We start from the raw sequence: 72089 nt of genomic DNA, 5'->3' as shown, positions 1-72089 counted from the left end.
ACTTTTAACATTATATTTTTACTTTTTTTTTAATTTTGTTACTAAAATTTCAACAAACTTTTCATTTTTATAATTTTGCCACTTTATTTTTACTTCTTCATATTTTTGTCACTAAATTTTCATTTTTACTTCTTTAAAACCCTTTTTCTTTATTCTTTTATAATTTTACCATTTTATTTTTACTTTTTTATAATTGTGTCACTAAAGTTTCAACAAACTATTTCTCTTTATAGTTTTTGTACTTTACTTTTACTAATTTTGTCACTAAAGTTTCAACAAACTTTTCATCTTTATAATTTCGACACTTTATTTTTAATTCTTTATATTTTTGCCATTAAACTTTCACCCGTGCAACGCACGGACCTTTTCCTAGTTTTTTTATATTTTTAATTCTTTATATTTTTGCAACGCACGGACCTTTTCCTAGTTTCAATTAAGGGGGAACAATATATAACCTTTCTATGCATTGTAAATTTAATCGAGTAAGTATAAATGTCCTTTGCATTTTATTTCCTTGTAAATGTTCTCGATCTTTGCTAGCGTTTTAGTGAACTATTTGGCTTTTTAAAAAAATGAATTACTTTTCGTAGATATAAATTTTTACGCTTTACCAAAATTTATATTTTTTGTATTTTCTTTCCATATGCAGAAATGGGATAAATTGAATGGGACCACAAAAAAAAAAAAATCAACGTTTTCTTAAAGAAAATTATTTTCTGCTCCTAAATTTTATGTATTCAACCCTTTAACTTCTAAGATATTTTTTTCTGTATCTTTTACTTTAAAGTTTTAATTTATATTACAAAAAGTTTGTCAAATATTTTAAATTGATATTAATATTTAATATATTTGACTAGTCTATTTTTTCATCAATTTCTCTAAGATTATCTATCATGTTTAAGTTATGTTTGTTTTTTTAATCATGATAGGTATTTTACATAAAACATTAATTTTTGTAAAACATTTTTATATACATTGTTCTAGTATTTTGCCCCAACTCAGTTTCCTCTATATTTAATTATAAATATTTAGATAATAATTAGAAATAACATATAACTATAAAGTAATTATTATTGTTAATCCGTTGATAATTACATAAAACATTAATTTTTGCACCACGTTTTTATATACATTGTTCTAGTAATTTGCCACAACTCAGTTTTCTCTATATTTAATTATAAATATTTAGATAATAATTAGAAATAACATATAACTATAAAGTATATAAAGTAAATATTATTGTTAATCCGTTTATAATTATATTGCTTCAGGAACTTTAATTATAGTTATAAAAAATATATTTTTGTCATAAATTTAGTTGATTTGATATTTGGATTTCAATTTTATTTTTATATTTTACATTATAGTTATTTGTTGGTTATCTATAAAAATAGTCTTTCGGCATATATATTGTAATTCTATTTATGGTTTAAAATTTAACATCATGTTTATATTAACAAAAAATTAATGGATTAATAATTTAAAAGTTTAGCATACAAAAAATAATGGTTTATATAAAACAATATATTTATACAAAGAGAAATTTAATATCTTCCTATTTTTGTTCCTATAAATCTTCCTACCCAATTAAATGAAGACATATGTCATATTTAAAAGTTAACTAATATAGTCGTCAATTCTTGACTTGACTCATGACTCGAAGTCCTAAATTTTGAATCGTAACTCGACTCGTAAGAATCAAAACTCAGGACTCTAAAAATTATATACAAAATATTATATATAACATCATGTATAAACAAAATATAGTTTAACTATGAGAAAACTGCAATACAGTCCCTACATATTGGTCTCATAATCGATTTAGCCCTTATATATATTTTTATTCAATTAAGTCCCAAATACCGGTAATCGTATTCAATTTAACCCTTTGATCCGGTCAACAGGTCATCCAACTTTTAAAAATTACATTTTCGGCCCAGATTTCAAAATTTATTACAACTTTGGTCAATAATTTACACTTTTGGCCCAGATTTTAATTTTTTTTTACAGATTTGGTCCAAAATTTACCCTTTTTCCTCAAATTTTAGAATTTTATTATGAACTCATCTTAACTTTAGTTTTCTTTACAACTTTTTTTCTCAAAAGTTTGTTTCTAATATGTTTTTTCTTTAAAACTCATATTTATACAAAAAAAAATATTTTCACATAAAAATCTTATTTTTTCTATATAAAAACTTTTTTGTATAGGAAATATCTAATTATAAAAATAGGTTTGGATTATTTGTGTGATTTCTCTTAAAAAATCAATTAAGAAATTAAAAGTAACCCTAAATTATTCTATTAAATTATAGTTTGTCTAAAACTAGTTACACTCATTTTAATATTATTTATTTGTTCTTTAATCACATGTCTAGGAAAAGTTTAAATAATAGAAGATGCTACATATTGAAAACTTCATATTTTTTGTTTATCGCTGAATACATGTTCATACATATAGTTCATCATCACTTTGGATTTATTTATTTAAACTTCTTTGTAAAATCGAAATCATGTGTCAATTTTGTTTGTTGTAATAACAAAAAATAACTATCTAGAATGGAGCAATTGTCATTTGTCGATAAAGAGGTGTTTGGCACTAAAGGGCATTTAACAAATGTAAAAAAGTATTACAAATGTTGATAATTACAACTCCTACTGAAATCAATATGGATTGTCATATATGAGATTAGAACAACTTTACATACCTTTTGTCATATATATGTGATCGAATGTATGATTTAATTTACAAAGATACAAAAATACATATAAACAAGTATATTAATATCTCATAGAAAAATGAATACACACTAAATAGAACACATATTAAAATCTCTATATTAATAGTATAATTTAGGGTAACTAGTGTAACTAGTTTTTGACAAACTATAAATAGTATAATTTATGGTTACTTTTAATTTATTAATTGATTTTTTTAAGAGAAATCACACAAATAATCCAAACCTATTTTTATAATTAGATATTTCATATACAAAAAGTTTTTAAAAAAAGTTTTTATATAGAAAAAATAAGATTTTTATGTGAAAATATGTTTTTTTTTGTATAAATATGAGTTTTAAAGAAAAAACATATTAGAAACAAACTTTTGAGAATAAAAGTTGTAAAATAAACTAAAGTTAGGATGAATTCATAATAAAATTCTAAAATTTGGGCAAAAATGTAAATTGTGGACCAAATTTGTAAAAAAAATTTAAAATCTGGGCTAAAAATGTAAATTTTGGACCAAATTTGTAATAAATTTTGAAATCTGGGCCGAAAATGTAATTTTTGAAAGTTGGATGACCTGTTGACCGGGTCAAAGGGTTAAATTGAATACGATTACCGGTATTTGAGACTTAATTGAATAAAAAAAAATATAATGGTCAAATCGATTATGAGGCCAATATATAGAGATTTTATTGTAGTTTTCCCTTTAACTATTTAAGTCGATAACCTTCCATTTTTTAGTTGTGTCAATTCTCATGCTCACATAAATAAAAGAACAATAAAAAACTAAGAAAAATAATAATAAAAAAATAATAAAAAACACCAATTGTATAGCTGAAAAAGTTTTACCCTCTTTTGGCTTCCCAACGAAAAAGATACCAAAATCTTTTCTTGACTTGACTTTCCATATCTAATACAAACTCAGCAAACAAAAAAATTAAATGGAAAATAGAGAAAAGCATGAACAAGAAAACTCTATTTCTCAACAAGAATTTCTCAACAAAAAAACTCGTTGTCACTCTCTCCCTCCCTCCCTCCCTCCTAGCCCTAGTCTCAAATGTCCATTTTTTGTTAGCTAAAACCCACCATACTCCAAAAGATGAAGTTATTAACCACTGGATAACCTGATTACCTGTTGAATCATGACATTACCCGGATGAGGCATGATTCATCCGACTCACAAGTTAACTATGAGTCAGGCAGTGAATTGGAAATTTTAACTGAGTCAGACCCAAATCCAAGTCACACTGCCAGTCGCCACGTTTTAGGTTACAAATGGCTCGACAAAAAGGTGATTGCTAAAATAAAGTCATGGCCTATAGCTTGAATGACATCACCAACTTCCCTTATACAAAATTTTGTATGAACTTTTTTCCAATGACACATAAGTCACAAACTCCACTTTTCATCAAATTTACAAAATATGTTCTTACTCAATTTTGATGAGAAATAGAAGCTTTCCAATATGATATTGTTAGGGAATAGAAAAATATATTCTTTCTTAAAATTTTCAACGAATATAGTCACCTTCTATCCTTGTGTCATATATATCCTCTCAAAATCGAAAGGCATACTGATTTTTTTAACCTTATACAATATGATAAACTATTATTTCTCATGGTTATCTTTTTATATCATTTTGGCCTTATTTGATACATAAATATATGGAAACATATTTATATAACATTCTACCATATAAAGTTCTCATTTCTCATCCCCAACATCACGACTATATCACAGAATTTGTTGGATTCTCATATTTAGATGTTATTTTCTTTTCACATAACTCATCTCAATAACAAAAAGTCGAACATAAATCAACACCATGTGTATTTCTCAGATACCCTTCACACCACCATTGATACTTATGTTATGACATCTCTTTCAACCATTTTATACTCTCATGTTAAACCCATCACATGACTACCCGAAGGCAACACAATATTGTTAAAACTATTCTGAAGTATGCTTGCTTTACCACTTCGACCACGATATCCCCTCTTCCTAAACCACATATTGATGCACTATCAGACCCTAATTAACACAAATCTATGGTTGATGAGTTTGATGTGTTGATAAAAAATGTTACACAAGAGCTTGCTGTAAAGCCTTTAGATGTTAATGTTATTCATTGTGCTTGTGGATTTTCGCTCTAAAAGTGATGTAGAATGGGTAGCCCTTGAATTTGAAGAAAGCTTGGATAGGAAAAGGAGTGCTCGTTTGCAGAAGATAAGGATGACCCTTTTAGGTGTTTGAAAGTTTCTTTTTGAATTTTGATATTATCTAGTTATTTATTTATTTATTTATTAGGAGTTATTGTTTCTTTTTCTTGATTTAAGACTTGGTATATATTTAGATCGTTAGAGTTTAAATGGGTTTTTTTTTCATGACTTTTGTTTTTGAAATTCATTCAATAAATTAGAATTATCCCTATAGTGGATTCCAACGTTCCATTCAAGAACACATTGGTGTTCTAGTGTAGTTGTCTTTTTATGCTGCGTCAAAAAGTTAACTTTAACTATTATTTGGAAAGAATGAAAGTGCATTTGGAGTGTAATGATAAATCTCGACAGGGTTGGGTCGAATGTGTTGGGAAGGAAAACGGTCTCAATATTCCTAACAACCTTCCAATAACAATAATAGAGAAAAATAACTGGACACAAGAATATACGTGAAAACTTGAAAACCAGAGAAAAACCATGGCCTCAAGAGACAACAATCCATTATTTGATAAATTGTTACAATCACATAAACTAATCTCTCAAGCCTCTCCAAAAATACTCACACTTTATCAAAGCGTTAACAAAGACTTTCTATACTCTAATACAAGAGAATAAACTCTAAAATAAGGGAAGAAAGAAAGAACCGAACACTTCAAGTGTATTTTTGATTAGGGTGCTTTGAACCCAAAGCCTTGGTCTTCTTTTATAAAATTGGAGACCTCCCAAGTTTTCATCCTTCTAGCAATGTGGGATGACTATTGTGACAACCCGAAATTTTTATTTGTATAATTTCCCCATTCAAACACTCCAAATATTAGTCAAAAATATTTCAATACATTTTTGGCCGGGTTAAGTCCGTTTGATGTTTTATTTTAGATTTCGTCAAACGATTAAATATAAGGAAGGGTCGTAATTAGTTAAGTGTAACGAGTAAAACAACCCGACACCTTAGCTAGGTGTTAACGGCCAAACAAGGGGTGTTTGGGCCGTAAACACCCTTTCCCCCAAGACTCATGCATATAGCATGAGTTTACACTCTTGTCCTCATTTACCCACTTCCCACTCAAGAACACAAGAAGTTTTCTCTTAACTATCATAAATTCATCCTTCCAAGACCACCAAAAGTGTAAGTTTTCTTCCCTAAATTCGTTCATACAACACTATATCTAGTGTTATTACATCATATCATCCTTGGATTTTCGAATTTTACATAGATATTCAAGCAATCTTCAAGCACCAAGAACACCCTAGTGTTTTTGGGTCCTTAAACACCCTTGCAAACTTCCTATAAGTAAGTATACCCTTCCTAACTAGTTATCTACTTAGTGTGCTTGCAAATCCTTGGAATGAACACCAAAAACCCCCAAGAACATGGGTTTATAGTTTGGGAATCTCCCAAAACCATAAACACCTCTAAAAGGGGTTTTGATGCCCCAAACTCCTTCTAATGACTGACTTTGAACTAGGAACTTGCATGAATGACCTAGAAGCACCCAAATCACGAAATGGTTGGAGTAACCATGAGTTTATGGCCGTAAACTCATGGTTTTACGGTAGTAAACTCCCAATAATGGTCCAAGGACCGTAAACTCTATAAAGCGTGCCATTTCGAGCCCTAACCACTTCCTAAGCCTTTGATTCAACCCTAGGACCTTCTTTTGTGAAGCATAAGACCTTGTAGCACCCAAACACACCTTTCTCATGAGTTTACGACCGTAAACTCATGGGGGAAATGGTTCAAAAACCGTAAACCCCTTTAAGGGTTCCATTTGAGGAGTAAACTCCAATGTGAGGCCATATCCTCCTTAGATGCAACCCGTAGCACTCCTAGCACTTGAAGCAAAGTGTTTTCATGCATTAGAGTGTCTTTACTTACTAAATTATTGATTAAATAACTAATTGGATACAATGATGTATCACTATATGTTACATAGGATCCGGGTGTGTGTTCAAGTCCTCACTCGACACTTAGCCTCCTACTTGACACTTCCATCAATCCGCTCACTACAGGTGAGTTCATACCCCTAAATCAACCATTCTAAATAATTTTAAATGCTGTTATGGGGGGGGGGAATACAAGTTGAACCAAACAAGTTATAGTACTAATCATATGTGATTTATAACTTGTTACCAAAAGGATTTTTCTATACTTTCAAATTACATTGCCAACAAAGTTGTTTTAAATGTTTATCAAACTCATTTTCATGTTTAATTGTTCTAAAACTATTTTTCAATGCTTTTAAACTTATTTTATTTCCAAATCATATCTACACATATATATATTTATATAAGTAAGGATTGAAGGACTTAGAACTGATAGCTCACCTTATTTCCCGTTCTTGTTTGATTGTGGACTTAGGGTACTCTATTATCTGTCTGACTGTCGTTGAATTCTTAGTTATATATCATATATATTTGTGTTGGATATAGAAGTCTTCACTTCAGTTCAACACCTTTGTGTATCAAAGGCATTCAACTAACATCTTTATTTAACTATAATAGGTATAGTTAAGGATTACCGCTCATTACTATTGTTACTATGATACTCACTATAGTTAGTATAGTTATGACATTATACATACTAAATACTATATGACGAGAACCCTATACACTATATGACGAGAACCCTATACACTATATGAAGAGAATACTATACATTATACGAAGAGAACCCTATACACTATACGAAGAGAACCCTATACACTATAGGAAGAGAATACTATATACTATACAAGAGAACAAACACTCAATACATTAGACTAAGAAATACATTATACTCTAATTATGAGACAACATACTAAAATAGAATGTGATACACTACTTCTCGATACGACACTCCACTATGCGATCACCATGTAATTAGAGCCTCCTGGAGGGAGAGCGAACACTATGTGTATAGATCTATACGGGACGGACACTCCCACATCCCGACTGCTAGCTACAGTCCGAGCCGACTAGGCTCAGGGGTGACAAAACATCACTACACTACGTGTGACCTGGAGGGTCAACTGTTACTCTATTATCACTCAGCATGGTTACATACGAGTTCACATTCAGACCTTAAGTAACACATTAAGAATTAAAGGTAAAACGGACTCCCTGAAGTGTATATATATTTAATACTATCTGGAGTTTGCATCTCTACTATATTCAGCCGGCAGTGACACTGCTGGGGTAAAACTCTATTTTTCCCAATTTCTTTATATGAACGAAATTTAAAACTATATTTTCACACTGATAGTTCCACTGGGAAAACTTCTACATTTTCAGAGAATCAAACTTATAAATAACCGAGTCTTGGTAGAAGACTACTTTTACTGGAAAATATAGGATTTTCTAAGGATCATACTATTTTCAAAACGTGATAACTGTTATTATATTACATGATTGTAAACACTTTTATACAAGCAATGACACTAAATACTTATGAACTCACCAACTTTATGCTGATACTCATTTTCAAAATAACTTGTATTCTCATGTCATTAGTAGACAGGTACAGATGCAGCTTTTGAGAAGATGGAGCGTATACAAGACTCATCTTTTATTTTGATTACACTTTTGGTGTCTATCAAATTGTATAGAACACACTTGTAATACAATTATTATACTAATTCAAGGATGTTGGTGCTTGTCTTAATATTATGCATTGTTATGATACTGTACATGACGTCCTCCACCCCAGAACGTATTCCGCCGTTCTCAGTTTTGGGGTGTGACAGATTGGTATCAGAGCATTGTTTATAGTGAATCAAGTATATCAACCCATAAAAGATATACGAACTATAAACACTTCGGGATTAAAACACTGTGACCAAGAATATATACTTTTAAGTAATAAAATATTTAACTAAGTGTATATATATATATATGTGTGTGTGTGTGTGTGTGTATATATATATATCCATTCATATAAAGGGTCAGTATCATACTAGAACAGAACAAAAGTATTAAGATTGTTGAACAAAACAATTGGGCTTAGAGACATATAGTCAAATCTGGGGGGATGCAGCCTGATCAACTACATTTTCCTAGGAGTGACTAGCATGTGCCTAAGAATGGTTGTGGTGTTGCAACAAGTCTAAAAGCTTACCAACACTACTACAAGAACATTAGAACAAGAATACTATAGGAGTATTCTGTGAAAACTAAAAAGGTCGTTACTGGTAGAGAAATAGTTGATACTCTACGGTTACATGTGACTACGACGCTATAGACTCAGAATCTGTGACCTTTGCTTTACTTTCTGTTCCTTGTTTGGTTGTGGATTTAGCGTTAGGGCCACTTTTTCGAAGGTCTATTTTGTTTCGGTCGCATGTAATTAGTATGCACTATGCAATTCTTGGCCTAATTAATAATGATCCTCTTATAAGTATCTTAGATTAGAACGTCTATTAACTATTTTTTCCTTATTCTTGTGTAGATAACATGGCTGGTTTCCACCTTCCCGGCGATCCGTACTATCCGAAGCAAGGCAATGGAGGATGGCTCGATGAGGAGTCAGAAGATGATCACCCGATTCCTTTGGATGATCACAATGCAGAAGGCTTTTCGGATAGCTCCGACTCCGAACCAGAAGTCAACAACCTACCCCCAGTGGCTCCAGACCCCAACCCCCGTCCAACATTTCAAGGTCCCACTCCCATGTAGGCAACAACCTTGAATCAATGGAGCGATGAGCAGAGTCAACCTTTACCTTTCAATGGAGACCGAAGCTTTTACAACATAAGCGAGGGTGGCTCGGCTGATCGAGCCCTACCCGTCATGGTCCGGAGGATTGCTAGGAACGTCGAACAAGGTCATGCAGCCATCGGCAGAGTTGTGGAAATTGATGTCAACTCTAACCTTAATGCTGTCCGGATCCGCCAACTGGAAGAAGCCATGGATAGGACTAGGAGGACCAATGAGGCTCTGCAGCAACAACTAACTGCATCCCGAGCTGAAGTCTGGGAACTCCGAGTGCGTCAGAGAACTCAGGAACGACATCTCCAGGAAGTTGTACGCCAACTGGCTGATCTTAGGGTTCGCCCAAGGGATACTCACCGCCATTAAAAAGATGTCTAGCACATCTTTTCTTTGACTAAGGATTAGCCTATAACATCTGCGCTTGAATGAAACACTTTTTTGTAGAATATTTCTATCTTTCAGTATGTTTTGTGTTTCTTCTAAAACTGTCAATCATTTTCCCTCATATGGTTTGATGTAAGGTCTACTGTTAGACCGCTTTTCCCGAACTTATTTACATAAGTAATACCAGTAGTACTGACAGTTATATAATCTAGTGTAAAAAGTCTATACTCTTATGCTTCCCTTTATCTATGGTGATTTAATCCATGAAACACTCTCATCATACTCACAATTGTTTCTCACTAATGTCATCATCTTTATAAACTTTCAGTAAAAGATGCCTCCCTGCAAGCGTCCGAACAGAGGCAGACCTGCAACTCAAACTCCACCTCCACCACCTCCTCCTCCACAGTTCGATCCGGTGATGTTTGAGACAGCTGTAACCGCAGCTGTGACTGCAGCTATGGCCTAAATGAATTCTGGCGATGCAAGTGGAGCCGGAATGGGCACCAACTCTAGACATGGTGAAATCCACGCACGTACGCAGGGGTGCACCTATAAGGATTTCATGAGATGCAAACCAACATTCTTCAATGGAACCGGAGGGATCATTACACTGTCCCAATGGATCGAAAGAACTGAAGCCGTCTTCGAGATGTGCTCGTGCCCCGAGGAAAGAAAGATTAAGTTTGCTGCTTGCATCTTCACCGAAAGGGCCTTGACATGGTGGAATGGCCATGTCAAATCACTCTCCTTGGTAACAGCCAATGCCATAGGCTGGGATACGCTAAAAGACCTTCTGACAAGGGAACCTTCTGTGCAAAGGTCATGCCATTCGGCTCGGCCTAAAGAATGCGCCCTAGGGGTGAAATCCAGAAACTTGAGGAGGAACTATGGAACCTCAAGATTAAAGGGACCGACGTGGTGGCTTATACGGCCAGGTTCTGCGACCTGGTAACGATGTGTCCTAACATGATCCCCACTGAGGGCAAAAAGATTGAACGATACATCTGGGGTTTAGTACCCCCGTATCGAGGGAACGTTTTAGCATCACACCCTACGACCTTTGACAGCGCCAAGGAATTAGCCCAAAGGTTGATTGATCATGAAGCTCCCTCTACTCCATCAACAACCACGACGATTGCCACTACACCGCCCAAAACGACCGACAACAAGAGGAAGTGTTAGGACCGAAAGAAGGGTAAGTCAACTCAATCCTCTTCCAAAAACCAACAGATTGTGGCTGTCCATGTTGCCACTACTCCTGCTGCCCCTGCACCAGCCAAAACATATGCAGGGAACCTACCCAAGTGCACCAAGTCCCCTTGCCATCATAACGGCCCCTGCCGTGAATTGCACTGTGCTAACTGCAACCGGAAAGGCCATACCGCCCGGTTTTGCAAGTCTCAACCTAAACCCATTTCTCAGGTCCCCAGCACGGGAGTAAGCTAGGCCTATTATGGTTGTGGCGAAGTAGGGCATTTCAAAAGAAACTGTCCGAAAGCTGGGAATACTGGAGAAACAGGAAGACTACTTTCTATTGGCCACAATGAAACAGTAGCAGACCCCACAGTTGTCACGGGTACGTTCCTTCTTGATAACTCTTATGCTTGTATCCTATTCGATAGCGGAGCAGAAAGAAGCTTTGTAAACCAAAACTTTAAACACTTACTTAAACAATCCCCGTAACCATTAAAAGAAACCTTCGTCGTAGAAATGGCTAACGGAAAGACAGAGAGTTCTAACGAGATCTACATGGGTTGTACCCTCGCGCTAGATAATCACTCATTCCCAATCGACCTCATATCAGTATCTATCAAAAGTTTTGATGTCATCGTGGGCACGGATTGGTTGAGTCTCCATCATGCCGATATCCCATGCTTCGACAAAGCCATCCGTCTAAATCTACCGAATAACGAAACCTTGCTGATCTACGAAGACAAACCCAGTATGAGCCTTCGTATCATCTCAAGTATTCAAGCCCAGAAGTACTTGTGTAAAGAATATCGTGCATTCCTTGCACACATCGTCGATACGAGACAGAAAACGAAAGATCTAAAAGACTTCCTCGTAGTAAGCGACTTCCCCGACATTTTTCCAGAAGAGCTACCAGGTTTACCTCCCCAACGTCAGGTTGAGTTCAGGATCGACTTAATTCCAGGAGCTACCCCCGTAGCCAAATCGCCCTATCGTCTAGCGCTTGCTGAGATGTAAGAACTGTCCGATCAACTTAACGAGTTGCTCAGCAAGGGCTTTATAAGACCAAGCTTCTCACCCTGGGGAGCACCGGTCTTGTTCGTAAAGAAGAAAGACGGATCGTTCCGTATGTGCATCGATTATAGAGAACTCAACAAGCTGACGGTAAAAAATCGTTACCCTCTCCCTCGTATAGACGATTTATTTGACCATCTGCAAGGGGCGAGTCACTTCTCCAAGATTGATCTGAGGACCGGGTATCACCAGTTACAAGTGCTTGAGGAGGATGTCCCGAAAATAGCCTTCCGAACTCGTTATGGACACTACGAGTTCATAGTGATGCCATTCGGACTGACCAACGCACCAGCAATATTCATGGACTTGATGAATAGGGTGTGCCGCCCTTACTTAGATCAGTTCGTCATCGTCTTCATTAATGACATACTCGTCTACTCTCGAAGCAAGGAGGAGTATAACGATCATCTACGACAAGTCCTGGAAACCCTACGATCAGAGAAGCTTTACGCGAATTTCTCTAAGTGCGAATTTTGGATCCGAAGAGTCGAATTCTTAGGACACGTGGTTAGCGAAGAAGGAATCCACGTGGACCCATCCAAGATTAAAGCTATCGAGAACTGGTCAGCACCGAAGACGCCTACGGAAATTCGCCAATTTCTAGGCCTCGCTAGCTACTACCGCAGATTCATACAGAACTTCTCCTGAACTGCGAAACCCCTTACAATATTGACCCAGAAAGGCATGGCCTTTGACTGGGGAGAGAAACAAGAGAAGGCATTCCAAACCCTGAAACGAGCCTTATGCACCGCACCAATACTATCCCTCACCGAAGGGATAGACGATTTCGTAGTATACTGCGATGCATCCAATCAAGGGCTCGGTTGTGTTCTGATGTAATGAGATAAGGTCATCGCCTACGCCTCAAGAAAATTGAAGACACACAAGGTCAACTACATCACACACGACCTCGAACTAAGAGCGGTTGTGTTCGCCCTAAAGATCTGGAGACACTACCTGTACGGTACGAAGAGCACGATATACATCGACCACAAAGCCTACAACACATATTCAACCAGAAGGAGCTCAATATGAGACAACGACAGTGGGTCAAGCTACTCAATGACTACGAATGCGAAATTTGTTATCATCCGGGTAAAGCCAATGTAGTAGCAGACGCCCTAAGTCGGAAAGAATATTCTGGTCGAAGAGTCAAGTTATTAACAATGACTATCCATTCACATCTATCCGCACAGATTAAGGAGGCTCAGCTCGAAGCCTTGAAACCTGAAAATGTGGCGGGAGAATCCCTGCTAGGAATGGATAAGAATTTGGAAGTCAAGGGTGACAGAGCCTTATATCTCATGGATCGAATTTGGACACCACGACATGGTGGTTTTAGAGACTTGGTCATGAAGGAAGCCCACAACACTCGATACTCCGTTCACCCAGGTTCAGATAAGATGTATCTGGATCTTAAAAGGTCATACTGGTGGCCTAACATGAAAGCAGAGATTGCTACCTTCGTGAGTAAATGCCTTACTTGCGCCAAGGTCAAGGTCGAATACCAGAAACCATCAGGTCTACTACAGCAATCGGAGATACCTGAATGGAAGTGGGAGCATATCACTATGGACTTCATAACCAAGCTACCCAAGACAACGGGTGGACTGGATACCATATGGGTCATCGTCGACAGATTAACCAAGTCCGCACACTTCCTGCCTATCAAGGAAACAGACAAGATGGAGAAGCTCACAAGAACATACATTAGGGAGATCATACGACTACATGGTGTTCCTATATCTATTATCTTCAATAGAGATAGTAGGTTCACTTCGAGATTTTGGCAGTCACTGCAAAGCTCCTTAGGAACGAGGTTGGATATGAGTACAGCCTACCATCTGCAGACCGACGGAAAAAGTGAGAGAACTATCCAAACTTGGGAAGATATGCTGCAAGCCTATGTGATCGACTTTGGTAAGACAAGGGATACCCACTTACCCCTTGTCGAGTTTTCCTACAACAGTTATCACACGAGCATCAAGGCTGCTCCATTCGAAGCCCTCTACGGCCGAAAGTACAAATCCCCTCTGTGCTGGGCCGAGGTGGGTGACACTCAGTTAGCTAAAGGACGAGTTCCTGACAACGCTCTCATGGTGTGACAACCTGAAATTTATTCCGTCGTTGTAACCCATTTCCGTTAATAAAATTTATTTTTATTGAAATTTTCTGTTAACTTTTGGGTTAGGAAAATCAATTAATGTTTTTATTTTATTTTCATAAGGGTCGAAACGAAATAAAAGCACGTGAAACACCCTCGAATTAATTTGGAAAAGTTTTTAGTTTACGACCAAGTCGGGTTACGACCAATTAGTCGCGTACGACCATAAACTCCGTTTAACGTCGGTATTGGGTGGATCCCCACCTGGCCGCAAACTCAAACCCTATATAAGGGTTGAGTGGCCTTCATTTGAGCCTTTTGCACACCCTTATAGCTCTCTCTACTCTCTCTCTACTAGTTGGATTTTGGTCAAGAAACACCCCATTCAAGCTCCAAAATCGTAAGTAATCCTTCCTAGCTTGTTGTTTAGCTTTCTATTCATTCAAATTCGTGGTTGAATAATCCAAATACCCCAAAAACCTTGTGTTTACGGCTGAGGAACCCCTCCAAAACCGTAAACACCCATAAAGGGGTTTTGAAGCCCCAAAACCCTTCCAAAACAATTCTAATGCTTAGCTATGACTTAGGAACTTGCATGAATGAGCTTAGAACCCCAAAAACATGTCATAAAGGGAGTAAACATGAGTTTACGGCCCATGAACATTCATAAACCGTAAACACCTTTTCATGGTGTTAAAATGCCTTTAAACACCTCCTATAGCTTGGATTAATGTCTAGAACCTTGTATCCCTTCATTTGAAGCACCAAACTATGAAAAAATGAGCCACACATGAGTTTACGGTCATAAACCCATGTGTTTACGGCATTAAACTCACCAAGGATCATTCATAAGCCGTAAACTCCATTTTCAAGGTCATTTCAAGTCCCAATCCCTTCCTAAGCCCTTGAATCAACCCTAGAACCCTTCATTGTGAAGTATGAGACCATTGAACACCCAAAAACACCCCACCCATGAGTTTACGGCCGTAAACTCTTGGGGATATGGTCTTTGGGCTGTAAACATCCCTAAGGGTTTACACTTGAGGAGTAAAATCCTTATCAAGGCCCTACACTTCTTAGATGCAACATGTATCACTTCCAACACTTGAGATAAGGTGTTTTCGCGCATCGGAGTGTATTATCTTACTTAATTAGTGGTTTAATGTCTAATTAGATACAATTATGTATCACTTCATGTTACATAGGATCCTCGCGTGTGTTCAAGCCCTAAATTGACACCTAGAGTCCTACCCGGCACATCCTCGTCTGGTGAGTTCATACCCCTACCTTTTTTCCGAGTTTTTCATGTTTTCAGGGGGGGGATACAAGGAAAAGTACAAGGGGACTTGTACTCAAAACCTATTATTTCGTATGAAATACTTATATGTTCTGTACGCTTTTAACACAGAAAACCGTTTTTACCAACTGATTAAGAGATTAACTTGTAGAGTTAGTTTTCAAAATAAAACAAGGAAATTTGTGAAACTCATTATAAAATGTTATATTTTATATTTCACAAAGGATTCACGCCAATCATAAAACGGGATTTTCCATATTATTACTTGTAAATTCGTTATTTTTAAGATTGGAGACACGTCCTCGGTAACACTCCACAGAGATACGCGAGTGGAGGACCAACCCTGTAACCAGAATCTCTCGGAGGGAGAACGTGACTTGTGTGTATAGATCTATATGGGGCTGACTACCCCGCTCCTTGCTGCTAGCTACAGTGGGACCAGCAGGTCTACGGGTGACAAAAGTCATAAAGTGATACTGGCCTTCTTACTTGCCATATCTAGTTTATCGTATGGTTATAGAACTCGCAAACTTAGATAATGGAGATTTACTTTTAAGTAATAATGAACCTAGTGAACTAACCTCAAAGTAATAACTGTTTTGATTACTAGAGAGTATCAGTGATACCCTTAGGAATTAGTTCACTACCTACTGATTAGTTTTATATACGTGTTAAAACTAATGTACTTTTCAAGGATAACCAAGCTTTCAGGGAAACTTCACTTAACAATACAAGTATGGTAGATACTTGTACACTTCATTCCGGATCGATAACCAACCACCAACTTTTAAGGAAAATAAGGGTTTTTCCTAGGATAACTTTACTTTTCATTAACAGGCTGTTTAACAAATGAATAACCAAACTTCTTTTATAAGAAAATATGGGATTTTCTTGGGAAACAACTTTTCATAAAACCAAAGGAAACACATTCTTTCACCAGAAACAAACCGCTTATGAACTCACCAGCTTTATGCTAATATTTCTAAAACTGCTTGTATTCTCAGGTTCACGTTAGACAGGTATCTCGCTTACTTTTGGAGAAGACGGTGCATATAGAAGTCTCGTCTATACTTTTGTTATACTGATGTATATATAAAATATGTATTTCTCCACTTTCAAACAAATATAAATACTCATATGTAATGTAATGGTTGTGTTTACTATGCTTACTATGTACAATGGTTGTGATACTACGCATGACGTCCTCCACCCCGGAACGTTTCCGCCATCGGTTTTGGGGTGTGACACACGGGTCCGAAGATCATTCGAGAAATGACCGAGAAAATCGTTCAGATTCGTGAACGATTGAAAGCCGCTAGAGACCGATAGAAAAGCTACGCAGACAAACGGAGAAAGCCCTTGGAGTTCCAGGTGGGAGACCGAGTCCTTTTGAAAGTCTCACCCTGGAAATGCATGATACGTTTTGGAAAACGCGGAAAGCTAAATCCAAGATACATAGGGCCTTTTGAGATACTCGCTAGAATCGGCCCCGTAGCTTACAAACTCAATCTACCCCGCGAACTCAGTAACATACATCCTACCTTCCACGCCTCGAACCTGAAAAAGTGCCTATCCGACGAGACTCTTGTAATCCCACTCAACGAGATCGAGATCAACGAGAGCCTCAACTTCGTGGAAGAACCTGTGGATATTGTGGACCGAGAAGTCAAACGAACGAAACAAAGCCGCGTCCCAATTGTGAAGGTTCGCTGGAACGCCAAGCGAGGACCGGAGTTCACTTGGGAGCGCGAGGATCAGATGAATCTTAAATATCCTCATCTTTTTGCTTAGATATTTTGTAATAACTTAGTTGCTCGAACTCTAATTTCGGGACGAAATTCCCTCTAACAGGGGGATGATGTGACAACCCGAAATTTTCATTTGTATAATTTCCCCATTCAAACACTCCAAATATTAGTCAAAAATATTTCAATACGTTTTTGGCCGGGTTTAAGTCCGTTTGGTGTTTTATTTGAGTTTTCGTCAAACGATTAAATAAAAGGAAGGGTCGTAATTAGTTAAGTGTAACGAGTAAAACAACCCGACACCTTAGCTAGCTGTTCACGGCCAAACAAGGGGTGTTTGGGCCGTAAACACCCTTTCCCCCAAGACTCATGCATATAACATGAGTTTACACTCTTGTCCCCATTTACCCACTTCCCACTCTAGAACATAAGAACTTTTCTCTCAACTATCATAAATTCATCCTTCCAAGACCACCAAAAGTGTAAATTTTATCCCCTAAATTCGTTCATACAACACTAAATCTAGTGTTATTACATCATTTCATCCTTGAATTTTCGAATTTTACATAGATATTCAAGCAATCTTCAAGCACCAAGAACACCCTAGTGTTTTTGGGTCCTTAAACACCCTTGCAAGCTTCCTATAAGTAAGTATACCCTTCCTAACTAGTTATCTACTTAGTGTGCTTGAAAATCCTTGGAATGAACACCAAAAAACCCCCAAGAACATGGGTTTACGGTTTGGGAATCTCCCAAAACCGTAAACACCTCTAAAAGGGGTTTTGATGCCCCAAACTCCTTCCAATGATTGACTATTGAGCTAGGAACTTGCATGAATGACCTAGAAGCACCCAAATAACGAAATGGTTGGAGTAACCATGAGTTTAGAGTTGTAAACTCATGGGTTTACGGTAGTAAACTCTCACTAATGGTCCAAGGACCGTAAACTCTATAAAGCGTGCCATTTCGAGCCCTAACCACTTCCTAAGCCTTTGATTCAACCCTAGGACCTTCTTTTGTGAAGCATAAGACCTTGTAGCACCCAAACACACCCTTCACATGAGTTTACAGGCGTCAACTCATGGGAGAAATGGTTCAAAAACCGTAAACCCCTTTAAGGCTTCCATTTGAGGAGTAAACTCCAATGTGAGGCCATATCCTCCTTAGATGCAACCCGTAGCACTCCTAGCACTTGAAGCAAAGTGTTTTCATGCATTAGAGTGTCTTTACTTACTAAATTATTGATTAAATAACTAATTGGATACAATGATGTATCACTATATGTTACATAGGATCTGGGTGTGTGTTCAAGTCCTCACTCGACACCTAGCCTCCTACTTGACACTTCCATCAATCCGCTCACTACAGGTGAGTTCATACCACTAAATCAACCTTTCTAAATAATTTTAAATGATTTTATGGGGGAGGGGGGAATAAAAGTTGAACCAAACAAGTTATAGTACTAATCATATGTGATTTATAACTTGTTACCAAAAGGATTTTCTATACTTTCAAATTACCTTGCAAACAAATTTGTTTTAAATGTTTATCAAACTCATTTTCATGTTTAATTGTTCTAAAACTGTTTTTCAATGCTTTTAAACTTATTTTATTTCCAAATCATATCTACACCAATATATTAATATAAGTAAGGATTGAAGGACTTAGAACTGATAGCTCACCTTATTTCCTGGTCTTGTTTGATTGTGGACTTAGGGTACTCTGTTATCTGTCCGACTGTCGTTGAATTCTTAGTTATATATCATATATATTTGTGTTGGATATAGAAGTCTTCACTTCAGTTCAACACCTTTGTGTATCAAAGGCATTCAACTAACATCTCTATTTAACTATAATAGGTATAGTTAAGGATTACCACTCATTACTATTGTTACTATGATACTCACTATAGTTAGTACAGTTATGAGATTATACATACTGAATACTATAAGAAGAGAACCCTATACACTATATGAAGAGAATACTATACACTATACGAAGAGAACCCTATACACTATACGAAGAGAATACTATACACTATACGAAGAGAACCCTATACGCTATACGGAGAGAATACTATATACTATACAAGAGAACAAACACTCAATACATTATACTAAGAAGTACATTATACTCTAATTATGAGACAACATACTAAAATAGAATGTGATACACTACTTCTCGACATGACACTCCACTATGCGATCACCGTGTAACCAGAGCCTCCTGGAGGGAGAGCGAACACTATGTGTATAGATCTATATGGGACGGACACTCCCACATCCTGACTGCTAGCTACAGTCCGAGCCGACTAGGCCCAGGGGTGACAAAACATCACTATGCTACGTGTGACCTGGAGGGTCAACTGTTACTCTATTATCACTCAGCACGGTTACATACGAGTTCACATTCAGACCTTAAGTAACACATTAAGAATTAAAGGTAAAACGGACTCCCCGAAGTGTATATATATTTAATACTATCTGGAGTTTGCATCTCTACTATATTCAGCCGGCAGTGACACTGTTGGGGTAAAACTCTATTTTCCCTAATTTCTTTATATGAACGAAATTTAAAACTATATTTTCACACTGATAGTTCCACTGGGAAAACTTTAACATTTTCAGAGAATCAAACTTATAAATAACCGAGTCTTGGTAGCAGACTACTTTTACTGGAAAATGTAGGAATTTCTAAGGATCATACTATTTTCAAAACTTGATAACTGTTATTATATTACATGATTGTAAACACTTTTATACAAGCAATGACACTAAATACTTATGAACTCACCAGCTTTATGCTGCTACTCATTTTCAAAATAACATGTATTCTTAGGTCATCAGTAGACAGGTACAGATGCAACTTTTTAGAAGATGGAGCATATACAAGACTCATCTTTTATTTTGATTATACTTTTTGTGTCTATCAAATTGTACATAACACACTTGTAATACAATTATTATACTAATACAATGGATGTTGTTACTTGTCTTACTATTATACATTGTTATCATACTGTACATGACGTACTCGGTTTTGGGGTGTGACAACTATTCATTCTTTAGCCAAAACTCAACACATTGTATGGAGACATATAGCTTGGTTGTGAAACTACTACAATATGAATAGTTCTTAGTATTTCTATATCAAAGAAATGGGATTTGCATGAAAAATTTGCTTCTTCATGGTCATTTTAAAAAGGCTATTTGATGGCAAGTTACCACATCTTGTATGTCGCCTAAAGCTCTTATTATTTGGCTTTCAATGAGTTTTATGAGCATGGTACCAATGGTTCACTATATTTATTGCTTCGTTTGGTTCTACTAAAAGCAAAAAGTGGATAACTAGCCTATTTGTATATTAACATGGCCTATGGCATTGCCTAGTTACTAGTATATGTACACAACATTCTGATAATAGTGTCCACCCGACAAGTTGTGTTGTGATATTCTCATTAACTATGGTTTGAATTTGCAATGAAATATTCGAGGAATCTACACTATTTTTTTGAATCTCTCTCTCTCTCTCTCTCTCTCTCTCTCTCTCTCTCTCTCTCTCTCTCTCTCTCTCTCTCTCTCTCTCTCTCTCATATTCCAATTGTTTTTATCCCAATAAAAATATGCTCGCAAAATTTTGGTTCGGCAAAATATGATCCCTTGCAATAAAACTTTGGTTAATACCAAGTTAAAGTTAAGTGGTGTGGTTATTTTCATATCAAAAAATCTACATCCAAATATTGGGTCATCCCATCTTGTGGTCTCCAAAAGATATTATTGTAGGATCTCATGTTAAAGCTAAATGAATACTGAAGACGATAAATTTAATTTTGGAAACATGTTGGTTATGAAACCTTTTTATTCGAATTTCAGTGTCCTCTCACTAAAGCCACACATGTCTTGCTTTCATAATGTAAGTGTGATCTATTATCTATATGTCATGAAACCGGGTTGAACATCAAATAACCGTACATATTGAACTCAACATAAATGTATGAAAAAAAATGGTGTGTAGCCAAGTATTCATTCTTGATATTCTATCTCAATATCAATATGTATATATTTTTACCAAATCTATAACCTTTCTATGCTTTGTATCTAACCTTTCTATGCTTTGTAAATTTAATCAGTGGCGGAACTAGACGGGACGTTGGAGGTACTATAGCACCCCAAAAAAATTTATTTTATGTATATAAAAAAAATTATTTGTAAACATGTTCTATGTTATTGTACCCTTAGCTGAAGAGATTATATAGCCTTTTTAATGCATAGAATATAACTATATAGAATATTTATTGATAATGTTTGTACCCCATATAAAAATTTCTAGCTCCGCCACTGAATATAACCGAGTAACTATAAACGCCCTTTCCGTTTTATTTCCTTGTAAATGTTCTCGCTCTTTGCTAGCGTTTTAATGAACCATTTGGTTGCTAAAAATATGAATTATTTTTTGTAGATATAAATTTTTACGCTTTACCAAAATTTATATTTTTTGTTAATAAGTTTACTAATAGAGCAATGGAAAATTTTCTTTTAATTTTCTTTCGATATAGAAATGGTAAAGAATATACAAACACCCACATTTAGGGATTGAAAGAAAGGGGTATAGTTTGAGATTCAAACAAAATTGAACTCCATAGATAATTAGATATGGAGCATCGTTCCATCTATTCAATCCCATGTTGCCTTCAATTCGAAATGTCTCTTCTACCCTTCTCCTCTGCCTTCCTGTCTTACCCTCCTCTCTTACAATCATTCAAGCACAAGGTACAATCTTTATCTAAACGGCATCACGCTTCCATTAATAAAAGTCTGAATCTATATATCACTCAAAAGGGTAAAAGATAATTAATTTCTACATAAAAAACAAATATCATTATTAAATAAGATATAATTTAAAATCTTAGTATGGGTTCAAAATCATTCAAATTGTACTAAAATACTCATAACTTATAATATGATTTTTCCTTAAAAAATTAATTATTATTTTGCTAATATATTTGTTTATCTTATTTAGTTCAAGGACTAAATCATAAAAAAGCACAATACATTTACGTCATTTCACCAAATCAAGAGCATACGTGTTTTAACTTACAATTTTATGTAGCTGTTTGGATAAATAAAAAAAATGATATGTTTGTTACATTCAAATGGTTATATTTATATAAAAAAGTAGGATATAGTAGTTTGATTATGTTTCATAGAAAGGCTCTCGCATGTTTTGCTAAAATGATGAAAATATCTTTATTCTTTATTTTTTATTTTTTAGAATCAACCTTGTGATCCGTTTTTGCTTAAAGATAAAAATAAAATAAAATACCCAATATTTTTGCACCTTTAGAAAACCGCGATCTACGAACACCATCACGACTGTAATATTCATTTTGCTTACGCGATTGAATTAGCATCGGTCCCATGTGTCTAAACCTTTCTTGTTCTTTACGTTCCTATCATATTTAAAGAAAATTAGCGATCAAAATCCGATACCCATGTGAACTAACAACTTTAAATCCTATAAACATGTTCGAGTCTCAACAACTGCATTGTGAGAGTTTTACCTCTCACATGATGTTTCTAGGGCAGTATGAGCCAGCTTAGAGGTTGCTGAAAAAATAACTTTTTTTTTTGTAGAAAACAATTGGAAACATAATGCCAAATTTTCGAAAGATGACTCACCGATGATAATAACTCCTCGGGCTTGTATACTTCACTAGAGTATAAAGAATCTATTCTTTGCATAGAATGCCTTTTTTCAAGATTTCTCCTTTTTGTTGCATACATAAAGCTACCATCCGATGAGGTAGATTGAGCCGAGTGTGTACAAATACTATCGTCTTGTAAAGTTTCGGTCATTTGTGATGCTTCCGACAAGGTGTTGTATGATGCGTTTGGACGAACGGATTCTCGTGATCTCATGTGATATGGACCCTCGGGAACGCCTGCGTGGACTTTTCTATGGTTTCTTGAACCCCCCGAAGATCTAACCCTCCCAGCCAACTTTCTTCTGAAACCGATGGTTGTTCAAGTCACGTTAATAATGACTTAATGCAAGAAATAACAATGTACTTTCGTTTATTTGTCTATTATAGCACCCTATTTTCATTTCTTTATATTACAACATTGTAGTTTCAACTTTGTTTTTTTTTCTTATAAACACATGGTACTTAGAAAACTCTACCCAATTATACCATTCACCTTTCATTTTTTTTTTCTTATTAGCGCATTTTACTTTAAAACATCTATCCAGTTATAGCATTGTACTTTCATTTTTTTTATGCGTGAAAACATTATATTTTACAAATCTAACCAATTATAACAATGAAAATTGCTTTGCATTTGGATGACATTACTATAATTGTTATGATAAACAAATCAATGAAAATATGTTGCTATTTCTTGCACCTAACCCTATTAATAACGAGAAAGAAAATATTTTATCGGGTTTGTACACAAGCGACACAAAGGGAACTAACCTTTGTGTTGTCTCACGGGATTTTGCATCCATTTCTTTGTTAGGTGGATACTTAGGCATGCTTGCAGGATCACACGCGTAAGGTTTGGTATAGAAATACTAAACAAGAAGAGCACCAAGAAACTCGATTAAAATATATCTAATGAGCAACGAATACAACAAATGAAAATTATTAAACTACAATTTAGTCCATATATATGGTCCATAATTGTTTTTTTTTATTTCTTTTTGGTCCAATTTCAACGTTTCATAACATGTGTCGTCTAAGGTGATGTTTGTTTTGGAAGTGGTTAAATGTCTTTTGTCTTTTTCCAAGTTTGCAGAAGAAGACGTGCACTTGCGAAACGTCTACCCGCTAGAAGGGAAAAGTGCTCAAAAAGTATTTTTGTAGAAAAACAAACTGAGGCCTAACTGTCTAAGACAATCATGGTTTACAAAAAGCACATTAACTCCACATAAAATTACCATTTTGCCCTTGCATCATGTAAATTCAAAATCAAAAATGGTATACAGCAAGCCTTACCTCGACTTGGAGGGCGGAGTTGGCAGTGACACGTTTCTCGGGTTCTACACAAAGAAGTTGATCGATAAGGTCGACTACGGTTCTTGGGAGTTCTTTACACCTTTCGCGTAGACTGCTTTCATAAGTGAATTGAGGTTTAAACATTGCTGCAAGAGGATGACGGGTTTTTGTCCAATACTCATCGGGAGGAGTCCCACATATCTTAAATATCTTGTGCAATTGTTCAACCTTACAATTCATAAAACAAACAACTATATTGTTAAAAAAAAAGGTCTTATTTGGTTTTATACTGCATTTGACATACATTGAACTAGACTGCTATTGATGTCAATAGGACAAATTTGTCCTACCAATAATCATTGTCTCACTTTTTTGGGACAAAACATTGTAACTTTAGTGTATCCAATACATGCTAAACACAGTATAAAGTTGTCTTAATTTTTATATCATTCTCACCTCGGTTCTCCCCTTGAGGATTGGTCTACCAACAAAAAGTTCGCCAAAAACACAACCAATGCTCCACATATCAATAAACGGCCCGTAGTTTGCTGACCCTAAGAGAAGTTCGGGAGGACGATACCACAAGGTCACCACACGGCTTGTCATTGGCTGCCTACTCATAGAATCATAGAAATTCGCAAGACCAAAATCTGCAATCTTCAAAACACCTTCATTATTGACCAAAATATTGGAGGATTTGATGTCGCGATGTATTATCCCTCGTGAATGGCAATGATCAATTCCTTTCAATAACTGCATCATATAACATTTAATCTGCAGAAAACGTAAATTCACGTAAAAAACCCTAAACTGAAGTGAAGAAAGTAAAAACCATAAATTTATAGGGAAAATTGGAATAAGAACCTGGGATGCAGTAAACTTGACGTCGGGAGATGATAAGAGTCCGGCGAGATCGTGTTCCATATATTCAAAAACGAGATATATGCTGCATGATAAGCGAGATGTGATTATGCCTTCCAATTTCATGACGTTGGGATGATCAAGCTTTCGAAGAATTTTGATCTCTCGAGCCATGAACTTGACACTCTCGGGTTGAAAATTGTCAAATTTGACCTTCTTTAGTGCCATTATTTTACCACTTTGAAGATCACGAGCACGATAGACATTGCTGTATGTACCTTGTCCGATCTACACATGTAGCGAAGATGCAACAAGAATAGATGCAACGAGATGAGTAAGGTCTTGATGATAAATGAAAGTTGATGGTGTTATTTAGGAAAAAGTTTGCAAAAGTCAAAATATTTATAGTTTTTATTTGACAACATACAGTTTTATTTATTTTTTTATTTTTAAGAGAAGTTATTGGCGTGTTCGGCACACAGTGTTTGGGAGCTTCTGCCTTTTAGCTTTTAAGAAAACGTTCATATAAAAAGAAAAAGCTTCGTTCAGCGACAAGAACGTTTAATTTTTAGTTTAAACAAAACGTTCCAAAATCGAAAGCTACATGGAGAAGCTATTAAGAAAACGTTCTAAAATCAAACGCTACCCGCTACCCATTATCCGCTAGTTTTGTCGAACATGCCCTAAGGCTGAGCGGTATACAAGTCGGCATGCTCTCCTATGCATAAACACCGCCCCAACTAACCATAATTGAGAACATGCATATCCTAGGCTACATGCTGTGGCAAGAGAGAGAGAACTTAACCAGTATATATATATATATATATATATATATATATATATATATATATATATATATATATATATATATATATATATATATATATATATATATATATATATAAACCAATTTTTATATAAACCAATTTTTACCTATAAATACCCATGCAGAAACGCACAATAATCTCCATCAAAATTTGATAGAACACATATATTGGCAACAGAACCATGACGATGACGCGGATGAGATACTGACCACAAGGGGACCGATGACATGACCGAAGGATGATGGCAACAATAACAAATAATAGTTTTTACTTTATTCTTTTACTTTTAGTTTTGTAATTTTTTTTTCTATACTAGCATGCTATATTTAAAAAAATTTAAATGAATTTTAATTATATTATTATAATTTGTATAGTTTTAATTATATAATTTTATATTAAAACAAATAAAATATAAAAAGATAATGATGATGTGTGCTAGTAGATATATTTCTTAAATTTAGTAAAGATTTCGTAGTGAAACTAATGTGACCCGAAGTGTCGTACTTTTTGAGTAAAGACAAAAGTTACAAGTTTAGAATATTTAAACAAAAATAACAAGTAACTTCAAGATTGGAATGATATATATATATATATATATATATATATATATATATATATATATATATATATATATATATATATATATATATATATATATATATATATTAGGTTCAAATGTTTTCACTATCTATTGTGTGCATGTATAATTAATTCTGGACCAATCATTTTAATTATTTTAAGAAAGTAATTAATGCATATTAAATGCTGAAGATGTAATTCATATCCATTATATCTTCAACATGTGATATGCATTAATTACTTTCTTAAAATAACTAAAATGATTGGTTCAGAATCAATCATACATGCACATAATAGATAATGGAAACAAAATAACCTAACCCTATATAGACTTAGGTTCAAATTTTTTACTATCTATTGTGTGCATGTATGATTAATTCTGGACCAATCATTTTAGTTATTTTAAGAAAGTAATTAATGCATATTAAATGCTGAAGATGTAATTAATATCCATTATATCTTCAACATGTGATATGCATTAATTACTTTCTTAAAATAACTAAAATGATTGGTTCAGAATCAATCATACAAGCACATAATAGATAATGGAAACAAAATAACCTAACCCTGTATAGACTTAGGTTCAAATGTTTTCACTATCTTCAACATGTGATATGTATTTTTAGGGTTTTTTTTGTTTTCCATATAACACTTCCCTATATATATATATATATATATATATATATATATATATATATATATATATATATATATATATATATATATATATATATATATATATATAATTTGTATGATATGTTTGGAAAGATTTTATTTAATAATCAAGTGAACAGGTTTTAAAGGTTGGGGTAAAAGCAAAAGTCAAAGGAATTCCAAAGTAGAGTTGGAGGGGCAAAATGGGAATAAAGTTTTAGAAAATTTATTTTATACTTTTTCAGAAGCTCCGACGGTGGAGAAAATTTGTGACCCTTCTCCAGATTGTTTCTCTGCTGACCTGCTTATTCACAAAAATCAAACAACAATCAGTCTTAAAAATGCTGTCCAACATTATTCCTTCCCATCAGATGTCGCACCAGCATCTTCTCCTCCTCACTTGTCGATGCCAGTTTCTAAGGAGCAGAATAGTTTGGAGCAGGTCCCGGTTTTTCAGTCTACAACTTCTTCTTTGAATAAGGTATTACAAAATGGTTCTATTGGTTTTTTGCGCGCGGGGGGGGGGGGGGGGGGGTGGGGGGGGTGGAAGTATCGGAGGATTCCTTGTCACATCCTCTAGTTTTTTTCGGATAGATTGGGAGGGAATGAAGAGAATAGTGAAAATTCTACATCGGAGGAGATAAGAAGAACGATGGAAATAGGTCAACAAATTGGAATTAGTATGGATGGTTGCTTGGATCAAGTTCAATCTGCTGTTGAAAGGGAGGGGATAATTAATAAAAAAAAATAGTATTTTATGAATTGTTTGTCTCTAAATATTCAAGGAATGAGGTCTGTTGATAAGCAGGTTTGGGTGAGATCGTTATGTCATAAATTTAAAATAAATTTCCTAGCTATACAAGAAACGAAGTTAGAGCTTATTGATTTTTTGATGGCACGTTCTTTTTGGGCTAATAGTTCCTTCTCTTATGCATATTCTCCTTTTCGTGGAGCTTCGGGGTGCATTCTTGTCATTTGGGATCAGAATCGATTTTAAAAAAAGGGTGTTTTCTTCTGATTGGTTTGTAGCAGTGGAGGGGGTGTGGGTCTCTTCTGGAGTTCATGTTGTGCTTGTTTCAGTCTATGCTCCGCAAGGGACTGAACGTAGAAGACATCTTTTGGAAAAACTTATTCAGTTGATGAGTTCTTGTTCTGGGGAATATGTTTTTATAGGTGACTTTAACGAAGTGCGTGATGAATCCGAAAGGTTGGGGTCTCATTTTAATCCGGCGTCTGCTAGGTTTTTTAATCAGTTTATTGAGGAGGCGAATTTATTTGATATTGCTTTGGGGGGACCTCGGTTTACTTGGAGTAATAAGTAGGGTTCTAAATTCAGTAGGTTGGATCGTTTTTTGGTTTCTGAGGGTCTTTTTGTGTACTTTCCTCATCTCACAGGTTTGGTCTTGGAGAAGAAAATCCCGGATCATCGGCCTATTACTTTGCTGGAACATTCTGTTGATTATGGCCCTAAGCCATTTCGTTTCTTTCATTCTTGGTTCAAACATGAAGGTTTGGATGAAGTGGTTCAGAATTCATGGTCTACGACTGTCGATTGTGATGGTTCTCTTAACCCTTGAGTTATTTTTAAGAAGAAACTCCAGGTTCTTAAATCTAATCTTAGGGTTTGGTATTCTTCTATTAGGATTGGTATGGATAGTAAAAGAAAATTGTTACAAGAGAAGATCGAATCGATAGATGTTATTCTTATGGCGTGTGATGGTAGTGCTAACCTTCATGAACAACGAGTTTCTATTTTGAAGGAGTTGACAGATTTAGATCAGCTTATCAGAGTCGACCTAGCTCAGAAGGCAAAAGTTCAGTGGGGTATTGAGGGGGATGAAAATACTTCTTTTTTTTCATAGTTCTATAAATAGAAAAAGGTGCTAGTTAGCAATTAATGATGTTATGGTTGATGGAATTTGGATTGATGAATCAAGGAGGGTTAAGAAGGAGTTTTATAATGTTTACAAATCGCTCTTCTCTAAGCAGAGAGGGACTCATCCTTCCATAGACCTGACTCTCTTTCATACCCTTTCGGAGGTCCAGGGTCAGTTTCTTCAGGCCCTTTTTTCTTATGATGAGATTAAAAGAGCAGTTTGGGATTGTGGGTCGGATAAGTCTCCTGGTCCAGACGGTTTTTCTTTTGGTTTTATTAAGCGTTATTGGTATCTTATTTCTTGTGGTGGCATTTGTGAAACATTTTCATTCTCATTCTTCCATTCCCAAAGGTTGTAATGCTTTTTTTTTCTCAGTTATCCCTAAGGTCCGGGACCCAAAGGTCATTAGGGATTTTAGACCTATTAGTTTAATTGGTTGCCAATACAAAATTATTGGTAAGCTTTTAGCTAATAGGTTGGCATAGGTTATTGGATCTATGGTTAGTTTGGAGCAGTCTGCTTTTGTCAAAGGTAGACAAATTTTGGATGGTCCTTTTCTATTGAATGGGGTGGTAGCTTGGAGTAAGGCTTTCAAAAACCCATTAATGATTTTTAAAGTGGATTTTGAGAAGGCTTATGATTCTTTGTCTTGGGATTATCTTTTGGAAATTATGCGTATTATGGGATTCGGTTCTATATGGTGTGGTTGGATTAAGGAGCTGTTAAGCACGGCTAGAGCTTCTGTCCTAGTGAATGGGTCTCCTACTGACGAGTTTCAAATTTTTAGAGGTTTGAGACAAGGGGATCCATTGTCGCCATTTCTTTTCATTCTGGCTATGGAGGGGTTTCATGTTGCGTTGTTAAAAGCTCAGCAAGCCAATATTTTTGGCGGAATCTCCATAAGTGACACTCATATCTTACATCTGTTTTATGCTGATGATGTGGTTTTGCTTTCTACATGGGATCCAGATAATGCCAAAACTATTTTACGTATGTTGAGGAGTTTCTATGTGGCTTCGGGTCTAAAAATTAACTTGCAAAAAAGCAAGTTTATTGGAGTAGGGGTTCCTTTAGCTCAAGTGGAGTCTGTTGCTGCTACTTTGGGTTGTGTTTCAGGTTCACTTCCTTTTGTTCATTTAGGGGTGCCGGTTAGTTAAAATATGGCTAGAGTTTCTGCGTGGTCTTCTATTCAGGATAAATTCCGTTCGAGATTATCTAGGTGGAAAGCGAAGACTCTTTCTATCGAAGGTCGTCTTACATTGACTAAGTCAGTTCTTGGAAGTTTGGGAGTTATCTGATGGCCAGTTTTATGGTTTCGTCCAGTGTTATTAATTCTTTGGAGTGCCTTCGTTCTAGATTTTTTTTGGGGTGCTGATTTAGAGGATACTTGTATGCATTGGGTCCGTTGGGACAAAGTTTTGGCTGATAAAAAAGAGGATGGTCTTGGAATTGGAAGTTTGTTTTCTTTCAATCGAGCTCTTCTTTATCGTTGGTGGTGGATTCTTCCATAACCCATATTTGATTTGGGTCAGGATGGTGAAAGCTTTACATGATACTGATGGGGGTTGTTACTCATTGTCTGTTGGGTCAAAATATGGTTTATACTTTACTTTTCTAGGCAGTTGTATTTTTCTGTAATATTTGTGAATTTATGGTCTAGTTTACGGCCGTAAACACCTTACGACCGTAAACTCATTTACAGCCCATGTGTGTCCGGCCCATATTCAAGTATAAATAGAGGTGTTAAGGTGAGGAGTAGAGATTGATGAACACGAAGTAGTTTACGGCCAGAGAGAAACAAACATCAGAAAATCAGAAAATAAAAAAATATATTGGTTATGAAATGTGCTTGTAAGAGATGTGTTTGGGAAATGAAATTAGCAAGTGATAACAGACAACCTGAGTCTGCGTAACGTACCCGAAGTTGAAGGGTCTATGCTCTGACTTGATGCGTCGGTAGGCACGAAATTTTTTAAAATGGACTTGACTAGGAAGAGTTGAACTTAGGAAATTTATAGACTTGACAAACCTTGACCTAGTTAGATACATTCAGCCTGACAATACGACGCTCGGATAGGTTGAGCAGGGAGATATATATGGGAATCTACTCGTCACATTAATTGAACCCGTACTTGGAACCGTGGTTTAACTTTTCCTCGATGGGTGGATTCTGTCCTTAATTCCGGTTGGATGGGGCAACTGGTAAATTCCGATAAATTAGGTCTGTACACAACATATGCAACTCCAATCCGACCTGGTACACAACATATGCAACTCTATTTCTCTACAAGCTATATATATGTGAAATACTTCTTATCTGTTAGCCATATGTTGTCTCCTTTGCGCGACTTCTAATCCGACCTGGTACACAGCATATGCAACATTCTTCTTCTCAACCCCTCTGAAGTAGTTAGCAATAGAATTTTGAATCTCTTCTCTCTCTGAATGGTTGTCTGCTCACCCGGTGTAAGGAGTACTCTGGAAGTTCTTGATGGCTGGGGCATATCAGGAAGCGGGAAACACGTTCTAGTACACTTAAAAATTGAACACATACAGATTGTCTGTAGATCTCGCTGCTCAATTTAGGTGGACAACAATATCCCTGGTCGTTGTCAGATGAATGGTCCTTAAGATATAGAATCTAAGGAATTAGGATCAGATATAATTTTTAGGAACTTAAGTTCACCTTGTCTTGTAACAAATAGTATGTCCTAAATTTGTCACAATTTTTTGTGTTTAAGTGGACAACAATACCGACGATCGACCAGACAAAGATGTGAATATGGAAGGTACCGACAAGTGGATAAAGGTTGTCTAAAAACTTTGATCCCAAATCATTCTTAAAGTTAGATATCATTTTATTTTTGTTAAATTTTGTCATAGTTTCTTCTAATTTAAATATTAGGGAAAATTAAAAATTAAAAATAATGAAAAAAAACAAAGAAAAATAAAAAAAAAATAAAAATCCAAAAATAGTGTTATTTCTGTTTTGTTTCTTGTTCGGAAAAATAAAAAAAATCCAAAAATATTTTTGTTTCCGTTTTAATTTGTGTGCTAAGTTTTCTTTTAGTTTTGTTTTGTCTTGAAAAGTGATTTCAGGTATAGATAAGACTCATGGAGTTTGTGTTGAAGATTTCTGAGCCAAAGCCTCGTCCGTGAGCATCGAAGAATTCACATTCGAAAGAGCAAGAAATGAAGATTATTCTTTCGACATTCAATCCTTCAACCCCAGAAGAAAGGTCAAGCTGACTTGAAGATTATGTGACAGATTGCATTGAAGCCTCCTCAATCAGTTTGCTGCTATCTTTGTACCTGCTGAAGTGATCCAAAAGATTTGTTCTCTCTGATGTTCTCTCTGAAGATTCTCAAGCTGAAAGTGTTATCTTTCAAGAATCAGTATGTCAAGCCTCCTCACCCAATGTGCATTCAATGCCAAATTCTGAAGAAAACCTCAAGTGCTCAAAATGAAGTCATTCATTGAAGATTCATATGTTCATCCTGATGCTGTGAAGAAATCGAAGATTAAAGCTGAAGTCAAGCTCCCATTGAAGATTGACAAGAAGAGCCAACTACTTTTTAGGGGGAGCTTGTTGGGTCATTAAGAAAAGAAAGCTATAAACCAAGGGGGAGATTGTTGGGTCAAAATATGGTTTATACTTTACTTTTCTAGGCAATTGTATTTTTCTGTAATATTTGTGAATTTATGATCTTGTTTACGGCCGTAAACACCTTACGACCGTAAACTCATTTACAGCCCATGTGTGTCCGACCCATATTCAAGTATAAATAGAGGTGTTAGGGTGAGGAGTAGAGATTGATGAACACGAAGTAGTTTACGGCCAGAGAGAGAAATTGTGTGTGTGAATCTTTTGTATCCGGATCGTAATTCTAATCAATTCATACATAGATTCATCATATTCTTCTTCTTCTTCTCTTTTATTTTTATCTGACATCATCCATTTGATTGGGATTCCGCACCATCAAACGGATCTGACTGATACACATGCAAATTAGGGACTTACATTGTCGTTGAAAACAGGGTGGACATATCCTTGGAGCGGGATAATTAAGATGCTAAAGCATCTTAGAGATCGGGGGTGGATTTGAGGTCTTTTTGTCTGATTAGAGTTGGAGATGGGAGTAACACTTCTTTTTGGCATGATGTTTGGAAAGGTGATCAGCCTCTTGCGGTGTCTTTCCTTAGAATTTATGCCCTAGATATTCATCGGAGAGTTTCCTTTCGTGATAGAGCAATGGTTGGTTGGAGTGTTGATTCTCTCAGAAGATTACCTAGGGGTGGTATTGAGCATACCCAGTGGGAAGAGTTGTCTGAGTTGTTGCGTGATTTCCATCTTACTTCCTTTCCTGATCGGTTGGGTTGGTCTATTGATGTTTCTTATTCATTTTCAGTTTCGTCGGCTAGATTTATTATTGATAGTGCTTTGTTGGGGACGGGTGGTTGTGAGACTACATGGAATAATTGGGTGCCTATCAAAGTAAATATTTTTCATTTGGAGGCTGCGGTTGTAGAGTATTCCAACTAGAGAAAGGTTATCGCTTCGTGGAATTACGCTTAATTCGATTATGTGCCCTATATGTTCTATGAATGTTGAGTCTATTGATCACTTATTTGCTGAGTGCATTCATTTGAGGGATATTTGGTCACGTGTGGCTATTTGGTGGGATGTTTAGATTTCTTCTCAGTTATCGATTGATTCTATTCTTATATGGTCTCAGTCGTCTGGTTTGAGAGGTGGTAGAATAAAGGCTTTTCAGGCGGTTATATTTACAACTTTATGGTGCGTTTGGAAGTTTCAGAATGATTCTATTTTTGGAATGGTGGTGCCTAGGAAATCTTTTATTTTTGATGATGTGGTTGAAAAGTGTTTTTTTTTGGATTTCTAATAGGTGTACTAAAGCTAAGATAGGGTGGTCTTCTTGGCTCCATAATCTTTTTATTGCTTGAAATTTGTTGTAATGTTTCTTTTTCTAGCTTCTTGCTAGTTTTTTAATAAAATCCCCGCCGTTCTAAAAAAATGAATAGGACAATTTATATTATATATAAATTAAAATGATGAATTTTTTATTTATGAAGATTATTGACGTGACTAAACTAAACCTCAAAAACAAGAAACATAACCTTAATGACTAAATTGCAAAAATGTAATTAAAGTGTAAATGTTATAATTGATTTTTTTTGGTTTTTCTAAAAAAGAAATAACATAAATCATTGAAAATATAATGGGTTTTCTACCTTATACACAACTATAATGGGTTCCATGGAATGCTAGGTAATCGATTGCATGGATTGGGTGTGGGTATTGTGTAACAACACATGACACCGTCATCATAAAGAACCGGCGGTAAATCTAAAAGCAATCGTGTCCCACGATCTTTGGATATTGTATTCATTATTCGATTTCGTAGGAATAAATAAGGACATCAATCTTCTTGGCTAGTTGTCGGTATTCAACGTCATCTATTTTGGAAAGGCGCATGATGTTAATATGTTCTGAACAACAAAAAAAATGTTTAAGACGAACCAAGAAGTAGCTAGGAAGGACATGGTGTGAACATTTGGTGTATTTAGAAGGCGTTGGCAAGTATTGCAAGGCCTGACATGATCATATGAGGTCGTAAGGTTGCAAATCATAATGTACATATGCATCATATTACATAATATGATTTTAGAAGATGAAGGAAAAAGCAATATGTCGCTATGATAAAAACGAAATTTTGCTAGGAGTAGCTATTGGTATACCACAATATAGGGCAAACAGAAAGGCAGTATGTAACACCCCAATTCCCAAGTATGAGAATTCTTCCTTTAAGCATGTTTTTTCATTGAAACACGACGTCGTGGAAGCCTCACCACAGCGTGTTAGAGGGCTTTTGGGCCACGTATTTTTATGGACCAACACGACGTGTTGGTGAGGGAAACTCGGCGTGTTGGCGACTGGATGAGAAACCCTAAATTTTAGGGTTTTGCACCTATTTAATCTCCTTAAGTCCCTATGGATGATCTTTTATCAACCTTCAAACCCCCCATATTGGCCCTTGTGAACGCTAATCAACCTTCCTTCTCATTTGTGAGCTAGTGTAGTATTTTGGAGCAAAATAAGAAGAAAGTTGGAAGAAGGAAGCAATGTTCTAGCAAGCAAGCTCTTACCTTCAGTTTGGTTCTCTTATGGACCTTTGCATTTGAGTCGGGAGCTGAGACTCGGAGTCAGATCTTATTAGTTCTGCACTATTTGAGAGATGAGTGTTCCTCACTGTACTTGATGGGTTGAAGGCACCAAGGCCGACCCGTTTGGATTGTTATCCTGATTAATGAATGATTGAGTATTGTTATGATCTGTTAGATCTATATACTAGTAGATAGGATGATGTGTCACAACTAGAAATTTTGGTGCCTTGTAACTATAACACTTATAACAACTATGAATCAATAACATGAAAACATGCATGATGCTTATTCTATAACAACAAAACTTCATCAAATACTTCATTCTAACACTACAAATGGTCAACAAAGAATTGGAAACCTTTGAAATCCCGATTTAAGTCCATTTTGGACTAGGATTTCCTTATTGAGCCTAATAGACTAATAAGCTTCCAATTTATCCATCTTGAACCTAGAACTCTCTTATGGGCCCTAATTTGACCCATATATATATATATATATATATATATATATATATATATATATATGAAACATACTATTTTGGGCCTTAATGGGTCACAACCAACTTAATTTAGCCCTAATAGGTCATAAAGATTACACCTTGATTTATTTTGGACCAAAAATCATCTAATAAGTCATGATATGGGCTTAAGCATGCAAGGCCCAATCATCTTCTCTTTTCCCCTCTCCATTCTCGGCCCAAGCCCACAAAGAAGGAGGAGTTGACTTTTAGTGTGTCACCTCATTTTTACTTAATGGTTTTCCATGCAATTCCCATACATCCAAGTAAACATCTCATCAATCTTCTCTCTTCCCCTCTCTCTTTTTCCTTCGGCCGAGAGCAAGAGAATAAACACAAACACCTCACAAAACTCTCTCTAAATCACTCAAGACTCATCCCTTCTTTTTCATCCAAAAATCTCGAAATTTGCTTGTGTTTCAATAAGTTTTCATCAAGTAATTCATCATCTAAGGTAATTTGATGACTAATCCATGAGCTAGCTACTTTATTTCATCAAAATCTCTTCTAAATCTAATCAAATTTGTGATCTTGCACCTTAGAAGCATCTAAGTTCGAGATCCTCCAATAAAGCTTACTAAGATCGAAATTTCCTCATCTTCTCTCTTCAAAACCGAAAACACAACTCAAGGTGACCTTCATACCCCTCTCTTTTCGGTTTTCATATGTTTTATGGGGGAGAATACAAGAAAATGTGTAGATTTATGTGTATGTGTATGCTATGTGTGATTTTATGCATGTATGTGTGTGATTTTATGTGTTTTTGTGATAAAAATGTAACCAAAAGGGGTGTTAACTCGAGATCTATGACATGAGAAAAGAAACAAACATAATCTAAGTTATTTTATACTAATCAAGTTAAGAAAAATAGCTTATAAGGTTATGAGGAACATTTTCTAACATAATACCCATTTTAGGGCTTAAATTGTCAAAAATACAAAACTTGGGTTAAAAACTGACAAGTCACGGTTTCTTGAGGGTCAAAAGGGTCAAAACAGTTTCTATAATCATTTTTCTGAATATTAGAATTTTCAAAGGACTTGAAATGCAAATTTTTAGCTTAATGGGCTAAATTTGGGCTTTTTGGCCCAATAAGCCCATAATTGCGAAAAATGGAGTTTTAAAGGGGCTGAAATGAAACTTTATGCAAAATAGGCGATAAGAAGTGTAATAAAACTATTTCAAAGGTCAAAAATGCTTTTCAATTCCAAAAAGGATAAAAAAATGTAAACTTTTTAGATTTTGGGCCAAAACTGTAAAAGTTGCGAAATATGGGGTTCTAACCGAAAAACTCCATTTTGGAAGGGCTAAAGCTATTAACAAAATAAATTTTGCGTTAAAACTGTCTTTTCAACAAGTTTAAGATACAAAGTGTCAAGAAAATGTTTTAAGGACTAAAAATGAAATTCTTTTATACAAAGGACTAAAAGTGTTATTTTTATAAAAGAAAAGTAGTGAAAAGGTTAAATTCTACTTTTAAACAAATTAATTCATTAAGACAAAATACAAGATCCACGACTACCGACAAAATGGAAAACGAATACACATTCAACACCAAATATCGTTATAAACGAATTGATTCGGTCTCGAATCAATACAAAACAACAATCGTTAAATCAAAACAATTCAATAGATACGTGATGACTACAATGAGTAAATCAACAAACTTTGGGCTTATGAGTTTCAAATCATGCTTGTTGGGCCTTGTAATCCCACCAACATGATCTTTGGGCCCAAAGGGATAACGCTTATATGTTATTGGGCCTTCAATGACCCAATATTTTATAAAAGGACTTTCAATAGTTTTTATGTGCTAATGGGCCATAGTGTCCCGTTAGAAAAGCTAGTAAGGTCATAGTAATCAAATGCGAGTTGAACCATCGTGTCTTTTGCATCCACGATAGCCTAAGGTACTTACGATAGTAGTGGGACATAATGCTCCCCTTCTCTTCGTTCGCTAAGGCTTACGAGAAATCAAAGTAGACGAAATTAGGATGATATACAATGTGGATTAACCAATAATCATTATTTAAGACAATACAAAAATCAGTAATCACGAATACATTTCAACATCGGAAAACATCGGGTTTTCCGGGGAATTCAATATTACTCGCTCGATATTTTATAACTATAATACAAAATACCCTTCATATGTACATGTTTTTGAAATCATTCATGTATCAACTTATGGATCTTCACACTTTGATAAACAAAAGTCTTTTAAGAAAATATTGGATTTTCTGGGTTTTACAAACCACACAAATCATTTTATCATAACATTGCTTATGAACTCACCAACATTTCATATGTTGACGTTTTTCCAAAATAACTTGTATTCTCATGTAACAGGTAAGCGGAAGAGTAATATGAAGTAATGTTAGGATGTTATGTTGTTAAAAGCACTCAAACAATTTATGTTATGAATGTGTAATGTTAAAACAATGTACTTGATGTGAACAATCCCAGTTGTAATATATTGATGCATGGTGACGTTTATGTTATGATTCATGTATATTCATTGTGATGGTATTCAATTAAAGTCACGCGAGCCCTCGGACGTTTCCGCCGTCTGGTTCGGGGGTGTGACATGATGCTATACTTAGTGATCTGTAAGATCTGCCTGTTTGTCTGCTGTCTGGTTATGTGTTTATGTGTACCAGATAGACTGTAGGCCGATGGGGCGTTCTAGTAAGACTGAAGACTCTATATGCATGTTGTTTATTGTATTATTCTAGTTTTGTGTTATGTTGGTACTTTGGGGGAAATTCACTAAGCTTTGGACTTACATTTTTGGGATATGTTTCAGGTACCTCAGAGAATTGCGAAAAAGTGAAGACGTGATTGTGCACCTCCTCATGTTATGCTCTACGATTTTGGTACTTTGGGGGAAACTCACTAAGCTTTGGGCTTACATTTTTGGAATATGTTTCAGGTACCTTAGAGGATCGCGGAAAAGCGAAGGCGTGATCGTGCACCTCCTCGTGTTATGTTCTAGGATTTTGGGAAAAACTCTGATGATAAACATGTTTTGAAAACTATAATATAAACAATTATGATTTTTGGTTGGTTTGGAAAAGTTTAAATTTTTATGAAATTTTATGAATGTTACAAAGTACATGATTGAGACATCCATCACGTTGATTGGTGGAACATATTCACATGGCTAACATAAAATATGTGGTCGATGATTGACACATTGATTTGTTTGACGATTCAGATTTATTCGTCGAGGATTTAGGCGACGATTTAGATGATGATTCAGAGTGATGTAGTATATTAATTATTGTTATTTTTAATTATAGTTTCTTATTTTTTATGTAATTTTTATTTTTAAATTGAACTAGTGAAATACTTCTATTTTTATTAATTTTGTGTTTATTACTCATTTATTTAAGGGTAAATACCATAAAAGTCCCAAATTTTACATGTGTATTTAGAAAAAGTCCTATATTTTTTTTTTGACGGTTAAAATCACAACTTTTCGGATGACCTTCCATCTTTAACCTACTATCTGATCATGCTTATTTAAAGAAAAAATGAAAGGTTTTCAAAAAACTTATGGGTTTTACGTAAAAGAAGAATTAGGTTTTTTTTTTTCTAACCAAGTGTGTAAAACTTGAGACTTTTTTGGTATTTTCTGTTTCTTTCGTCAAACAGATTTACATACGCGAATGATATTCGTATATCGATACTAAAAAAAACTTATTTAATGTTTAAACATATAAATATCATAAAATATGTATAAAATACGTATTGTATGTACTTTATATGTGGAAAATATGTATTTTACTTATTTTTATATGTAAAAAACGTATTTATGTATAAAAAATGTATTTTTATGAATTTGTGTATGTATAAATCCTATTTGATATATATATATATATATATATATATATATATATATATATATATATATATATATATATGTATATCGTCTTTTGTATGTATTTTATGTTTTCTAAAATATAGGTATACAAATAAGATTTGTATGTATAATACGGTTTTTATACATACACAAATACATAAAACTACATTTTTTTTATACATAAAAACCCATTTTTACAAATAAAAATAAGTAAAAAACGTATTTTATAGATATGAATTACATATAATACTTATTTTATACTTATATTACGATATTTATATGTTTAAACATTAAATAAGTTTTTTTTTATAGATATATGAATACCATTTGTGTATATAAATCTTTTTCACGAAAGAAATGAAAAATATCAAAAAAATCCCAAGTTTTACACACTTGGTTGGAAAAAGCCATAATTTTTTTTTGTAGGCAAAAACCATAAGTTTTCAGAAATCTTCTTTTTTCAGATGAAAAAAAAACTTGATGACGACAATTGATGTCGATTGATGATCAGATAATAGGTTAAAAATGGAAGTTCATCTGACAAATTATGGTTTTAACCAACAAAAAAAAAGTTGAAGCTTTTATCAATTACGCATGTAAAACTTAGGTTTTCTTGGGTATTGAAGATTGATGAGAAAGTCAGGGAAAATGAGGTGCCGTTGTGGTTGTGGTGACATGGGAAAGGTGAAAGATGAAATGTAACCACACTCTCAAGTCTTATTTTAAACAACATTTATAGTTACTTATCTTTATAAATATTAAAAATACAACATTAACTTTTTAAACACATACAAAATAGTTAGTTATTTATGACCGGTAGTATTAACTCTAGCGAGATTACTAATCAAGTTTAATAGGTGATAGCAACTTAGGTGGTGTTTGTTTTTTGTCTGCAGATCTTTTTGGCCTCTTTTGTTTACGATGTGTAGACCATATAAACATTAGTCTTTGCAAACTATTTGTTTTTTAGAAGACCACATACTTAAAAAGGTTTGAACGTCCTCTTCCTTCCTAACGCATATATGAACTAGAGTTTCTAGACATCTTCTAGCCTAAAAACACATTTTTTTTCGAATGCCTTTTTTTTTTTTTTCCTTCTTCGAATGTCTATTTTTTCGAATGCCTTTTTTTTGTAACCTCTTCAAACATTAATACTTTTTGTTTGAGTGCCATTTTTTTTGTAATATTTCATCATTTTAACTACTACAAAATACAATAAATATCAAATATATCCATTAATTCATACCATTTTTTTAAATATTACAACACACTATTTAAAAATTAGCCTAATTATGATATTGTCATTAAAGTAAAAGGTAATTTAGACCGACATATTAATCATAATATAATGTCATATAAAAGAAAGAAATAAATAATTGGTTATGAAAAATGAAAGCAATATACAATAATACATAACAATTGATCTAGATTTGTTAACTATTTATAATGTAGTCATAAACTGCTAAGTTCAAAAGATGATTTTTATAAAAAATATTGACCAACAACAAAGGGTCCTTATAATTTCAATATTAAATCTCTTAAATGAATTGAACTTAAAAGAAATTTGAATTTGATGGTACCTTTTAGTTATAAAACTAGAACTATTTAAATTTCAATATTGCAAAACTCTTTAAATTTTAAAAACTCAGGTTATTTAAATTTTAGTAAATTTTAGCAGTTTGCAGATGTTAAAAAACAAACAGTCTTCTTACAAACTGCAGACGTTTGGTCCACTTATTCTACTGACTTGAGGTATGCAGATGTGGTCCGCAGACGACATACATTTTGCCTATGAAAAAAACAAACAACACCTTACCAAGCAAACACATTTTAAGCGGCTTGTCAAGATTTTTTTGTAGAAAGTGAAAACAAAGGGACCGTTTTGTTTTTGTAGGCTGGTTTAGCCCTTTTGCTCTTTCGTTGTTGGGGATTGTAACTCCATGGGATACCCGATGTAATTTCTTAGCTGTCTAAGTTTCTACTGGTTTAAAACATTTTTTGTTATTAATGTAGGGTCCTTAAAGATAAGGGAATTTACTCGTTGGTGTAAATTAGGCGGCGGTATGTAAACTTTTGTTTCTCTCCAAGGTGTGTTCAAACTAATAGGTTTCATGTTATGTCAGTTGGAACTTGTTTGATCTATTCAATTACGACCTTAAAATCCAATCATTTTTTTGTTCCAATTGTTGTTTTTTGTTTAAGTATTCGTGATTTATCTACTAGGTTAGTATCTTTGCACCTGGTTTTGTGGTTCATCGATTTCATAACCATAAATTAAACCTATTTTGTGTGATGGGAGTTGCAGGTGTATTTTGGTATTGTTTTGCTATGCATTATTCATGGTGATACTAAACTTTGTTGACATAAATACATTTCATGCTTTTAACCTAACTCAAGTTCACCAAACTTAATCAATGGTTATATTTCTTTAATTGCTTTGGGGTTGCTTTTTCAAACAAGTATTGATTATATTTCTTTATTTACCAATAACTGTTTTATTTATGAATGATATTGGAGTAGTCGGTCCGACCTTAAAGTTATGAGCCTATGAATTCGTTTCTTGGGAAATTCGCACGACAAAGGATCCCGAATTTGATACTTTCTACACCAAATAAGTAATTTCTAAAAAAACGAAGGTATTCATGCTTCGACAATGGCTCAAGATCAGCTCATGAAAACTTAATATTTCAACGAGGATGTTCTAGCAAGTGGAAACACTCTTTAATGGAACTTTAGCTTTAACAAGTCATGACCAAGAAGCCACAAGTTTTGCTTGGTGTGCTAAAAACACCGAATTATTAATTTATCCGGTAAATAAACTAAGAGATGCTTGTATAGCCCATGTTGGATTAATCATATTTTAGACACAAGGAATGCATTTACTTGAAATGGATAATTTCATAATAAAAACTATATTTACTTCCCAACCTAGCTACTCTAGGTTAGGGTAGGTCCGTGCGGGGAAGTTATAAATATATTTTTTTAAATGTTAAGGAGTTGACCATTTTGGTTTTTTTGCTTGTATTTTAGTATGGTTCAACAAAATTGCTTAACCTGGTGAGTTTTATAGATCCACTAGACCACAAACTTCTTGAGATCAAAGATTTACGTTTTTAGTTAGAGATGAACGGCTTGTAGCTAAATTGTGACCCGTTGGCCACCATTTTATGTAAATATTTAATAAGTTCCCCGACTAGATAAGTCATTTTTAGAAAAGAAACTATTTTTTGGGGATCTAAGTGCTCATTGTTTAGAACCCCTAAGGGACTAAATGACTTGAATTTGAGCCGGCTAAAAACATATAGTGTCTTGGAAAGAATGTCGTTTTGTAGAATATGACTCATGCTCATTTTGTTTCTTAAATTCCATGGGTTGCATAGCTACTAGATGAAAATAGTCAATTATTTGTATCCTAAAAGTTGGTTAGCTACAAGTTTTCATTTTGTTTTAGGAAATTTCTTCTCCCTAGGACAGTTGTTGCATGTAGAAAGGTTCATGCAACAACATAATTTGGAAAAAGAATTTATCATGTTTTTGAACATGTTCTTTCCATGACCCCTCTTATTAAGACATTAATCAAATACTTGAAACAAGAGTCACTTTGGTTTTATACACATACATATATTTTCATAAGAATGTTCTTCTTTCTTCGACTCATTTATATTTATTTCATTTTTTTGGCTTAGTAAGGCACGATAGAGAAGTCACTTCCACTTCGTTATGATAATTAAACCATCTAGTCCAAACCAGTCCGTTAAAACATTTATTTAATAAACAAAACACACGACGAATTTGAACCCGAAGCAGTAAACCATACCGATTTTCAAGAGCGAAGCCGGTGATAAATCTGAACGGCAATTTTATTTTATTCATTCGAATAAAACATGTCCATATGAGAGGATAACGCCACTATCAAAGATATCGGGTTTGATGGTTAATCTGATCCCGATATATAGGTAGACATATGATCCAACATGTCCAGTTGTATAACTAAAAACCAAATTCCGTTCTCCATGATTACATGTAAGAATAAAATGGTAAAGGGGAAGTAATATAATAATAAAATTATATGGAATCAATTGATTCGTGGTAAAATCTATGCATGATGTATTTTAGTATAAATTTTGGTTGATATATGGACCAGTTCATGAGTTAGTTTGAAGGATTAAAAGCATAATCTTGCTTTCCAATTAGCCATTTTCAAATGAATGGCTACTTTATCAACTTTATTAGTTAACTTACTCATTGAATTTACTTCTCCTCGTGGTTGGTCGGTAACAAAATCTTGTATTTTTAGGTACATAATTATGGATCAGATAAAGCAGTCTTTGAGTGTCTGCGGGCGCCTCATGCTCATGATTTTCTGCTAACTATCCCTATTGATGGTCTTGGCTAGCATATGTCTCCTGTGGAGTACCGAACTATCCTTCGTTACAGCCTCATGATTCTCATATTTCCAATTGACGAGATATGCCCAGTTTGTCGCAAGGCATGTTTGGATACCTTTGGGGGACACGCGGTTCATTGTAGAGAGCTCCCTGGTTTCAAGTATAGACATGATGTGGTTCGAGATGTTCTCTTTGATGCTTGTCGGCGTGCTGGTATTTCTGTGAAGAAAGAAGCGTCAGTGAACTTTTTAACGGACCCGCAGGATGGCAGGTCCACACTTAGACCGGCTGTCATTTTGGTCTTTGGATGAATATGAGGGAAGCATGCGTGCGTGGATCTTACTGATGTCTCTCCTCTCGTTGGTTTGGGGAGCGGAGGTTTCGCAGCTGGGCATGCCGCTTTGAAAGCCGCTGCGTGCAAAGTGGTAAAGCACGAGAATGCATGTAGAGAAAATCAACATGTGTTTGTTCCTTTTGCATTCGATACATTTGGTTTTCTCGCACCAGAGGCGGTGGAGCTCCTTAATAGAGTCCAACGGGTCATGCATTATAATGTCATATCTCCTAGATCCACAAATGTTGTTTTCAAAAGAATTGGTTTTGCCATCCAGAAAGGGCTAGCGGCACAGCTTGTTGCCCGTTTGCCTTCAATCGATATGTATTGAACTTTCATATTTATATGTTGTTAATACTAGGTCACAACCCGTGGAAACCACAGGTAAAAAATTTATAAAACATTTATAATTATTATTAAGAAATTTGTGTTTTAGGTATTTTCTCCATTAATAGTTGGTGAAGCTACTTAAAATAACATTAAGAAGACTTTATGTTTGGACGATATAAAGAAATTAAGTTAATTTACATCATTTGTGTATATGACTGGTTATCTATTGAAATATCAATCATACATTCTGTCGGGTACAAATATTGGTGATTCAAATGATATGTTCAAGAAGATTCAACTAATAACTAAGAACCTCGATAATGTGTTTTATATGAGATTAAATTATGTTCTCTTGTTAACTTGAATTCCAGAATAAGGTATAAAGCTTGAAAGTAAAATGGAAAAATCTTACCATTACTGTTTATGAATTATAATTTTTCTTTACTTTGTGATATGTATGAATTCTTTCTAAAGTAAAAATATACTTATTAATCGTATTTGCAATGTATAATGGTGTTGATGTTGATGTTTTTATTATTATTATTATTATTATTATTATTATTATTATTATTATTATTATTTTGCCGAAATCACATATGAGGCATAGGAATTGATGCAAATGATTACACATTCCGTATATAGAGAATTGTATACCAAATATATTCATTGTGCATTAAATATTTTCATGGAGTAAATAGGAAACAAATATGGAGTTATATTCTGAAAAATAAGACTGAAGGGCATTATGGTCAATTCACATTAATTGAAAGATGGACGTTGATAGATGCCACGTGTACAAAAGGTTTCATTTATTAGATAGGTAGATATATCCTAGATCCAAAATGAAATGTCCCTGGATTATTCTTAGTCACGAGACACATTCACATTCATTATAAATCAATTGATCATATCAATCTATTTATTAAACCTACATGATGGGTAGTGAGTGTTTATTTGTATTAATTGAATTTTTTGCACTCTGGTAGTTTCAATTCTAGACATAAAAAAGTAAAAAACCAATAAAACTTTTATCCTATTTTCATAAAACAAATAAAACAAACACACACACACACATATATATATATATATATATATATATATATATATATATATGTGTGTGTGTGTGTTTAAATAACAAAGGATTCATTTGCTTCTTTTGATTCTTGCTCAAGATAGATGATGGAAAATTATCATGGTTGGTTCCTCGATAGGATGGATCTATAAGAACTAGTCTTACCCAATAAGAAAAAGACGTGACTTAAATGATATTGTATTAAGAACAAAATTAGATTATTATGGGGCCCGTATGGACCAACAATCTTTGATATATATTTCTAGCAATAATTCTAGGTATATTTGCAAGCAATGTTTTAAAAACCGATTTGAACCGGCCGGTCGAACAGGTTGGTCCGGAAATCGGAGGAGGGAGCGGTTCAATTATCACCGGTTTTATGTCGATTTCTGAACCGGATTGAACCGACCGGTTTTTAGAAAAATCCAGTTGAACCGGTCAAAATAAGCCGGTTGAATTGGTTAAACCGAATAAAAACATATGGAAAAGAATCATTTGCATAATAAACTTTGATGATTTTTTTCAAATCTATTTTTTTTCTTTAAATAAAAACATATGGTGTATGTTATAACGTTTTTTGATGTGTTCTCTATTAATCTAAAACTATACTTTGTTTCGGTATTATACTTTATTTTCTTTTTGACGTATATGGATTGATATAAAACACTAAAACTTCTAGTTATGTGTTATTTTAATGTATTTGGATTGATTTACAACTTAATTTTATGTATATTTTTAATGTTTGAACTTGTAAACGTCAAATCATGATTTATGTATGAATGTATTTGTAGGAAAATAGAAAAAAAAATTATAGAAACCGGTTTACCCAACGGTGGAACCGGTTGAACCGGAAACCGGTCATCATACCGGTTCAATTAAAAAACCGATTTTTAAAACATTGTTTGCAAGTAACGTAAGTTTAACAGTTCTAGAATCACCAATTAGGTGAGTTGACTTATCCGTTGACAACACCTCGAAAATATTACGTAAATGGTATTTATTTCTTGTACTTCAAATATTTCGTATAAAACCCAAAAAAAAATGGTGTTGTTTAATTGTACTATGAAGGGTAACATTTTAAAGAATGTTAGCAAAATTTCAAAATCCATTTCCTACGACAATTCCATTTTTAGTTGGTAGCATAATGGCCATTTTGGTTGGATATTATTAGAATAGTTTTGTACCTAGTCCAAATAAGACGATACAAACAAAAGTTTGAGTCTCCAACAATTATTATAACAAGATTTGATCTATGGACAAATATGCACGCATATGTGTCATGTTGGTTTTACGATACCATGCTAAGAATAACTAGGATTTTCAGAGTTCGCTTGATGATAAATAAAAAAGGAGCACTGAAAATTCAAGTGGCTGAAACTAAGCAACTACTTTCGAAGTAACGAAAAGAAAAGCAACAACTAGAATGGAAGAGTTAAATTGAAAGTGAAATTCCTCACTTTCTTTCTCTCATTCAAAACTGAGCATGAGACTTCATATTATATGACTCCTACGTAATAAAAGAAAGAACTCATCTTCTTTCTCTTTCTAATTACCTCCCTAGGATATGTACTAGTTCGAATCTATTCAATTTCTAAAAAAAAATTACTAATCCTGAACTTTATGAGAAATCCTTCATCAATGGTTGTGAAAAATTGTTTTTTTTTCAATATTTTCAATCTTTGTTCCGTATGAGAGTCAACAAGTACAAATATTCGTTCTCAATAGAATTTTGGTTTTTTAGGCTAGGATATATACTTTCTTATGTGATTACTATTTTTTAATAATGTAGATACTTAAACAAAATATATGTTTAGAAAAAATAAATTATTTTATTTTGGACCTGTTTAGAAGAAATAGTAGGTAGCCGATGGCTACCAACTGTAGCTTTTATTTGTACAAAAGGTTTGTCGAAGGTAGTTTTTAACTTTCAAAGATGTGAAATTACATAAAAACATAAAGCTAAAAGTTCACATAAGCTATTTGAACAAAGTTTTTCATTTCTTATTTTCATTTTTTTTATTAAAAGCAAAGAGCTAAAAACTTTCAAAAAATTTGTACCAAATAAGCCCAATCTAGTTGACACATTATTAGTTTTTGATAGTCAATTTAGTATTAATTGCTACCGAAAATAAAACAAAAATAAGTATTCTAATTATGGACCAAAGGGCTTATGAACCAATTGTCTTCCTTCCTTTCTTGAGTTCAAGGCTTAAGTCTCCTAAGTATAGTTTATGTTTATATTAGATTTGCCATTAAAAAAAATTCTAATTACAGAATTTTTTTTTTTAAATTTAATTTTAAGTAATATGTAAAGTATATTATGATTATCGATAAAAGTTATATATTTTTTATATCTTATGTTTTAAATAATTCAATAATATATCAAAATTTCATATATTATCTTTTAATTCTTTAAATAATCAAAATCTTCGCAAATTTCAATCTCATGCTATCTTACATTTTAAATTTCAAGAATTTGTTAAAGTTTATGCAGGGTTAATTAGAGGCATTCAAATTAATATTTTGAAATTAGAAGCAATTGAAAACAGTATTACCTTATCCAACTTCTCAAAGTTCTCGGATTTCAATGGCACCCAACCTTCAATGGCATCACCGGCAACAGCACTAAGCCAAGCAGGCCAACCGGCGGCAACCTGTTCACCTGCCGCCGATCTTCCAAACCTAATGCTACTCAACCCAAATTTTTTTGAAAACTTACTACACGAACGTGTATTCAAAGATTCATCACCATTTTTCTGAATATTGTCGCGAACACTAACAGATCCGACACTGGTTTTATCATCTTCTGTTTCCTCTTTGATCTTCTCCAATGGCTCAAACCCATGATTATAATTATAATGATTATTAGACTTCTGCAATGTTAACGAATCAGACGAGTGTGTGGAAGACGAAGAAGCCGAAGAACGATCATCATCGTCGTGAATGAGCAATGAATGATCGCGAATTGGGGATTTACAAGACCTTGCAACGTGCTTTGAATTGATGCAACCCATTTTAAGATTTAATGTGACTCCCCAAAACCCATCAAACAAAGTCGACAGATTTCGGGGAGACGCAGATGAACCTTGGCAGAAGAAAAGGGTTTGAAATTCGAGAAGGGGGGAAATCGATCACCCCTTCACGACGGAGGGTAGAAGTTAGGGCACAAAACGAAGGGAGAAATTTTTCAGAGAATTGAGACAAAAAAAAAACGAATCAGACACAATTTTTGGGAAAAAGAAGATGGAATTGCAGGTGGTTGATTCCCCCTTTCTCTCTTCCAATTCCGATTGAAATTGAGTGAATCAGAGTTTTTTGGAATTTGGAAATGGCGAAAAGCGCGGGGAAGGTGAAAGATTAAGTAAATGGGCGACATTTGTGGGTCCAAATTGGTCGTGTTCATTAGGTGTAGAGATGGGGAAGCTGAGTTTCAATGGCGATTGGTTTCGGTTGCTTCAGATGTATGGGAGAGACGACAGTGGCGGTTGCATGCTTATAATTGAACGGCTGCCAACAACTCAACAACTTTGAAAAATGATATAAAATTCTGTAAATATCAACTATAAATTTTTTTAATTATTTAATATAATTAAAAATATGATCTTTATTTAATACAAAAGTTAAGAAGACACACGAAGTTGCTATATAAATATAAAGTTATAAAAGCTCTAAGTTTGAAAGATATATTTACAAGTTACTCTGAAAACTATAGTTATAAAATTAATTAAACATATATAAAAGTTAGGAAGACTCTCACACTTAGATCAGGAAGAATTACAAGGTTACCAAGGCATCGGTAGTTGAGTTTGTTTCTCTTGTTTCCGTCGTTACCATCGTATTGGTAGATGTCTAGATGAGTATGAAAATGATTGTTGTTCCGACCTTGGTGGTCATATCAAATCGAGTATGACTTACGAATAAGTTTGCGAAGTAAGCTAATCGGTTTAGAGAACCAAGTTCGATGCGGCATCCGACTTAAGTCAGGAGACTAAAGGAAAATACAATCGAAGCGATCGACAAAAGCATCATAGTCATCGTTAATACTAAGCAGTCTGTAGCTATAAAAGTTGCCTTTTATGATGTGATTACATCACATTATAACATGAAGGAAGGTATATTCCATGTTAGAGTTTGACTCAAAGTGGCCTAAGTCTAGCCATTGCATTATGCGATGGAAAGTTATTAGTGTTGGATTAGTGTCTAAGTCCATAACTATAATTGATATATACTTCACCCGACCCAGCATGGTCCATTTGGGTTGCATGACATTGGAACATTTGGGTAGATCAAGAATTAATTTGGAATTAATTTAATGATCAAAAGAGACTAATTAAATGTATGACGATTGATTGTGTAAATCATTGAATATATGGGCTTATGATCCATGATTCCTTATGTTGGGTTTAATCCATGTGGTGGCCCATGGATACTCCATGGAGGTTAAAACCCATGGAGCATAAGGAATGGGTAAAGTCATGGGTTACATGGTGTAACCCGAAGGTGTACACTATATAAAGACCCCATTGGTTGGTGAAATGGGCACAAGTGCATAATATGGAGGGCAAGCCGATTTCCAAGTCCCATATCCTCTTCTCATATTTATTCCAAGATGTTCATGGTGTTGTATGAACCATTTGAGGTGTCACACTTGGGGCACTAGGCTCTTGAGCTCCATGGAATCATGCTAAATCAATAAGGTATGTATTGTATCTACTTTTGTTATACAAGTACACAAGATTGTATGCTAGTTAGGGTAATACCTTGGAAAGTTCACATTTGCATGTATAATAGAGAAAACATAGATTCAAGGTATTTAGGGGTGCATGTACACCATAGGAGTGTTAGAATGCTCAAAACCCAACAGTGGTATCAGAGCCTAGGCTTGTTTTCTGTTATATTGTTGCTTATGTGATTTTGCAAAGCTGAAATCTGTCCAGACTACAAAACTCGACGAGTTCATCATTTTGGCCATGAACTCGATGAGTTCCTCAAGGAACTCGACAAGTTTTGGGTCCTGACAGCTTGATGTTCGATGTTTTTGGCTGGAATTGGTCTAGAATCATTACCTTTGACTGTTTTGGACTTATAAAACCCGTTTTTAATGTGGTAATGATTATGTTAAACCAATTTCAATGCTGTAATCAAAGTTTCAAGTGTATATATGTTTATGTAATTCTTGAAAAATTGTTGATTATGAATGTTCATGCTTGTGAGTTTTAGTTAGATCATAGGAATTATGTGCAAATTGTTTTGTTAGTATAATTCTTGATCTTAATGAAATTGTATGGACTCCATAACTAGTCTTCAAGCTATGGATTACCAAAAGTTTTTTTTTGTGTTACCTTGTTTATGAGTTGATTTAGATTAATAAAAAAAAATTATGTGTTAGTTGTTTTCAATCCATATTGATCTAAAAGAAGTTCATAAAATATGTTTTTGTAACTTGTCTTCAAGATATATGAAAAGTCATATTTATGAATCTAAAAACTCATAATTATTGCCAAAGGTTACACAAAATGAAGAGTCTTTTTCATTAAATTGTTTTATGACTCCATAACTTGTCCTCAAGTGATGGATGTTTAAAGAGACACTTCTTTAAAAGTGTTATTAAAGAATAAGAGGTTACATAAAAATGAAGAATCTTCATTTTAATGTACATTAAACTTATAAGTTATGAAATGAAAAGTCTTGAAATAGTTTCAAAACTTGCCCTCAAGTTTTGGAATTTGTAAAGTCTTATACTCTAGTACTTTAATTCCAAATTGAAACCTTAGAATTTTAAGAGTTTAAAATTCAAACCTTATACTTCTATAATATTAAGAGTTTAATTATTATTATATATATATATATATATATATATATATATATATATATATATATGTGTGTGTGTGTGTGTGTGTGTATAAGAATAAGTCAATCTTACCATTAGTAAGCCTCATTCACAAAGTTGGTCTATAAGGGGGCGTATAAGGTTACTGCCTATAAAATGACAGTTTAATGGGTGTCCACTCTCACCCATTGTTTCCTTGACTGGTGGAGGGTCGTTAACCGAACGGGTAGGACAAGACTATAATTCTCCCTTCATTAAAAGTATAACGATAGATACTAAGTAACTAAACACTTATAAATTCCCAATCTTAGTTACTTAGGAAAATGTGAAAATGTGCTAACCCATGAAATTGCACTTTGCACTTTGTTAAGTCGTTAGTGGAGCGTGTGTGGTTAACCAGCACACTAACCTAGGACTGACCAAGTGTGGCACAGGGTAACTTAAATTTATCATAGATCGGTGGAGCGTGTGTGGTTAACCGGAAAATCGATTAGGTGATAAATATTAAGGGTACCAAGTAGATTTGCATGGTTATTCACACCTTGTTTGTGATCCTCGGCATCCCAGTCACAAACTTGAGAGGGCACAATCGAGATTCAAACATGCCATTGAAAGTTCAATGTATCTCAAAATATCTAGGAGTTTCAAATCCAATTAAAACTTAATTATATTTCGTTTTTCATAGTGGAAATTGGTAAATCGTCATTTACCTACCTTCAACTATTTTATAACTTGGATTACGACATCCCTCTTCCAGTTATAAGTATGTTGTTGGGTCCTAGCCTTAATATTTCATATTGAATGTTATATTAAGGAATTTAAATCAACTAACTTAAATTTATCCCTTATAGATGTCTCCTTCAGACAACTATGGTCTTCCCAAATCTTTAGGAACAAACTTCCTAATGAAAATGATATCCCAAATGGCAATCAAGGTGAAAGATCAATCCCTTTGTTGTGCATTAGTGAGACTAGAAATCATACTTCACTTCCTCCACCTCCTCCAATAATTCTCCCTATCCCACAAGTTTCAAGACTTGATAAGTTTTAAGTCACTCAATCCTTATTGGCAAGAAAAGTCTATATGTGCTTACATCTTAAAGGTTAAGTCACATATTGACAAGCTGGGAGAGTCGGGTGTCGGAGTCTCGAGGTAGGTGGCTGTTGACTTGGTTCTTCAGTCACTTCCTGATGACACATCACGACATGACCCTTAATGATCTTACCTATTTTCTTGATGATGTTGAATCAGCAATGATTTGGAGAATTGGTTAAGCAAATTAGATTGGAAGATCTACTTCCCAAACCTATTTGGACATTGAAAATGGTGATATTGGAAGTCCTGAAAAAATTTCTCTTCCCAATTGAAAGGGATCGGCCATGGTCAAGTCGTTTGACCTAATGGTAAAGAGAAAGTCTAAGTCTGTGATAGTCCCGTATACCATTTCCAAAGAGTCCATATATTTCTTTTGCCAATAAACTCCATTATCTAACCCTGTTAAGTCTCTTTTTGAGATTCTTAATACATGATGTAATGTAATTACATTTTGATGTTTTGGAAGAATCAAAGGAAGCTTAAAGTATGATTATGCCGATTCTGATCACGAAGATGGATTTCGATCGCATGGTCCGATGATCAGAATTTTGAGCTGCTGCATACTAATTATGATATATTGCTTAGGAATAGACAACAAAATGTTTTTCATATGTATCTGCATTGTAAGGATATGTTTTTCCTCAAGTTTTAAAATAAAATAAAAATTTTGTTTTATTTATTTTAAGTATCTTTAAAATGACATTTGCGAAAAATTGTTGTTTATATGTTCCCATTCATAAGCAATATTGGTAAATGGATTTGACTTTTTCGTTTGTGGTAGTATCATAATTTACCAAATAAGGAAAGATTCTTATCACCCAAGTTTCAATTGGATAGACACTTGGAATCATGCAACTTCTATTGTATGATGAATGAGAATTTTTTCATCTTTGGAAAATTAAGACTAATTCCTTGTTCACATGTATTTGTGAGTCAAGTGAAGGACTAAGAGATCGAGTGCACATTCTTGAGCATTGTTCAATTCCACCACAAAGACTATTCGTCATGATTTACTAAAGTTTAGAAAATATGGTTATGCTTACAAGTTTAAGTGTAATTCTGAAACATTGGAAAAGTTTCAATGTATGGCAGGACGGACAAGAAGAATCAAATAAGGCAGAATGATAAAAGTTTCTCCAATTTAAAGAGATGGGAGAGTACTTGAGTATCTTGTTTTATGATTATTTTAGTGATTATGAAACTATATCAAAATTGATCCTCTAAGGACACCTTAGTGCATTCGTTTGGCTAAGGAGAGGAATCATGAATTGTTGAAATGGTTAAATCAAAAGATAAATCATACTTCGTTCCAAAATCAAATCTTAGAGTCATACTCCAAGATTGAGCCTTGAGTGACTTAATCTTAAGAAATGTTTAAAACACTTGTCAAATGTAGAGTAAAATGCTTTCTTACTCTTGTGCATTTGAAATTGGTAAGTTGTGATGTTTTGAATAAAACAAAGACCAACTAAAAACCAATTGTGTGAAGTGTTTATCTTGATTAGAATCCACACCATCTCTTAAATATTGGCAAGAGAGTCTTATATGTCAAGAGGACAGTGGGAGTCTAAAAGATCCTGAAATAGTTTCTAGAACTAATCAAGCGTATTGTTAATCACTAGCCCACGAGTTGAGGTTTGTAACCTATCGTGTTGAAATATTCTTGTTTTATGCCCATTCCAGTTAGAGTTGACTATGCATGTAAGTTCTATGAGTTCTCAATTGGTTGCACAACTACTTGAAAGCAATGGCAGGTCCTTGTGCTGCCAGGTGACAAGAAATTAAGACCGCACAAGTTCAATCCATATGAGTTTGGATTTGTCGCTAACATTGTCTTGTGATTATGGTTTTGAAATTCACATGGATAGGAACACATACACCATAAAATCTAAATGTCATAAGGTTTCTCTCCGATTCATGAAAATGATGGTGAGGAAACGCTTTCACTAAGTAGATTTTAAGTAGATATGAATTGCGATATTTGCATTCTCAAAGTCGTTAGTGGAGCGTGTGTGGTTAACCGGCACACTAACATGGACATGTGAGGAATGCCAAAGGACTAAACAATTGAGACTATGATTACAGCATCCCTTTTCATAGTTCTAAAATTGTTTAGACACACATGTGAGCTATCTATGAAAAGGTGTATGATTTTGGTAAAGTCTTATCAAAGCAATCTCGTATCAGAAATCTGAACTTTGGTAAGAAAGACAATAAAGTATTGATTTATGGATACATGTCAAAGCTAGTGGGAGCATAAGTGTTATGCTAGTAAGATAATAATCATTATGCTAGTGGGAGCATGATGATTATGTTGCAAGTTAGCAATGTTAATTATAGAAAAGAAAAGTTTCAATTCGCTTTGAAAAGTTGTTTTGCTATAATTAAGGGAGAGGATTTTATACTTCATTCCAATTCTACATGCCTAAATTGAGATTTTAATCAACTTTAGTCAATAATATATATAAATGTTATGTTGGAATGGTTTAACATAAGGAAATTCTATATATGTTGCGTTCTCAAAATTCGATTATGATTACGGCATACCTCTTCATAGTTCGAATTGTAAGAACATGGCAAATTAAAATTTTATAGCATGAATCATGTCCCATATGCTTTGGGTATAGGTTTGATTACATGTGCTATAATATTTATCCATTCTAAATTTTCCAAATGCCTATGACATTAGGAGGGAAAAAGGAATAGAACTGGATATGACTAAAATGATTAAGCAATTGTCGAGGACAATTTGAGGTTTACCAAAGATTGGTTACTCATGGAAAATTGGAAGTATAGAGTAAGGACCATATTGACATATTTTGAAAAGAGGCAACACTTGCTCAAAAGTGATGGTCAAAATGGGAATATTGAATTGTTCCCATAGGTGGAAGTTATTCTCTGAATCTGTGCAAGATTAGAAAACTTAATGCAAAGAAGGAAGTTCAAAGGAATGTACTTTGAATATGAGACTTCATTTCCATGGAATTGATCCCCATTGGAATACTTTGTAATGTCTATTGTCAAGTCTTTGTGACTTTTGTGCATAGTCATTACAAGAGAATCATTGCATATAAGTTTAGAATTTAACAGATTACAGTAAATGGCAAGAGTTTGATATTCTTACATTTACAAAAGGGATTGGGATTGTGAATTGAGCATCACTGGAGCCATGTTCAATTGATCTATTTCACAAAAGAAAGGACCATAGGTAAACATATTATGCATGCTCGGTGCATGGCATGACTATTGTTTCAATTTAAGTATTAAGTTGATAAATTGAAACAATGAATAATGAGTAATCAATATGGTGCTTAGATAAAAAAGGTTTTTATTTACACTCAAGAGTTTGGGATCATATAGGATTAAGTATTATTCTTGTGTTTCACTTTGCATGTTTTGACTTCCTGAATAACTAGGTCGTTCTTCCTGAATGACTAAGTTATTCAAACCATCCACATACGGTCATATGTTGGAAGTAGATATGAAACAACACTGTCATGAATCTGGCTTGTAAGATTTGTCTAATGTGCATTAGACATAGCAATGGTTGCTAAAACATTCATGAGTGCTCATAAGTTCTGAGTATTGGATTAAACCCACGCTCGTTTGAATCACTTCATGGATTTTATCATGAGTGAATCATGAGACGATAATATCTTATATTCTTCAAACCTAGAGATATGAGTTGTTGACTATGAGTTGGTTATACATTGACTGCACGAAAACACATTGGTAACTCGATGTTATAAAATGTGCATTTGTGTATGATTCAACAAGTAGTCAGTACAAGCATATGAGTCGAAGTTTATCCATTCCTTTTACCCTTAAAGGGATAAAAGCGATGTCCACTACTAGAAAAACAGCCTTTTACGACGCTCATTGCACGTTGTAAAAGGCTCAGACGACGCGCAAATGCGCGTCAAGGAAGGCTCTGTCATAAAGTGAGATGACATGCTTTTGCGCGTCGTCTATAGATGACGCACATTTACGACGCTCATTTACGACGCGCAATTACGGCGCGTGTTTACGACACACAATGCGTATCTCGAAAGGCCCTGTCATAATGGAAGATGACACGCATTCGCGTGTCGTAACCTTACGACGCGCGTGTTAATGACATGCAATGCGTATCAAGAAAGCCACTGTCAAGAAGGGCCATTTCATAAATGAAGATGACACACATTTTTGCGTATCATACTTTTAAATGTTTAAAAAAAATATTATTTATAGATTTACTAATTTTCAAATTAAACAATACATTAAAAATATCATAATACAAAATAAAATACCATAAATAACAAAGATAATTCATTTCACTAATATGTCAAATACAAATAATTATTCCAAAAGTGAGTAAATGTTATAAAAAATGAACTCATTTATATACAATTGCATCATCTAGCTTACTACGTGCCAACAACTCTCTGTGTGTTTACTTTTGCTTGAGTCTCGTTTCCTCCAAAGCTTCTAGCCATGCCAAAATATGATATCTTGAGTCTCGTATGAATAGATCACGCGCAAATAGGTCTAGCTTGTATCATTCCAAATAATTCCAATGCTGGTCTCTATACAAGCCAATAATTTGAGAACTTAATTTTACCATTATTATATAATTAATCAAATAAGAAAACAATAAATACCTTCTGCCATATATGAAAGAGAACAAGATAAACAAGATCAGTATCGCCATTTTTAGTTGCCTTAGTTAGGGCTGTATCTTCTTCCCCAATGCCTAGTAACAAAGGAACCTGGAAAAGTGCTAATTTCCTCCTACTAGTCTGATCTGCATGAGCAGCAACTACAGCATAAGAAATGCTTCTACACAATTTTAACTAAAAAATCCCAAAAAGTTAGCCATTGACATTTTTTTAGTGTACTTTAATCCTATAAAACTTTGAACAAACCTTATCAAGTATGATATATCCTGATAACCCAACAACAAAGATATCATGTAATGTAACACAACATTGATCTACATGCATTTACACACTAAAACATTATTCTAACCTCTATTGTGGTTTTGTTTTGTATTGTAAGATGGATATGCCACCCCAAGACCTGCAAATTTGAATCATGCAACCTTTAGATTCATATAAACATGATGAGTTAACACTATTACAAAAAATTAGCATTTATTGGTAAGAAAAATTGGACACACCATAAGATAATTTCCATACAAACACTTTAAATGATGAGTTAACACTATTACAAAAAAATAGCATTTATTGGTAATACATAAAAGAAATTAACATACCGGGTGTTTTGGTCAAAACCTTGATTTAACCATGATGTATATGAGATGTAATGGCTGAAATAGATATTAAGTCAAAGACATAAACATAACTTCACAAGATTAGACATTAAGTCATAAAGAGAGGTATTTTGGTCGAATTTAACATATGGGGTATTTTAGTCAATACCTTGGTTTATCCTTAATACATAAGATAGAAGGGATGAAATATGCCAAAAGTTAATAGACAAAACCTATACTAATAGAATAATCAGTCCAAAAATATACACAAACACTTGCACACACTTACACACTTACACATACTCACATATCTTTAAATAAGATCTAATTATGACCTTATATCTCTATTTATTTTTATTTTTCTGGGATAAAATATTAGTTTTCTTATCACTAGCTAGTTTTCTTTTCGCTAATTACCACAGGTGCTTACAGAAATTCTTCAAATTTATTTTTATTTTTCAGGGTTATATTATTAGTTTTCTTATATATATATATATATATATATATATATATATATATATATATATATATATATATATATATATATATATATATATATATATATTACCTCCAATGGCTTTAGTAGCATCCTTAAGGCTCCCAGAAAAGTATTGTTGTAGAACACTTTAACTAACATTCTTCTCTGCTGTACTTCGTTTTTTCTATGATTGTCTCCTTGATCCACCAACCATCTTCAAGTCAACATAAAATTTAAGTCAATATATATATATATATATATATATATATATATATATATATATATATATAATTTAAAAAGTAATATTACCTGATCAGGTGGACAAGGTCCAATCCTAACATCAACAGGTTCTGTGTCATTAACAGATACTTGATCACCAGGAATCAAACTCCCCTCAACTATTCTGATGTCCGCTGGAAAGTGCTTCTGATCCTGCCTATTACATATATCAGGTATCTAATATTATAGAATGTTTTTCCCTTGGGTAATTTATGAAAAATATAATTGAATGAAGATTAATGAATTGGGTTGTGATAGAGATTGAAAGATTTGAGGGCCATTAATTTGAGGGCCAATGATGACAACATCATAAGGCCATATATCAAAACTTAGCAGTGATTTTGAGGAAGTCGGATGACACACCCATCGGTAGTAGCTGAATCCTAAGATTTGATTTTTACAGGTCAAGAGAGCAGAAAGAGTGCGATCAATATGTGTACCACGATCAAGCAAAGATATATGGGATATATATCCGGGTCAATTATTTTTCAATAATCTTACTTAGTAATATTGAAATTTTGATGCGGAGTTGTTTTCATAAAAAAAATAAAATAAAGTTTAATAACATAAACAAAAAAATCTAAAAGGAGTTGTTCACTTTCAAGATCAAATCTCACTTATTTTATCCAATTATTTATTTCAATTCATATGTTACTAGTTTAGAAGTGAACCATTCAAGATTATTCATCATTGCTAGTGTTTAACCATAATGAGAATCGTTCCATTCTTCCTCAATGTTAAAACAACAAATAGAGGGCCAAAATGACAAAATTACCCTTGTGTGTTAACTGTTAAGCATGTGCATACTCTTAAAGGGACCATATCCAAAACCATAGGAAACATAAAGCAAAAAACAAAGTCTAACATACAAACAATAGATATTTTGATGGCTGGAAAGATGAAGCAGAAAAAGTTGAAATAAAAGAAGAGTTATGTGATTAAGGAAGCGGTGGAGATGGTGGTGTTGTGGTGGTGGTTAATGGTTTAATTTATCTGATTTTTTTCCCTACATTTAGGTTTAATTAATGAGAGAAATCAATACCTTAAATTACAGAAACCATCAGAACCTCTGAGATTTAAAAAGAAATCGATGGAATTTCGTTCTTATTCTTCTTCTTCGTCCCTGATCAGAAAAATAGGAAAAAGAAGGGCGCCCTTACAAAGTTCACATTCTGGTAAGGAAAGCACTGTACTCCTTCTGTTTCCTTCTTATTCTTCAGCTAACCATCAAGGGCATCAACGCCTTCTGTTTCTTTTCTTCTTTCCCATCAATTTCACAACTCCGATTGTACTCCTTCTTCCCTGTCAAATGAAGCAAACCAAACACAATCCTTTTAATTTTCAATGTTTTCTTTTCCCCGTAAACTCAAACACCCAAACATCCCAATATTCATTGATACTGGTCGACACAAACAAACAAAAAAGAAGAAGAATACGACCTATGAGGTTCAAGCAAACCTCATTCGTTTACCTTCAATCACTGAAGATCACCACAACTTTGTTCTTCTTCGTCCTTCGATCTATCCAAAGGTATTATTCTTGGAAAATTATGATCACCCTGTGAAAAGAATTAAGAAGAATAAAAAGTTCAGGATAACATAAAGCAACTACAGAGAGTGTGAAGGGACATACAAACAACTATATGGACAGGATACTTGCATCATACCACCTCCATGACCAATAAGAACATAAGAAGTGTAGAATAAGTAGATAAACTAGATGATATTAACTATTAATTAATAAGCAACAACTTTGCTTTCTAGCTGCCAATTACAGCTTGTTGTCACGGGCTCTTAAACCTAGAGAGATTACAGAATGCCATCTTTAAAATCTAGCATTTAATTCATTTATCCTACTAACATTGACTTTTGTCACTTAGAAGAATCCTATGAGTCTCAATCTCCCCCTGTTGGTGACTCCATTGATTCCCACTGCCACTGTCAAGTGTTAGCAACTTCTCCACATGTTCGAATACAACACAGAGCCGTTTTACATATTGGATTATTTCCATATCACCCGGTAGCTTGTTCGCTGCCAATGCAATAAGTCAGATTAAAAGTGACTATTTTACCCTTGTGTCTACAAATTGTAAATGAGACATTACACATACCTTGCAAAGGCTTCAATGCAGAAGCATTGGTGAAGTATAATTAGTCGATTTTTATTGTCATGTTCTTTAACCCACCAAAGCTAGTCTGGTTAAGAGTGTCAGCTGCAGCTCTGAAAGCAGTACACACCATTTGCTCCAGTAATTGATGTGGTCTTACTGTTCCTAGATAATGAAGTGTTTGTATAGATATTGGATGATGTTAGTTTCATTGATCATGGAGGGTAAATGTGGAAAAATAAAAAATGTACCTTTTCTCCTACTCTATTTGGGTCCATAAATTCATCAAACAACAAAAAGTTAGGGGAGTCATCAGAGATAAAAACACCATTTTATGTAGTACCTGAAGATAAGATGTCCTTCTCTAACTGCCCAAAGAAGCTCTGACAAAAATTATACACAATTTTCAGTGAAGAAATTTATTTTATATAATATCCTATATGTGATGTGACAACTTACAAAAGAATCACCCAAGACCTCAAATGCATGGAGCCTTTTTCATGCATGTCTTCTGTCATAATTGGTGGATCCTATGATTTAAATAAATATATAAAAATTGTCAATTTATTCATTGTGGAGATTAAAAAAAGAAAAAAAGAAAGATAGCATGTGAAAATCAGATCAACCTAAGTAAATGGAGCATGCATATTGTCATGTGATTTCAAAAGTATCAAGGATTACACCACACCTATTGATCCCCTCCTCTTAACAAATGTCATAGAAGTTGGGGTGCTACAAAATACATAACAAGAAAAGGTAAAAAAATGATGGGAACTAACATGCAACAAATGAAAAGAACTTCATATACAGATAATGGTGTACACTAATGTTCAATAAAAAAAATAAAAAATAAAAACAAGGAGCTCTCACTTGCTTATTTCACCTGTCACTTTCCTTCACCAAACCTTCTTCTTTTGCTCCTGATGTATAAGAAAGGTCTTCATTAGCCTGCACTTTGGACAAATAAACCATTAACACAAAATATAAATCATAATCTCTTAGCTTACAAACAAAAAAAAAATGTCCACCCACCTCAACACTAGGAGTATCACTACTGTTGTCACTGGTGTCTTCTCAAACAAAATGCCAGATGGAAGTGCATTAGGAAGAGAGTGGCCTTCCCTGTGTCTCTCCATGAGGAAGAGAGCAATACAAAATTCATTCAATCAAAGCATGATTTCATTGTCTTGATTAGATAAGTCCCATACCTGTTTTAGGATATTTGAAACCCAAAAAAAAGTATAAGATGAAGGTGAAGATTTGAAGCAAATTGAGAAACTACCAACTGTCAAGTTTCAATAAATTTGTAGAAAGAAAATGACGCAATCAAATCCCAAAACACATAAATATGGATGAATTCAGAAAAACAAAGGAACAATCATGGTTTTAATAGTTATCGAGCAGTGAACCACTCACCAGCTGCCAACCTCTGCATAAAGAGTAACAAAAGGTGTAAACATGGCATGGAATTACAATTAAAAAGAGAAGGAAAAGAAGATACCACAATGAAAAATTAAAGAAGAAAAAACCCAATGAAAAGATGAAAAAAAACTATATAAACAGTCTGTGTGCCTTTTAAGTTGCAATGGAACTGGTGCAGTTACATAAATATTTTGAAAATTCACTGGAATTCATTCTTAGTTTTTCCTCAGTTCTCTGCTTACTTATTTATTTATTTTTTTTAAAATTCAAAAAAAAGCACCATATGGCAAAAATAAGTACCTTTGTTTACCTCTTCAGTTCTGCCCATCTGACTGCTCTGGTGCAGAGCTGCTCAACCCACTTGTGAAGGGAATGGGATTTATCGGTTCTTGGGTCTCTTCTTGAGAAAACAATCGGCTCCATTCCTCCATCAAGTTCAGGAAGAGTAGCCCGCAAAGCCACCTGAATCGGATGAAGAACCAAAGTGTTGTTAAGCCATTCCTCTGTTGTCTGGAACACAAGAGGCAAAGCCACAATGTATGGCACATCCAGCTTCATCAGCACCTCGATTGCCATTGGATGATCTTGCTTTGAGGGTCGTCCCACCAATGCAAACCCATTCAGCGACACCACCGAGTTCACAAACGGCTTCTTTGTGATCGGGTCAATCAGATACTTCTCGATGGGACCCGAGAATTCAAGCCCACCCGCAAAAAGCGGAATCAACTTTGCACCTTTACTTAAACCCAACAAATCTGATTAGGCAAGAAGGAATGAGAACGAATTCGCAAGAAAAAAAAAGACATTGGTGTCTGAGATTAGGGTTCAAGCGTAATAGAGATATATAGAGGATGAAACGAACCCTAAATCACTTTGCAATCTTTTAGGAGCATTCAAGAGCTTTCATGAACCCTAAGCACGGAGAAATTGAGAGAAGAGGAGGGTGGAGTTTCCTTTGGCATCATTGATGGATGACCTTGCTTCACTTGTTCCATAGTGTAGAATAAAGTGAAGAAGAAGGGCTTTTGCAGAAAATTTTTGATTCTAATACTTTTGAAGAAAATTGAGAGAAGGGGAGGGTGAAATATGCTTTAGGATTTCTCTATTTTTCTTATTAGAAAAATCATAGTTGGGAGATGAAGTGTGGAGACAGAACCAGCGTGAAAGAGAGAAGGATGGAATGAACCCTAAATCGTCGAGGCGGGGTTTTCTAATTTTTTTGATTTGATTTCCCCCCTTAGCTATTATAACGCGCGTTTGATGAAAATTTTATAAAGTGACATGAAGAGACGACACGCCTTTTATGTTGAGTTCCCTCCGTGTTTTTATTTTTTTGTTCTGACATTAACTACAAGGGCACGCAAAAATACGTGCCCTAAATCCTTTAAATTTTAGAAGAGATGACATTACTTCTAGAACACACGCTTTTACGTATCGTAAATCACCGTGTGTCATGGTTTGCGTGCCATTAAAGGTCTATATTCTAGTAGTGATCTGTGGGCCCCTCGATGATTTAGTGATGACACCCATAAGTGCTTAACCAAGCCTGGACTGATTTGATTTGTTCAATTAGTCGGTCGTGATAAATCAGACATCGGGAAACAACAAATGGATAGAGAGAATAATTATAATCCATGTCTCAGTCCATATGATATCTAGAATGGAGGAATATATGATCACTTATCTAATGGACGTGTCATTGATTTGTTCAGAGTTCGGCAGCAGCTTTTAAGAGCTACGATTGCTGGTCAGGTTGTGAAGTTATACTTACCATAATAGTTATTAGACTTATCCAATTGGGAGACCGTTGGATAAGTGTCTAAGTCCATAACTATAATTCGTATATACTTGACCCGACCCGACATGGTCCATTTGGGTTGCATGGCATTAGAACATTTGGGTAGACCTTTTAATGAGAAGAAGATATTTGTGACATATTAATATATTATAAGTTCTAATATATTAATATCAAATCATATTATTTAATTAGTATTGATCAAGAATTAATTTGGAATTAATTTAGTGATCAAAAGAGACTAATTAAATGTATGACGATTGATTGTGTAAATCATTGATTCTTATATATCTGGGCTTATGATCCATGATTCCTTATGTTGGGTTTAACCCATATGGTGGCCCATGGAAACTCCATGGAGGTTAAAACCCATGGAGCATAAGGAATGGGTAAAGTCATGGGTTACATGGTGTAACCCTAATGTGCACACTATATAAAGACCCCATTGGTTGGTGAAATGCGCACAAGTGCATAATATGGAGGGCAAGCCGATTTCCAAGTCTCATATCCTCTTCTCATGGTTATTCCAAGATGTTCATGGTGTTGTTTGAACCATTTGAGGTGTCACACTTGGGGCACTAGGTTCTTGAGCTCCATGGAATCAAGCTACATCAATAAGGTATGTATTCTATCTACTTTTGTTATACAAGTACACAAGATTGTATGCTAGTTAGGGTAATACCTTGGAAAGTTCATATTTGCATGTATAATAGAGAAAATATAGATCCAAGGTATTTAAGGTTGCATGTACACCATAGGAGTGTTAGAATGCTCAAAACCCAACAATTAGAGCATTATCATTCGGTCTATTATGGTAGTCAAAGTAAATACCTTATCTTAGATTAAGTCAGTTCTAGAAGGAGAAGGAGTCTCCAATAAAGATCGAATTTGGAAGGAAGAGCAGGTGCAAGATTGAGCATCGTCGACAGTCAAGAAGTCTAAAAGTTAGAAACTCATTCAAAACGACATAAGAGTTACATTTAGTACCTAGGATGGAAAGGTAATGTGCGGAGTCATTATACAAGCCTTGTTTTACTGATGATTCTGGAACGTAATCATCCTAAAGGGGAGATAACTGTAATGTCTATAGATTCGGGCTAGTCAATTAAAATAGAATAAACGATAAAAATGAATTTTTGATAGAAGATTATCTAGGATAAATAATCTTAACCAAAGTTATAGTATATGTGACAGGGATTCCGTATACAAAGAACTTTGAAATCCGACTTCGTATGAAGAAGTTATGCTTCTCCGAAGTTTCATGATTAAACCGACACGACCATGTGCATCATAAAAAGTGAATTTTAGAAAGATTAATTATTATTCTAAGTAATCTAAACAAAAGTCATAGTAATAGTAAAACGAAGAGCATACATATAAAGAACGTCCAAATCTGACTTTGTATGATAAAGTCATGATTTTTCGAAGTTTCAGTGTATCAATGTGCGACAAAGAAACCGAAATTGAAATCGGTCAATTGTTAGAAAAACAATCTAAATGAGAGTTGAAGATCTCGTCCATATCTATCTGTCGATATAAAGACAATCGAGAACGGAGATTGTATGGGAGAGTTATAATTTTTATACGGAATTTAGCAGTTTAAGCCTGTTAAAAATATAACTCTAAAAAAACAGTGAAAATTTGCCGACGGAGTTTGAATGAAAGACGTAGTACTCATCGATAACTACGTGTTGATATAAAGAATGCCAAAAATGGAGCTCGTATGAATAAAATATGAATTTTTGAAAATATGCTAAATCGTACGTACAGGCGCGTGTCGTGCCTCTGACACACCACCAGAATGCTATCACGTACCACTTTCTGCATGGAGCCACGTCACCATAGCCGACCAAGTGTGCGACACGCACCGACCAAATGCGTGGCGCACCCTCAAAATTCCCCTATACACACATCCGTTTCTCAACTCATTCTCTTCACCAATTCACCCAAATCCTATGGACATCCTTTTCTGCCCTTAGCCCTGATACTTTCTCGTTTTTGGCTACTTTAGCAAGGCCCTGGAGCGCCTGAGAAATAGAACTTTTAAATCAAGATTATATCCGCACAATTTTCTAGTTTTCGCTAAAATTCCTGTTAGTTAGCTGTAACGTCCCAAAAATACCAAGTAAAATTTTTCATTTTTAAAATATCGAGTCATACAACATTGGTTCCAAATTCGATCAGTGTTAAACCATAAAACCATGTGGTCAAGCCGGGTCATTCCTTCTGAAATTGGAAGTACCTAAAAAATGTTTAAACCATAAACCGTAAGCAGAAAGCTTAGTGTGTTTCTAAGAATAGCACATACCATACATAACATGTAACACCCGAATCCCGAGGTACTTTATGTTTTCAAATTTTGGCATTTTAGGGTTTGCCACGGCGTGGTCGAGGCACCACGAAGTGGCAAGTCAAAAAAGGTTTGTGTATTTCATTTAAGTCGCCATGGCGTAGCAATACAAGGCGTGGCAGCTTGTAGATGGAAAATCCTATTTTCCGGGTTTTTCTACCTATCTAAAGGAATGAGGAGGCTAGGGTTTGCTCACCCTCAGCCTCCATCAGCCTCCTTGAGATCTGAGAAACCCTAATTTACTTCCTCTTTTATTTAAGCACCATATCGATTAGCATGTAGCTGTGTTGGGTCCATATCAACCTCGAGGCCACAATGACTATATGTAACAATACATAACTGTGTTGGGTCCATTTTAATCCCCAGGTATGTGTCAACCTTGAGTCCATAATGAATCCGAGTCCATTTTGGCTCCATACAAACATACAATCATACAAGTAATAGTCGCATAGACACACACATTCTACATATACAAATTAGTGAGTCGACATTGGTGCCTTCGACCCACAAGTGTGGTGAGAATACTCACTTCTCATTCAATGCCTAGCTATTACTACTTTTACTACCAGAATACTAATGCAACACACCACCTATGTAATTATACTAGATAAGTCCTTAGCTTTTCTTCCAAAACTAGAAGTTTGACAAGAAGTCATCTCAAGTCAAAAGTCAACGACCAACGTTGACTTTAGTTTATCACCAAACTGTGGCTACCCATGGCCATTTCTTGGCCCTTAAAAAACTAGACAATCGTGATTTTCCTAGTTTCCACACTGTGGCGACCTTATGACACGCCGTGGGCACTAGGGTTTTCAACAGCTTAATGGGTTAAGCTGTTTTCTTCGATCCCAAGAGATCTAATGCTCAGATCTAGTCCAAAAAAAGGTCTAGAAGGATAATTTTTCAACTTTACCTGTCAGGACCACCCAAAAAGTCAAAATCTCAAACCCTAGGTTCCAAAAAGGTAAATAAGACATGACTTCATTCATTAAGCACTTATTCTAAAAAGTCTTTAGCTCATTTGCTCCAGAAGGGTTTCCAATATCAAAACCAACATAAAGTTGGTGCTTTATGGACATGCATTGTCATACCCCAAAACCGGAACGGCGGAAACGTTCGGGGGTGGAGGACGTCATGTCAAGTATCACGAGATATGTATATGGTAAGCAAGTAATAAACAACCATTTCATTTCAAAAGAAAGTGTTTACAAAGTGTGTTCACAAAACATAGAATTCATGCACAAATAACAAAATAAGACTTAAAGCTGAAATGCTTCATCTTCTAAATCCCTAGCGTGAGCACCTATCTAATAGTCTCCTGAGAATACAAGTTAGTTGAAAGAGTTGATCAGCAATTAAGCTGGTGAGTTCATAAGATTTTAGTGATGTGAGTAAGCTGTAAAATGTTGTTGAAAATGTATATGTAAAAGTGATGTAAGCTGTAAGTTCTGTTTTGAAAAGTTCGCCTGTCCCTCTAGAAAATCCTATATTTCCTACTTCAATGGAAGTTAAGTAAAATGAAACCAAAAGCCTTTCTATCCGTACTAAGTGGGTACAAGTTATATGTATACTTAGAGTAAACAAACAATCGATTGTGCGCATCTAACCTAAACTCACAACCCAACGGGGAACAGTAAGTAAGGCGGATAGCACACATTCCATTGGTTGTTAGATTGTTGTCATATATAACCTTGGTGTATTCACTTATTACTCATGGAGTTATTTGTAATGGTTCCTTTATATCTAACGAGTAGTTCTTTTAAGAAAACCTATATTTCTTATAGTAAAATAATGACTACGGTGACTACTTTTATAATGGCTTTGTTTATACTGATATATATAATCTGATATTGGGTAGATAATTAATTGGGGGAATCTGCCCTAAGCCCACAATCCAACGAGAACAAGACGTCGGGGAAAAACACACATTTAACTAGCTATCGGATATTAGTTCTATATATAAACATGGTGTATAAACCAAGGTATTATAGAGTTAACTCAATTAAAGTCTTTTAAAACTGTACTGCTTAATAAAAATGGATTAAGCCTTTTCTGGGAAATCTCTAGTTTTGTATATCAAAAGTACTGACTTTGAAAAGTATGATTTGTACTAGAAAAACTGTGGTTTGACTCTGTATCTTATAACCTGATCCATACTTGGTACCCTTATGATGACCTAATGTATACTAAGCATAAATATATATAGATTCTGTCACACCCCAAACCAGAATGGCGGAAACATTCGAGGGTGGATGACTTCACGTAGTATCACAACAATTGAATATTGTAAAGAAAGCAACACAACCATCATATATATAATGAAAACGTATACTGTTGCGCTATACATATTAGCAAAAGAATATTACAATATGATGATATAAATGTTTAATAATAAACGTCCTTAGCGTTCCTTCTTCAAAAGCTGGTGGTTACCTGTATTACTGATTCCCTGAGAAATACAAGTGGTTTCGAAAAAGTGTCAACAATTAAGTTGGTGAGTTCATGAGTGTTTTATGTTGAAAAGTATATCCTTTTTGGTAGCAAATCGGTAAGTGAGGTTTTCATAAAATCCAATATTTTCTATAAATGGTTCGAAAAGTTTCCAGAGTTGGAGTGCATTAGTATTTTTCGTACTTTGAATGATAAAGATAACTTGGTATGAAAATTAATGTAGAAAAACTGTATGCATATAAGAATCTCGTAAATCAAACTTGTTTTTATACTTTTATGTGAGTTTTATAACCATACTATTGACACCGACTGCCTGTAACAACATTCTTCAGGTGTTGTAGTGTTATGACATTTGTCACCCCAGACCTGCCGGTCTAACTATAGCTAATAGTTTAGGTGTGGGGTTGTCAATCCCGTATAGATGTATACACAAGTATCACGCTCTCCCTCCAAGAGATTATGGTATATAATACAGGACTTGAAATGCATACATAAGAGTACGTTGAATTTTGAATATCTCACATTGCTTGGTATAAATTGATTTACGATAAGTAAGACTTTACTTCATTTGAAAGTATTTTGTTTTTTCAAGATGTATGTGTAAAAATGTATGTTATACTTGCTAACTATACTCATTATAGTTTCTCAGAAAGTATGTTTCCATTTAGTAAAAATAACTTGGTGATATAATAGCTCTTTAACATAAAGATGTTTGTATCGATACTCTATAAGATAGATATTACATTTACGTTTGTAAAATGATACTTTGACTTGTAATGTACATGTATTTCCCCCCTAAAACATGAAAATAATTGTAAGGTAGGGGTATGAACTCACTCGTTTGGTTTGAAGAGAGAGAGGCTAGAGTTGAGCAGAACTTCGACCGCGGAAAGCTGCGCCATCGGGCTCTTCGGGGGTCTCGGTAGCGTAGATCTTTCGTCGGGGGCTCGGGTACGGAAACCGAGGGCGTCGGGATGGTCTCTGAAGCTTGAAAGTATGAGAGGGTGACTGGGAGTTTGAGAGATTGTGCAAAAACCCGTGGCTCAAACCTTCTATTTATAGGGCTGGAGGATGGCGTATGCGGGGTGTACCACCGGAGTACGCTGGGCGTACGCGCTACGCGGGGCGTACTTCGGTTACGCGGGGCGTAAAAATGCGTCACGGCTTACGACTCCGGCCTAGCTAGCGTAGAGCACTCGAGCCGATGGGACTTGACACTGGGCCTAGTACGCGGGGCGTAATCTTGGATTACGCTGGGCGTAATCCAGTTTCCTATCTTCTAAATACCGTAACTTTCGCGTACGGGCTCCGTGTTTCGCGTTCTTTATATCCACGCGTAGGTGAGATTATGCTCTACAACTTTCATTTAGACTCCGTTGGCTAGTTTTGACTTTATTTTTAATGGTATATTTTTAATAGGCTGGGACTGCTAAAGTCCGTTAAAAATTCATAGTTTCTTTATTCGACGTCGGTTTTCGTTTGTCTTTTTATCATTTTACTCCTATTGTGGAGATCTTCAACTCTCATTAGGTTGCGTTAGCTAAATAACACTCGATCTTCAATTCGAGTTTTTATCCCTCTACTACTGTTACGAAACTTTGGAAATTCGTAACTTCTTCATACGAGGTCCAATTTGGGCGATCTTTTTATGTATTTTTACAGTTTAACGAACTCTACATCTTTTGTTTAGATACTTAAGGCTAAAATGCATTTTATTGAAATTTCACTTTTTACATTAAATAGCGTTTTAACGGTGTGTCGTAAAAATACGATTGGTTATAATTTCTTCAATATAACCCGGTTTTGAACGTTCTTTACGTTTTTGGAAACCTTGGCACGATATCTAATATTTGATGCATCCCAACTTAGATATTTGAACACTTCATTTTTAAGGTTAATTTAATTGATTCAAAATAGTTTTCGTTGTATTTGACTTTTGAGCGTTACACTGTTTTTGGAAAAGTATAGAGTTGTCACATATTCGGGTAGATAATAGATTGTGGGAACTCAGTTCAAGACCACAATCCAACGAGAACAGGACTTCGGGGAAAAACACACATTTAACTAGCTGTCGGATATTAGTTCTATATATAAACATGGTGTATAAACCAAGGTATTATAGAGTTAACTCACTTAAAGTCCTTTAAAACTGTATTGCTTAATAAAAATGGATTAAGCCTTTTCTTGGAAATCTCTAGTTTTGTATATCAAAAGTACTGACTTTGAAAAGTATGATTTGTACTAGAAAAACTGTGCTTTGACTCTGTATCTTATAACCTGATCCATACTTGGTACCCTTATGATGACCGAATGTATACTAAGCATATATATATATATATATATATATATATATATATATATATATATATATATATATATATATAGATTCGGGTGGATAATAGATTGTGGGAACTCAGTTCAAGACCCCAATCCAACGAGAACAGGCAATGAGGCGGAGAACACACATCCTATTAGCTGTCGGAATCTATTAGCATATATATATATATATATATATATATATATATATATATATATATATATATCCTATAGTGTATACATTAAGGAATCATAAGATTAGCATTATGGTCCTAACCTTTAAAAATAGCCTTCTACCAAGACTCGACTGTTTGAAAGCAGTCTTCTACCAAGACTCTACTGTTATGAAAGCAGTCTTCTACCTAGACTCTACTGTTCCTTTGTCAACTAAAAAGTACATTCTCCCTAGTTTATAACCTATCCGATTAGAGAATAGATTAACCTTCAAGTGTTACCGACACTTTTAAGAAAGTAATAGGAGAAAGGAGTACCCTGATGTCGTTTATAATGACATACGGGGGTACTAACAACCTAAAAACATATGTGTGTTTTATTACGGTCATAATGTGAAAGCTAGAACCCCTACTAACCCGCTCTCATGTATGGAGATTGAGGGAACCATACGCGACCCGAGCAAATTCATGCAAGCCGTGTATTTCACATTAAAGATGGATCCTGTCTGCGTGTTATCATGCTATAGCAAATTACTTGTTTGTTATGTTCTGTTCTGGTATTGTTTGATTCTCTTCACTGTTTGTTCTGTTCTGTTATGTTCTGTGTGTGTGCTTCATTATAC

General features: G+C 34.6%; 1 protein-coding gene and 1 long non-coding RNA gene across 11 annotated transcripts; both read right to left on the bottom strand.

The window, feature by feature from the left end:
* Positions 1–21950: 21950 nt before the first annotated feature.
* LOC145093332 (cyclin-dependent kinase C-2 C-like) lies at positions 21951–49425 on the bottom strand. The gene is made up of 8 exons (XM_079031438.1): positions 48474–49425; positions 25292–25576; positions 24884–25201; positions 24428–24655; positions 23906–24003; positions 23109–23436; positions 22768–22879; positions 21951–22250 (listed from the first exon to the last, which is right to left on the bottom strand). Exons 1-8 carry the CDS (start codon positions 48930–48932, stop codon positions 22234–22236), a joined length of 1845 nt encoding a protein of 614 aa, XP_078887564.1. The 5' UTR covers positions 48933–49425; the 3' UTR covers positions 21951–22233.
* A 7685-nt stretch (positions 49426–57110) lies between these two features.
* LOC145093331 (uncharacterized) lies at positions 57111–63597 on the bottom strand. Of its 10 annotated transcripts, XR_013702836.1 has the most exons (17): positions 62682–63595; positions 61992–62167; positions 61830–61907; positions 61586–61691; positions 61419–61489; positions 61303–61342; positions 61211–61223; positions 60963–61124; positions 60713–60883; positions 60324–60410; positions 59895–60154; positions 58883–59009; positions 58664–58787; positions 58099–58152; positions 57852–57902; positions 57485–57627; positions 57111–57409 (listed from the first exon to the last, which is right to left on the bottom strand). It is a non-coding gene; the product is annotated as an uncharacterized LOC145093331 (long non-coding RNA). The 10 variants fall into 10 exon arrangements; XR_013702831.1 differs by having other exon boundaries at positions 60963–61342; positions 62682–63136; positions 63244–63597; XR_013702832.1 differs by having other exon boundaries at positions 60963–61342; positions 62682–63115; positions 63244–63597.
* Positions 63598–72089: the final 8492 nt, after the last annotated feature.

The sequence above is a fragment of the Lactuca serriola genome, chromosome 3, assembly GCF_051521515.1.
Source record: "Lactuca serriola cultivar US96UC23 chromosome 3, Lser_US96UC23_V15, whole genome shotgun sequence".
NCBI lineage: Eukaryota > Viridiplantae > Streptophyta > Magnoliopsida > Asterales > Asteraceae > Lactuca > Lactuca serriola.
Note: the sequence above shows the minus strand (reverse complement) of the source record. Positions and strands in the feature narration are given on the sequence as shown.

Excerpts from the sequence above, each read along its gene's own strand:
- LOC145093332 (XM_079031438.1), bottom strand. The coding sequence starts at position 48,932 with ATGGGTTGCATCAATTCAAAGCACGTTGCAAGGTCTTGTAAATCCCCA. Across the intron at positions 24,004-24,427 it reads ACTCCGCCCTCCAAGTCGAG|TATTTCTATACCAAACCTTA; the intron begins GTAAGGCTTGCT and ends CTTCTTGTTTAG. Across the intron at positions 23,437-23,905 it reads TCCCGTGAGACAACACAAAG|AAGAAAGTTGGCTGGGAGGG; the intron begins GTTAGTTCCCTT and ends CATCGGTTTCAG.